General features: G+C 40.1%; 1 protein-coding gene and 1 long non-coding RNA gene across 4 annotated transcripts; both read right to left on the reverse strand.

Moving 5' to 3' along the window:
• Positions 1–10,976: 10,976 nt before the first annotated feature.
• On the reverse strand, positions 10,977–59,891 carry ITGB1 (integrin subunit beta 1). Of its 3 annotated transcripts, none has more exons than XM_030009192.2 (17): positions 59,257–59,891; positions 38,748–38,811; positions 38,421–38,506; positions 36,693–36,915; positions 34,552–34,722; positions 33,992–34,230; positions 30,342–30,497; positions 29,258–29,353; positions 28,248–28,337; positions 27,374–27,514; positions 27,035–27,237; positions 24,774–25,012; positions 23,067–23,289; positions 21,599–21,831; positions 19,308–19,474; positions 18,362–18,442; positions 10,977–12,209 (listed from the first exon to the last, which is right to left on the reverse strand). In XM_030009192.2, the coding sequence occupies exons 1-16, from the start codon at positions 59,263–59,265 to the stop codon at positions 18,368–18,370; spliced, it is 2,415 nt and encodes an 804-aa protein (XP_029865052.1). In that variant the 5' UTR covers positions 59,266–59,891; the 3' UTR covers positions 10,977–12,209; positions 18,362–18,367. The 3 variants fall into 3 exon arrangements, with proteins under 3 accessions (XP_029865052.1, XP_029865051.1, XP_029865053.1); XM_030009191.1 differs by lacking the exon at positions 59,257–59,891 and adding an exon at positions 52,195–52,251; XM_030009193.1 differs by lacking the exons at positions 18,362–18,442; positions 59,257–59,891 and adding an exon at positions 52,195–52,251.
• Positions 30,534–32,409, reverse strand: LOC121233177. The gene is made up of 2 exons (XR_005932055.1): positions 32,295–32,409; positions 30,534–31,116 (listed from the first exon to the last, which is right to left on the reverse strand). It is a non-coding gene; the product is annotated as an uncharacterized LOC121233177 (long non-coding RNA).
• Positions 59,892–71,919: the final 12,028 nt, after the last annotated feature.

The following is a 71,919-nucleotide window of genomic DNA, read 5'->3' on the forward strand; positions in this document are numbered from 1 at the left end:
TAAAACGTAATTAGCCTTAAGAGTCTTCTGCCTTATGAAGATAGGCAAACAAATCAGGAGATTGTAAATTCTTTTTTGATAGATCCCTCAATCTTTTTCTTCCCAATTCAGTACCTAATTAATAGAACTGAAAAATATAGTTACTGACCCAAATATGTATTTATGTAATTTTAACATTAATCAAATTTACCTTAAAGTTCTCAATACGTTTTAAAATATGATTTCGTGAAATTGCAGCCAAGTTCCTTGATGACCTATGTTCTAAAGCACAGAAGGCAGAGCTAATTTATGTAGACTTCTCCTTTGTGTTCTTTTTGCTGTAGCCATTTCTGTGTTATACCCTTGTGGTTCCACTGAAGTTGCAGAATATTTCTTACAGGCTGTATTCATCATCTCTGTCCAGCTGCAGCTATCTTGTTTTTACAAGCCTCTGAAAAACAGTGTTATGGTTTAAGATATCAGCTAGAATATGTTTTATATCTAAGTACAACTCTTTAATTTAATAACTATCTGCCATTGCTATGTGGCTAGTGAAATTTTAATATATAAACTTAAAATGAAAATTTGATGATAAAATGTTATAGTTCTAAGAAACCATTTTGGTATAAAATTGTTGATAGACTATAAATTCTGAGAAAACCTTTGGAAATCATTTAAACTTTGAAAGATTTTCTAAAAGCAGGAAAAACTTGTTCAGAAAGGTTTTTTTTGTACTAATTTCTGTCAGATTTTCAGGTTTTATTAAACTCTAATGGAACTGATGGGATATTTCCAAAAATGGGAAAGAAATATTAAACTTGTTAGACTGAAAATTTTGTACTACAAGGGCATAGCTAGTATTCCAGTCTGCATATGCATTAGCTGATTACATATTTGCGAGCTGAAGGCTGACTCATAAAGGTACTGAATAAATGAGCTGATCAAGGAGCTGTTTGGACAGTTAATATTAATTTATAGTCATTCTTGAAACAGTGGAAAACTTCCAGAAAGCTGTAATGGAGCTACTGTTGTGCTAGTTTTTAAAAGGATATATGGGACAATATCATCTTGACATTGGATAGAATCATTTAGCAGGGCAATATTAATAGAAAACTAAAGGAATGAAACATAACTGATGTCACTCATTATTGTTTTATGGAAGAAAACATTCAAACCAACTTAATTTTTTTTTGAGAGGTGTTGAGGTTACCTTATTTATTAATAGCAGTTATAATGTTGGCATAGCTGAGACAGATGAGTCACCAGAGTTTTGAAGAAAGATATTTTTAATACAAAATTAGATAGCTATGGAATTAACCGTCCTGTCAAATGTATTCCAGCTGAATACTTGTCAGCTTTGTGATGTGTTCCTTAACAATGTAAAAGGAAAATAGGTTGTTGTTTTCATTTTCTATCCCAAAAGGAATTAATTGAGGAAAATTTGATGACCAGTGTTATACAGGAGATTGAATTCAGTGCAAAGGTCAGACCTTACCTACTTTGGCACTTAGGATGCTTCATGAAGAACTGAAGTGCCCAAGTCAGACAGCAGTTCAGCAGAAGCTGAATGTATTAAGTTGCCATGTTATAGAGTATCATGCCTTCCTGGTTTTCAACTGTTCAAAAGATGTGCTGACTGCACAGTGATCCGGTTTTAGCAAGGAATGGAGTCCAATAAAACTCTGTTATTCAAAGGTGTATTCCAACCACCGAACTGTATTACACTTGCCCGCACCCAGGGAGGGCTCAGTGCTCTGGGTCCTTTATGGATGAAGATGCCACTAAAGTGCCAGTGAAAGGCAGTAACTGACATAAAATTTTATTTTTAATATTTCTTATTTGCTGACCGTAGATGCTTCAAACAGGAGCACAGAACGATCACATTTTAGTTTGGGCATTAAACTGATTGGCACTTGGTTCATTTCACTAAAACACCAGTTCTTACAGAAATGTAGATATATTTGGATGCTTCCAAGTTATAGGTGGTTTTGAAAATCCCAGACTCTATAAACTACATCCATATGGCTAGATTTTCTGTTCTGGTAATACAATTCATGCACCATGTGAAAGAACTGAATATAAAGGAGTGGACTGGTGGTATCTTCCTAGTCATGCACTGCTAAGTGCCAGCATATTTTATTCTGATGTATTAGACTGGAAGTGAAGTGTCTTTTTCTGCCAGGCACCTCTTCTGCAACAGCTCCCAGAACTCTTGACATACACTGATTTCCTACTGCTGCTTGAGAGATTATGGAAAAGTGGTCTAGTTTTACATCAGTGGAGAGTCTTGAAACAAAAAGCATTTGTTGCGGGGTGAGGTTTTGATGTGCCCATTAGTGTGACACAAAGTAGCAGGCCAGACAACTTGCTGAAATAAGGCTATTGTTTCTTTTGAATCAGATTTTAAAATAGTAAATGTAACTTACTTCTAATTATTGCTACAGTGTATTTCTCTTGTGATAGAAAAGAAAATGCAGGAGGTAACAGAAGAAAGCTTTTGCTTACTAGCTTGAAATCAAACCAGAAAGGTCTGCAACAAGCTCAGGCTTTTGCAGCTAGACAGTTTTGTGGCATGAATGGTAAATACTAAACTAACCTTCCTGGATCAGACTAAAGGTTGATGTAATCCAGTGCCCTCTCTGCATCTGTGTTCAAAAGCAGATGTGTAGAGAACAGTATACGATTCTTCCTAGAATAATCTCCAATTTCAAACTAAGGCATATTTGCTATGTTCTGTAGCTAATATACCGTGATGAATTCTTCTTTTGTGAATTTATCTACTCATTTTAAATCCATAGTATGTCAAAGTATTTTACAACTTAACTGTGGGTTATGGGAAGAAGTACCTTACGTTTATTTCGAGCTTGGAACTACCTTTGTCTGATAACTCTTCGGTCTTCCACTATTCACCTTCTCCATTGCCTCTCATGACAGGTCACTATGGTATCCTCATTGAGTTGTGTTTTCCAGGGTGAAAAAATCCCTTTGTATTTAATCACTCCCTGTATAGAAACTGGTACGCAACTTTCATTATCTTTGTCATCCTCCTCAGTGTCTTTTCTAGCTTTATTGTGTCTTTGCTGAGAAGACTGAGACTGAAGTGGTATTCAAGATTTACTCAAGATTTTTTTTTTTTTTTTTTAATTTGACAGCATTTTCTGTTTGCTTTTTACTCTTTTTCTAGTAATCCCTAGCTATTCTGTATGTTTTATTGACTGTTGCTGAGTATTAAGCTGATGGTCTGTACCTTATTTCCTGAGCAGGCAACAGAGAGTTCAGAGATTGTCACTATGTACAGGTACGATCTTGGTTTAAATGTATGAATATAATTTTCTGAGGGGAGAGCAGTGGATGTTTTCTTGACTTTAGTAAGGCTTTTGACACTGTTTCCCATATCATCACTGTAGTCAAGGTGATGAAGTAAATGTTAGGTAAGTGGGCAGTGAGGTGGATTGAAAACTGGCTGAATGGCTGGGCTGCGAGGGTTGTGATCAGTGGCACAAAGTCTGGTTGGAGGCCAATCACCGGGGGCATATCCCAGGGTTTGATATTGGCCCTTTTGCAGTATAACATCTTCTATAATGATCTGGATGATGGGTCAGAGAGCACCCTCAGCAAGTTTGCAGATGATACCAAACTCAGAGGAGTAGCTGGTACACTGTGTGCTTGTGCTGCAATTCAGAGGGACGTGGGCAGAGGAACCTCATGATACTCAATGAAGGGAAGTGCCAAGACCTGCGCCTGGGGAGGAATAACCCCACGCACCAGCACACACTGGGGTCCAACCATCTGGAAAGCAGCTCTGCGGAGGAGGACCTTGTTGGTCCGGGGGGACAGCAAGCCGACAACAAGCCAGCAATGCACCCTCATGGCAAAGAAGGCTAATGGTATCCTGGACTGCACTACAAGGAGTGTGGCTAGCAGGTTGAAGACTCCGTCAATGACATCCCTCAAATTAGAAAACTGGTAATTAATTGCTATGCTGTGTTTTCTATCTTCTGTCTCTAATAGTTATTTATTCTTTTGAAGACTTTCTTCACATCCCCTGGAAGTTTCTTTAAGGGTCTTTGATGAAAAGCGTTGTTGAAAGGCTTTGGAAATCCAGCTGTATGAAATTATCTCTCTCTGTCTGCATGTTACTGACTCCCTCAAAGAAGTCTAGATTCGTGAGATATGACTTCCCTCTGCCCATATTGATTCTTCCACAATATGTTATACTTATCCATGTGTCTACTTATTAATTTCTACCAGATAGTGGTAGAAACATCTGGATAACTCTTCTGTATTTTGTTTTTAACTCCCAGAAAGCCTCTTAAAAATCAAGACTATGTATGTCAGCCATTTTCCATTCATATGGCAATGAGATCTGGCACTCATCCTTGAGTTCCTTAAGCCTTCTTAAATGATTAACATTGGCTCTTGGCAGTTTGCTGCCATTCCTTTTGCTGATTTAGCCCTAGAATATTTTGTTGATGCTTCAATGTGAATAATTTCTCTGGTATTTGCCCCAAGCTGGGGAATTTTAGGTTGGCTATCTATCTCATGAAACTCCTCAACAGTAAATATAGAAGCAAAGAATGAGTTTACATATTCTGTTATTTCTCTGTTCCAACTGTCCTTCTTATATCTCAGTGTCAGGCTTCTTGTTCCAGTGTATTTATTGGTTTTCATGCCTTCCCTGAGGCACTAAATCCTCTTTAGCATACTTTTAATGTTCAACTTTCTGTTCTTTTTTATTTTCTTCATTTAAATGCAATTCAGCTTTTCCAAGGACATCTTACTTTGATCAGCTTCTTTTACTGGCTGTTTAATCAGTCTCTCTTCTGTTTGTGTGATCTTTCTGAAGTCTTTCTTGTGGTACCCAAGAATAACTTGGTGCCTCCCTCCAAACACATTTATAGTTACCCCTTTGAGTTTATTTTTTATACTTTCCCTTTTTGAAATTAGGCATTACTGTAGTAGATGGTTTGACTTTTATCAGTCTTGCAACTATAATATCCTATCAATTATCATCCTTTCAGAGTTTCTGATACACCTATTATGCTATGTCAGCATCCTCATTAAAAAAAAACAGGAATTCTACCCCTTACCCCATCTTATTTCTTAGACTACCGCCTGTTTAGATTTTGATGCCTTTTTTTTTTATACGGGACTCTGAAGTAGGCCTTGATCCTGAGTCTGTACTCCTTACTCAGAAAAAAGCCATGACTGTGTGACTGATTATTCTAAGGGCTGTGCTTTGGTTAGGAAATATTTCTAGAATAAAATCTATGACACTTCAGATACACACTTCTCTTTTTTTTTTTACTTGTCTTTGCCCTGTGCTAACATAAAAGGTAAATAAAATAATAGATAAGAAAAAATAACTAGTTCATTATTTTCTTTCTTTTTTTTTTTTACAACACCTAATTACTTTATCTAATGAAATGCAATGGTTTGATTAATCTATGTTGACTGTTCTGTATTGCCATGATAGTGCTGAGGAAATACAAACATTTTTTTTCCATGTTCTGTATCTGTTTTCATTTTATAGAGCTGTTCTATAAATTTTTTTCTGAGATATACACCAAAACCATCCACTTTTTATAGAACTCATGACGAACTCATCGGGAAAGGAGAAATTTTGATTGCTGAAATAGAAGAAAATCAGAGCTTGCAAAAAGTTGAGAATGTGACAAGAAATCATTTAATCACGACAGATTCATTGGTAATTGCAAAGTAAATAACTTCAGTAAAAGGATCTGAAAGCAAACATGTAGATGGAGGAGCGTGGGTGACTTAAGGAAAACAGGTGGATTTCCCTCCCTTGCCCATGTGCTCCGGCTCCTCCCTGCCCTGCCTACCCTTCCTCTGTGCGCTGCTTCCATACCTCACGCATTCTCCTGATCACCCGCATTCATTCCTCGCTCTGAAACTTCGCTTCTCGACATTCACCCCGTTACCAACGCTGGCCGACATACCTTGCTGCCAGCAGTGCCACGTACAAGCTCCATCCTCTCCTTTGGAAGCAGAGCGAAGGAGAAAAGCAGACCGTGGTCAATAGATGTGTTAGAGGCTGATCCACAATACCTAGTACCTATGAAGAATAATCTATGCTTTCATCTGCAGCATTGGCTCATTCTTCACTGTGAGACATCTTTAACTGGTAATGAATATCTTGGTAAGCAGATGCAGCTTGGAAGTTTCAAACAGCGAGAACAAATATCACATATGTAAAAGAATATTCAATAGCTTTCAGTGCAAGACATTGATAACGGAAGTCTTGCTCTTTAAATCACTGAAAAGTGATTTTTAAGTGTGTGTTAATGTCTGCTTTGGCAATCCCAATTGTGTATATGAAATTAGGAATGGAGCCAAGAGTTCAAAATGTCACATGGCAGAGAATCTGCAATATAGTACTTTTAAATCGCTTGTGGATAAGAAGACTTGTTTTATGTTTTATGTAATGCAGTGTTAAAGCAAGGTGAGACAGTTCATATAGCTATCCTATGAAGAATAAACAAATAGAATATTTCTGATCATTTTCCAGTGACAAAGTATTTGAGACTTTTTTTTTCTATGTATTTTACAAGCTATTTCTTACATTGATCTGTATGAAACTCTTCAGTTTAATGTTATTTTTAAAAAAAACCTGCCTTCAATATTCATTTAAAATTAATGTTTAACCCAAATATTCTCAAGTTATTTAAAATTATGCCCTACAGTGTTTTTTTCTAGCTGCAATGTATCCATTTTAATGAGATAGGGGTTAATGTATTTATTATCATTAATGAACATTCACTTGAATTACTTTGCAGCAGTCTTGTGAGCTGGTACTTGTATTCATAGTTGCTTATAAATATTTTCTTTCTGCTAGATAACAGCTTTGGCAGCAATTCTGATTTTATAGAATCAGAATGGTTTGGGCAGGAAGAGACCTTAAAGATCATCTAGTTCCAAGCCCCCTGCCATGGGCAGGGACACCTTCCACTAGTCCAGGTTGCTCAAAGCCCCATCCAACCTGGCCTTGAACACTTCCAGGGATGGGGCACCCACAGCTTCTCTGGGAAACCTCTTCCAGTGCCTCACCACTCTCATAGTGGAGAACTTCTTCCTTACATCTAATCTAAATCTACCCTCTTGCAGCTTAAAGCCATTACCCCTTGTCCTATCACTGCATGCCCTTGTAAAAAGTCCCTCCCCATCTTTCTTATAAGCCCCCTTTAGGTGTTGGAAGGCTGCTGTAAGGTCATCCCGGAGCCTTCTCTTCTCCAGGCTGAACAACCCCAACTCTCTCAGCCTGTCTTCATAGGAGAGGTGCTCCAGCCCTCTGATCATCTTGATGACCCTCCTCTGGACTTGCTCCAACAGGTCCATGTCTTTCTTATGCTGGGGGCCCCAGAGCTGAACACAGTACTCCAGGTGGGGTCTCACGAGAGCAGAGTAGAGGGGCAGAATCACCTCCATCGACCTGGTCACGCTTCTTTTGATGCAGCCCAGGATACAGTTGGCTTTCTGCACTACAAGCGCACATTGCTGGCTCATATTCAGTTTTTCATCCACCAATACCCCCAAGTCCTTCTCCTCAGGGCTGCTCTCAATCCACTCATCGCCCAGCCTGTATTTGTGCTTGGGATTGCCCCGACCCCTGTGCAGGACCTTGCACTTGGCCTTCTTGAACTTCATGAGGTTTGCACAGGCCCACCTCTCAAACCTGTCAAGACCCCTCTGGATGGTATCCCTTCCCTCCAGCATGTCTACTACACCACACAGCTTGGTGTCATCAGCAAACTTGCTGAGGGTGCACTCAATCCCACTGTCCATGTCACCAACAAAGATGTTAAATAGCGCCGGTCCCAATACCGACCCCTGAGGAATGCCACTCATTTTTCAGAAAGAAAAACAGAAGTGCTTGGAAAACACCCTCTAAATAGTAGAACTTCATAGCTAGAGCATACTCTTTCACCACTTCCACTTGGTCAATACCAAAGCTTTAGCAAATAAAAGAGTTTTATTTTAAAAAGTTCATCTTTTTTTTTTTTTTTCTGTTCATATTCTGTGCTCCTCTGAGAATGAATTTGTACTTCTTATGGAAAAGAAAAAATGGTCATATTGTATAGCTGTGCAATTGTGCAGAAAAGGAAGGAAAAACATCAGAATCCCAAGGGAAGTATGTATTTATCTGTCTAGATTTCCTCTTATATAGGTGCTCCAGACTGTGATAAGAGGCTGTTTCAGTTTGAGCTCTTGACTAGTCTTCCAAGCAGCCTAGGGGTAGTTTAAGGCAAGAGTCTCAGCATACTGTGGCAAAGTTAGTTCATGGATATTACTTAATAAACTACATGATTACAGAGAATTATTTTCTTTAGCTGACTTTTATTTTTGCTGTTATAGTTTCAATCCAAGACAAGAAACTTCATTAACAACTGCCATAAAGCAATTCTAGCTTACCTCTAGTTACTGGACAGGAATTGGGGAAATTGATGGATTAAGGATAGCTAGACCATGGTTATATTAACTGTAGTTCTTTTAAAACACATATACTACTGGGATCTTCTATCTAGCTTGTGTGGGATCACAGTCTTTTGAGTCTATGCATCTGTTGGTATTTTAATAAAAGTTCCCTGCTTCACCAACTTGCAGAATTCAGGGTAAGTAGCCGAGGTCAGTATTTATAAGCCAGGAAGGATCCACAACTAATTCCATTTTCCAGCACTTAAATTTTATCATATTTGAACTACACCATCTCTCTTAGCTAGAGCATCCAATCCTGCTTTAAAGCAAATCATACGTTCTGTGACACTTGCAGTAACTTGAATCTGATACTGTAGGATGGCAGCTGTTCTCTCTCATTTAAGCAACTGTTCACTTGGAGATATTAAGCAGCTTCCATCTGGCTGGAAGTGGCTACTGGAAACCCAGTTTGAATAAGGATTTAACAAAAGCTCTCCTTAATAGGCCACTTGAATTCAAAGCCTTCAAGGAGCATCTCTGTGAAAAAGTCATCTACCAATCCGCAAAAGCATTTTGAAACCAGACTCGCTAAGGAAACTGCAGAACATGTAACATAGATGAGTGGACAGAACTAGGTTAATGCACATGTTATTGAAAATTTGCTTAATTTAGGAGGACTGGTAATGCTGTATAGGCATCAGGGTTCCTAAAGGTCAGCATCCTGCTACCTGTATGACGAATTCTGGTTAGTTCAGGAATCCAGTGTTCTGTGTAGTCAGGGAAAGACTGAGAGGTAAAAAGACAGATCTGAAGGGGACTTCGATACCCAGTCTGAAACAGAAATTTGGGATTAATCTTTCTAGAATATTGAAAAACCAACAGCCATAAGATCAGAAATTATCCCTTCTGTTTAAATTGCCTTGTCTCCAGTGAAGACAGTTTTCATGGACAAGTAATACAGACTGTGTTTAGAAGAAATTTCTGCATTTTTTCTTATGGAACTATTGAAAATCCTCAGTATTGTTGGGGAAGTGACCGAAGCAGTAGGAAGGGAGGCAAGTACTCAAATGCTCAAAATAAAATCTCATCCATCATGGCCACAGTCAAGTCACAACTCTGTAAAGTTAGTATCAAGAGGAACAGACAACACCAGCTATACATACGAGTGCAGCTGGTTTCTTATCTTGCGGTCAGGTAGGAAGGCATTCTCAGGCTGTTTTGGTTCCCTTAGTTGGAAAGGCAACACAAGGAAGAGCATTCATGATGTAAGAACTAATCCAGAGCAGTACTGTGGACTTTGTTATGAAGGATAGCAGGCTAAGTTATCGCACAGCTTCTTCCCATCTGTGAGTTTGCCCTCATTTGCACCAACCATCAGAAAACGTACCTGTTGCCAAATCTGGTAGCTCAAGAGAAGCAAGGCTGCAGCAGCTCCGTGTCCCCGGGTCCAACCCGTAGTGAGCCTAAGCACATATTGCCAGTAAGCACGTGCAGGCACGCACACAACATGTATGCAGTATGTACATACACACACACAGAGCATCACAGAGAGAAGAGAGCACTCATGGAAATACGAACAGGACCAATGGACTCCTCCCCTTCGCCTCTCCAGCTGGTCAGAATGAAGGCCCATTAGTGGGAAACACAGACATACCTACAGGGCCCATCCCTCCCGTGGCTGAGCTTAGACACTCAGCCTTACCCAGCAGATGCCCCTGGATCTCCGCTCTCCCCTGCCGCTGCCACCTGTGCCGGCCCTGCTCCAGCCGTTGCTGCAAACCCCCCCGCTTGCGCACACCGACATACACCCACCCGCCCACCCCACCCCATCGTGGATCTCTCCAGCAACTGGCCTTAGACAACCAAGCCCACCTCGTAACTGGCCCTTGGATCCTCTTGTCTCCAGCTGCTTCCCTCAAAGAGGGATGGAGACAGACAGACACACACACACACACCCCGCCCAACCTCTCCGTCGATGACCCCCTCCCACTTCATGGAAACCAGGCTCCTTCTGCCCACAGATGGAGGTTAAAGGGGACTTTTAGATCCCCACAGCTTCTCAGGATAACCTGAAGTACCAACAGTTTAAAAAAAATATATAATCATACAGATTCCATGAATACACCTTAGGAATGTATTTAATTACAAAATGGTTTTGATAATCTATCTAGAATATTATACCCTTAAAAAAAGTTTGGAAGACTTTCTTTTCCTACAAAATGTAGTGATTCTTCTCATTTGTTGTGTGTTGTGAAACAATGTTAACCAAATAGCCCATTTGCTGGAACAGTTACTAAACTACAGAACTTCTTTAGCACACATGCAAGCCTGGGGCTTTACATCAGCGGCCACTGTACGTAACACGGAGCACTGTGCTAACCCTGGCCTTTGAGCATTTCATACAACAGCTAACGTTTGTTATGCAAGATCACTTCTGCTTAATTTTTCTCAGATTTGATCTAAAGGACATATTTGGTATTATTACAATGTCTATTACCTCTTGCCCAGACACAGTTCTCAGGTTTTTGGAATAGTATCAACTTCTACAACATAAAGAGACAAGATTTAAGTATTTTAAAGTACTTTTATTTAATAAATAACTTCAGTAATAGCACTGTAAAAAGTGAACATCTGTTAAAATAAAAAGGCACTTAAAACAAGAATATGACTGATGCGGTTTGAATGGTCAAAGGCAAATATACATGGCACATGTCAAGAATGATGTGTGACTTGTCACATGACAAACTATGCAATCTTAGCTACAGGGTAAAGGCAAATTTACAGCTAAGACTGCTCAAAAAAAAAAAAAACCAAGGAAAAAAAAAAGCTTGTGTTGATACAAAAATATTACAAAAAGAATCGCAACCAAATACGTTAAAAAGATTAGAAGGGTGACAAAGCACCAGGCTTGAAACCAAGGAAACATTACAGAATAAAGACACAGTATGATGTAAGGCCCTTATGTATTTTGAGGATGTCTTGGTAAGGTATTTCATGACACTGCCACCCAGGGCTTGAATTTACAAATTAAAACTAAGCAAGTTACCAGTCAGCAACTTTTTCAGTAATGGCACATGTTTTAAAGCTATTTTTTCCTTCTTAATATTCTTCTCAAACCCTTTCGTTTTAACCATACCCTGGCAATAAGGAACTTAAAAATTAAAAATAAGTATGCACACACTTTTCAGTCTTTTACACTGCTCACTTCCAGCTTACTCAACTTACCATATACTTAATCATATGTCTAGCGAGTAGAAGATCAGTTAACCACCAGCTCCATGCTACATCAGTTTAATTATATCTGCAAACTCAAGCCCTGATTTCCCTGTAAAGCTAAAAAGTTTAATACTAAATGGCTAGGCAGAGCCCTCATGCTGATTGCTTTAACCATTTCCCTCCCAGTCATGCCACAGCAGTATCGCACCCTGCAGAAGACCTAGATTCACAGCACAGGAGTGGAAAAGGTCAAAAAGGCACCGTGTGACCTTAGCTGACTAGGCTACACAGTCTCAAGTTTTTTTTGTCAGACCTCTGGCACTGATTACTTTTATTTGCAAAAAAAAAATAAAAATAAAAAATTACATATGGTACATTTTCAAAACCTGCACAGGAAAACAAACCTACATGTAATGAATTAGTAAAATCACTGCAGTTTGCCCTAAATCTATCTTACTGTGACTACAAAAAATTGCTATGCTGCATACAGTGTTGTGAAGTTATACAAGCAGTGTTCATTTTCCCTCATATTTAGGATTGACCACAGTTGTCACTGCACTCTTGTAAATAGGATTTTCACCCTAGAAAAAGAAAAATATTTACATTAACATTTTAAAGAGATGACATAAGCACTGTTTACAAGAAGTGTAAAAATTAGCCTAAAAAATTATCCATTAATGTTTTGTTTGTACACACAAACAGCTTAAATCAAACTAGTTTTCCCTCTAGCAACTTGAACAAAGGCATGCTCAGCTAATAAAGCAAAAGGTTAGGGCATGATCCTGTCCAGTTTACACCACAGATTTCCTTCAAAGCATATGAACCTCATATGGTCATCCCAGGGCTCAGCCATCAACTCAGGGGACTGCGGCCCATGATATTTTTTAAAGAACAGGACTGTAAACAACATTGTTTGAAACCATGACTGACCACAGACCACATTCTGCTATAATAAACATTTAAATAGCTTATCTTGTATTATAATTTAATTCTAGAAACAAAGTGGAAAGGCTTATACTATTTTGATAATACACATTCAATATTTATATTGAACATTCAGTACTTGTCACTCTCATTTTATTCCTGCAGGTCTCTCCAACCTGCAAAATGCGTAGTTAAAACTAAGAAACTTCTGTACTGGTGCAAATGTTGCAATAAAAACATTATTTCTACTGACACGAGAAATGCCTACAGAACAACCACTTACATCTCTCTTGTTGAGATTTGAAAACCTCTGAATTAAGCTTACTGTAAGCTTCCTTTGTTTCTAGGTTTCCTTTTATCTCAGTAAATCTTACTCCATTTATGGCATTCTTGCACACCTAAGATGAACAGCTTGAACTCAAAATGAACAGATAAATCTTACTAGGAGAAAGGGCTACCGCTAGGCTAGGACTCTACCGATACAGCCTGGATCAGCAGTACTGTGCTCTTATCGCAACCTGAACTTCAACCTAAATAAATGTTGTTTACCAGTATATGAAACTCTTCTGTGCATACCCGAATAATTCCTGAGGAAATTCAGTACAGTGCAGATGTCAGCCTGAGTGCAGTTCTCGCCAGAACCATATCTGGCCTTCATCAGCAGTAAGGGAATCTCTCTCCCTTTGAAGATCCCTCTAGTCTGAGATGGCCTATATAACCATATTAATTCAATTCTACTCTATTAAATTACACAGCATTTAAAATATTTCAGGTTAAAAAAAAACTTTTCCTACAGTCAATTGAAGGAAATCCTCCCCCTAGACACACAAACACCAGGTGTGTCTGTTTTTTCAGGGTCATAAACCTGGAAAAACAACTGGGAATACCACGGGATGCGCCGAAAGGTGACAAGGCAAGCAAGAAACCAACTTGGTGTGAAATTTTCATATCACAATTCCTGGGACGTTTGTTGCCTTCTATTTGCAAGACCTGGTATGGGGCAAGTAACTGGTTTACCCCAACAACAGTAGCTGCTGCTAAGGAAGACCATTTAGCTGGTGTACTGCCTTTCTGTCATGGTTCCTTTCGCAGAAAAAGGCTGTTTCTCCTTGAAGCCAGCTTCTCTACATGGAAAGAGCAACGAGGCACATCCAAGCCCGCCTAGACCTGAAAGAATCCAGCCTAGTCTCTCAAGTCCAGCCTGAACACGGATTGCTGGACAATGAAAGTCAAGGTTCTCTGCTCACTCTTCTCAATACCTAAGTCAACGTCATCTGGTTTGAGGTGAAGGAAGAACTAGGTGTCCAGTGCTGGCTATAATTCACAAATACATAGTAACAGCAAAAGACCTTTCTATCAGTTCCCAGGCAAACTCTGCCTTCATTAAAAGTATATCAGCTACTAGTTTGGAAAGGGATGCTGAGTTAAGTTTTTTTGCTTGTTTGGTTTGTTTGTTTGTTTGGGTTTTTTTAAATCATGGAAATAGTGTTGTGGCTAGTTCTCACCAGACAAATTAATCAATGCAAAATTACATACCCCCCCCCATTTTTAATAAAAAGCTTTGCAATAGTAAGATGTAAATGAAACTGGAAGAACACCCAGGGATGAGAGATTTAATCTGTAACTGAAGTATCTCATTATGCCTCAACATTCTTGGCAATGTACATTGTGTGTTTCCTCAATGTGTTTTAATGGAGAATTCTTAAAAATATAAATATAAATCAGTAAAGTTTATGATGCAGAGAAAGTCTGTAAGCTTAATAGGCTGTATCATATGCAGACTGGAAGGTATTGCACAGCTCTTCAGTGGCAAGGCATTATGTAATATTTGTTATCCCGTGCTTTTAACCTTCAACATTTTACAAAACAGACTACCCCCAGCACATACAGGGAGGTATATGTTTACATTTTCTTGTTTGTAAAAGATAACTTCTTTCAGGTAGTGTAGGAGTTGGTCTAAAGGTTAGGACTAAAACTTGGAAATTTGCAGGGTGCTGCTCATACAATTAATTTGAACTTGGAATCAGGTTTAAAATGCAATTTGCATAATAAGATTGTAAATTTTTCACTATAATGCTTTTTCAAGAGAAATCAGAATTTGAAATTTACATGCTCTTTATTTAGCATAAGCCCTATTTACAAAGAAACCAAAATGCTGTACTCTTTTCCCCTGTACTTGCACATTATGTTCCCAGGAACTCTCAGAAGCACACAGTGGGATTTAGGTCACTGAATAAGGCACTTAACAAGGTGTCTCCCCATGTCAGTTGAGTGCCTCAGTTCCCATTACAAATAATGGAGATTTTGTCAACACACAGAGAACTACTCAGCTTAACCCAACCTTACGTTCGATCAGCTAAATGGCTCTTGAGGCTCTACTGCCTATAACTGCAACATAGGCACCCAATGGATTTGCAATTCCTTCCCTGCTATCTTCTGTTAGACAGGCAGCAACAGCCCTGGCCTTTCCAGCCATACTCAATCCCTGTGTCTCAGCCCTGGGTTGGCAAGGTCTTCTACAGATAGCTTACCATTAAAACTAACATGGAAGTAGTAAATAAATGTCCACTAGTTCAACACAACTCTCACCTCCCTTAGGGCCCACCCCTCACAGCTGGCACATGGTATGAACTTTCAGAGATTAGCAGCATTCCAGATTTTTAACTGGCCACTAAAACATGGTATTCCAAACTTGCTGTCTTAGACAAATACTACTGTTTTTAAAATAAACCCGTTTTCTTTACGCCACTGCAGAGGATACACTGGTTTAAGCATGCAAAGTTAGGGAAAACACATTTGCCACATGCCCCTATAAATGAAAACACCATGCACACTTAAACCAAAATAAAAGTCAAACAATAACTACATACAAGATGAAGTGAAATACATTAAAATTAAGATGGAGGTATTTTTAAAAAGTAACCTTCAGCAGAGAATAACGAGCTATGTTCTTGCAACACTTAGTTTTCAACTAGACTGGTCTGTTCAGAGGGTAACAGTTCAGTCTAGTGTTGCATAAAGATGAACCTATTATATAGGATGTTTGATTAACCTTCGTATTCCTTTTTTCCCCATGGACTTACTATTTCAATAGTCACTTAAACTACCTTTATAGTGGGTTTAAGTGCTAAGTCACTGCAAGAAACTGCACACTAGAATTTTTAAACTCATCCATATACATTGTTCAAGAGCTGGTTCTTACTATTTTCAGCTCTCATCAATATCCATCATTATTTTACAGTAATATAAAATGAGTCATCTGTCAACCCATAAATACAGCAGTTGCATCAGAGGATGAAGCAAGGGCCAAAGTTAAGGGCGACACAGACAACAGAGGGCATCATCTACCATGACTGGAAGACTAGAGGAAAGCAGCTAGCCTGCTGTTAAGTAACTCTTTTAATGGCACAAATCTGAACTAGACAGGCAGCGAAGACAGTAAGGCCCGACAGCGGTGAAAGGACACTAAGACAGTAGCCATACTGCAGGCCAAGGACAACTTGAACTTGGTTCAACCTAGCTGGCTTGAGCATCAACTGCACAGATATTGTGGTGACAAGTCATTCACATCACCACAGACCAGGACTGGTAAAGTATTCGGGCACCTGGTCCACGACAAGCTTCATGGTGCTGCAGTTTACTCACTGCAGTAACCAAGCCCACGTGTGTGTATGACTGTTGTGGAAGAGGGGGAAGGGTCGCACAAACTGTACACAGTTAATTTTACTGTATACATATATACCTGGAGGGAACCTATTGCAGCGTAATTTTCTTGTAATGGGATTTCAGATGACTTTCTTGCCTTGACAAGACAACTTTCTTCACCTAAATGAAAGGTTACTTCAACAATCTAAAAACCCCAGAAAAATCTTAGTTATAGGAGAAAGGAGGATTTTCTTCTTTTACTTCCTGTGGGTCACCTATTCTGTCAATACTGATCTTGTCTTTTTCAGTGGCCAATAAAACTAAACCCAGCTCCCTTTCTCCCCAAAGTGCTGATATTTCTATGAACATCAAAAATGATAAAGACGTGTTTAAAAAAAACCACACTCTTTCATACGTCTGATCTTCGCAGTGAGTGAAACAAGGCGGCAGAATTCAATCCCTCCATTTATGCAAGAGGAAAGCTTTCTGCAAGAAGTACATTTTGAGGAGAAATGGCAGCACTAAAGACATTAGATCCTGAAAGAGTAATGGGGCAGAGAACGAGAGCACAGAATTGAAGTTACACACCATATGGTTTGTTAGATGCTTGTCCTGCATGCAACAGAGAGTACACAATTAAGTGAATAGCAGAAGAGAAGGTAAGAGAGACTTAACCAGATGGATTATGTGAAACGTTAGAAAGGAACAAGAACTCCATTTCCTCCCCAGAATAATCGACTCTGAGAAGAAAAATGGAAAGGAGTTGAATGTGGTTGGTGTGGCAAGCAAAATGAAGATTTTTACAATCAATTTCGAACACACTGGAAAGTGAAATGACTGCAAAGAGAAGAGGAAAGTATGTTTCATCAAGGAAGGGCTCAGAATGCTAGACAAAGTATTTGGAATTGTTGTCACTGTGAGGACAGATAAGAGCTTAAATACTCTTAATTCCTGCTTTCTCCCCTCATTTTTCCTTTACTAAATCTTTTGAGTGCAACGCTGAAAAAGGGAGACAGCAGACAGAATAAAATCAGAGATGACAGATTCTTCCCTTCCACTGGCTCCTGAAAAAAGCCCTTGGATATTTAAAAGGATGTGCTGCCTTCCCGACTTCTTCATTCCCCTCCCTCTAATCTGATGTCTGTACTTCTCACCTCCCAACATTCTTGTGACATCCATTCCCCATCTAATCCTCCCTTTCTCATTCCTTCCCCAGAAGCTGGACAGCCCAGGGAAGGAGATGGAACACCTAAAGCATTCAAGAAAGTGCAATCTCAAAGTCTACAGAAGATCTCTCTCCATCATTTCTGGTTTACTGACTTGCTCTTCTGAATACTGCCGTTTCTCCTTGCTTGTTGGGTGTGAAGAGAACTGAAGTCAGCATTTCCAAACAGAAATGAGGTGTTCAGGCAGAGTTTAGGAGGGACTAAGAAACTGCAGGAAAATACATCTAGAGGGGACAAGAACATTTCCTCCTCTCATATTAATGTTTTTTTCTATGGAGACCCCCAAGCTGGCTGGGCTACAAGGACTGTGATATTGCCAGTTTCAGCAGAAATATGGATGGAAAAAATAAGATGCATATTTAATTATAAAATCAATAGAGTATATGCATTTCATGCTTTAAATACAGGGTAGTTCTATACTAGGTTAATAAGCCAAAGCAGTTAAAAAAAAAATCTGTAAGGCTACTCTGAATGTTCCCAGAGTTATTCTAATAAAAACAGTGGTATTTATAGACTGGGATATCTGAGGAATATCTAAACTAGCTTTGCAAACATCAACTTCAAGCAAACTGACTGCTGATTCGAGGAAATAGAAGACAAACCCTCCTCTGAATGCTGTGTCTCTCCACAATCCAAAGAGCTTCTTCAATCCTAACTGTTGTTCTATTATATATCCACACATTTATCCGGGAAAAAAAAAAAAATATAATTCACTTGTAGAATAGTTTAAGCCAGTACTGGTGGTATTAGTAAGTAAGCAATTTTGCTGTCAAAACAAGTTAAAAGTTTTCAAGCTGCATTCTTTAAAACCCCAGAATCAAAGCAGCAGTAGATAAACTAAGCAAGACTCAAACTGTGATTAACTGACTGACACACAGTGAGTTTGAAGTGACATGCAAAGGAAAAAAAAAAGGAAGAAAATGAAAGAAGATACAAACTGAGACTTAGAGACCAGCTTTACGTCCATAGTTTGGATTCTTGAAATTGTTAATAGGGCTCTTGTATATTGGATTTTCTTGCTGAAGTAAAAGAAATGGTCAATGTCGAATAATTCAACAGGAAAAAAAGAAAAGTAACATTCTCAACTATCACTGAAAAAAATCATGCTCTATATAAAGAAAAGTGTTAGTAATTCTTTTTCTAGCATAGAATTAATTAATTTTCTTAAATAAAAACAAAAGACTTCCTAGGAGATTTTTTTAATGTATTCCCTTAGCAAGCATACGTGGGTGTTGACTTCTACAGAACTGTAGTGAAGGGTTTTTGATTAGGAGGTTCCTAAAATTTCCCAGAGGCAGCGACCCTATAGCCTATGTAAGCCTATAGAACATAGGCTTGTTTTTCTTGCATACTTTTCTGTTGACAAGGGGCTGGGAAGATTTCAACAAACCAGTACCAGCCACGATTTTGTGACCAGTTATTGAAATCTCCCAACCAAACCTGTATGAGTATTCACAAGATCTCTTTCATAAGCGTAAAATTTTCTTCTTCATTTTATGCAAAAGTGACTCTCATCTTCTAATAAACATTTTAATAATACGTTGTAAAGTGTGGTAGAACTGCAAAGCTGAACTATTCTGTCACCGTCACATTTTTATTTCTACTGAAGTTACTACTCGCTTTTCTAACCCAAGAGGTACTTCTCAAAGAGTGTTGCGTGTTTTTGTTGTGGTTTGGTTTTTTTTTTGTTTGTTTTGTTTTGGGTTTTTTGCTAGTGGTAACACATAATAGGTTTTAAAGTCAGCTTAAAATAAGGATATTTCTGTTCCTCCATAGGCCAAAAGGCAGGGATAAATTCTGAAACATTTAAGGCACGTGAACAAAAATCTTCTATTCTTCCTCAACTACTGTAGCTTTTAGATAGATAAAAGCCTCTTGACTTACCGTATCCCACTTGGCATTCATCTTCTCCTTTTCAAATTTAGCAAATTCTCTTCTGTCATGAATGATCATTAGTAGTTTCCAAATCAATAATAATGCAAGTCCAATAAGAACAATTCCAGCAACCACACCAGCTACAATGGGAATGATGTCAGGGCCACTGGGGCATTCTAGGGAACAAAGCGAGGGAAGCATGATTTTACAAAATGGTAAAGGTAATGCATAACCAGATGCTTTTGAAATTTTATTTTGTACTGAAGTGAGTATTTTGAATATCAGAGATATGCCAATACTATTTTCCTTTCAAACAATGGAAGTTTTGGAATGTGTACATCCTCTAACATTCTAACTTATTTTTATCCTTCTAATTTGTGTTTAGTCTTAGCAATAGAACAATTCATGTTCTGATGATAAAGTCTACACACTGCTAACCCCTTAAGCTATTCAGTAGCTTAAGAGTATTAAAGTAAAATAACTAGCAATTGTATTTTAAACATGAAAAAGCGCCAAGTCAAAGGTGGTGCTGGAGGGATAAACCAGTTAGAGTACAAATGCAGATTAGCAAAACAGCCCCCACATACTCTATCAACAGTGTTACAGAAAAAAGGCGGTCCTCAATTTACCTCAGATGGCTGTTATTGTTAGTAGCTAATATATAGAGATAAGTAATAACTTTGCTTCTGAGACAGATTTTTTTGGATATCGCCTCATCTTGGAAATTGATATCTGCTGAAATAAAATTTTTATAAAAGGCACATCTTTGGATAAAAATATCATGTACTTTCAAAATAAGTGAATTATGTGTTTGAAAAGAGTAATACAGATGCAAAATGATTTAAGGTGACTGACATAGAAATAATAATCCTCCAAAATAAAACCCAACTCTTCTATTAATATGAAATTCTCAATAATCACAAACTGAACAAAGGCTTTTGCAGAGCTCAATGCACAGACTGAAGAAATCAGAAACAAACAAATGCAACTTCTGCGCTGTCAATAGGAACACTGCTTCCCCCCAAACTGCAGACTCCTCATCTTGGTAGCTGCCTCTGCAGGAGTGGGGGCATTGGGAAGGGACATGACAGGAATTCCTTGGGAACCAGCAAGGAACGAGTGTCTGCTCCACCGAGTATAGCTCTACTGAACACAGCTTGTTCCTTCAGCACTTGCTTGGCACAAAATTAAGGTGCCTCCCAGCGCATGAAGGCTTGATTCAGCTCTTAACTAAAGCATCAGAAATCTATCCATGAAGAAAAGGTCAGACCCCTGAAGTGTAAGGTATCTGTTGACTTGTCCTAAAAGAAGACAGGGCTCAAGGTCCTCCTCTATACGTTGGACTACATTTTTAGAGCATTTAAAACATTCTGAATTGAAGTGGCATTTATTTCTAAAAGCCACTAACCACTGACCTGTATTAAGTGACGATCACCCAAATGATCAATTCTGAAAATTCCTTGAGTACAATACAGCACTAAACCTTTCAACACACAAGTAAGGTGTGTATTTTGTATCAGGCTTATAAAAATCAGGAAACCACACACTGCTAATGTACAAAACCAGAATTTTTGCACTGTTAGATGCTACATCTCATGATTCAAACTAACAATACTCTTGGTGAATAAATGTTAAATTACTGATTGAGCTATAGAATTATTCTTTTTTGTGTCAGAAGATTGAACAAAATCAAGAACAGTTAACTATTAAGGATTAACTAAGCAAAAGGCTTTTCAGATCTATTCTTGAAGGTACCTCAATTAAGTAAAAGCAAAGGCTCCCAGCATGAAATAATTTAAGCAGTTTGCAGCACAGTACACAATTTTGTGCTGTTGGGTTTTTTTTTGTGTAAGACTGGTCCCATATTATTACGAAAATGAAAAGAAAAAAAGCAACAAGACCGCACAGACACCATTGTTTCTCACCTGTAGCACAAGCCCGGTCAAAAAAAATTATCAAAATTTAGATATCTAGGACTTGCTACAGGACAGGTAAAACAAGCCTGCAAAGTGTCAAGTCGAAACATGAAATGCTTTAACAAATACACATATCTGATTGACTTTGTTTTTAAAAAACAAAACCTGTTTCTGACAGCCTAAAGGTTTCAAAAAACTAGGTCTAGAGAGACTTAGGTTTTTCTAAAGCTGCTCAAGTTCCAGACATCCACAACTCTCAGGGAATAAGTACCTATTTCCAAATGCATCTAACCCACAAATCAACCAGAGCTACTTTGTAGTACACAACAACTGCATGAATTAACAACAAAGACAAAGGGAAAGTAGGCAACATCATGCTCATACCTGGGGTCTCTACCACGTGGACGTTGGCTTCACCATTTGAGTTGACAGAATATGTGAAGTAGAACCAGCAGTCATCAACGTCCTTCTCTTTGCAATGAGACAACGGATCGGGCTGTCCGGGCTGTGGCAACTTGTCTCGACTTTCTACCCGCGTCATGTTGAAATGCATACATTCCTGAGAACATGTTTCCTTCTTTTCTCCCTTATCGAAAGCTCTGCATTGAACGCAGTCCCTGTGGAAGTACAAATCAGAAGCAATGCTTTTTAACATGTTCACGAAAGAGTTCTAGCATTTAATCTAAAGAAACGTAAAGGAGAAAGTGTCAGAAAAAAATCCAAGAAAACCAGCTTTTTTGCCATATAAAGGCCAGGAAAAAATAAAGCACGACACTGCTTTTTACCAGCCAGAACTTTTATGTAACTTGTGATCAACAAAAACCCCCTTTAATAAATTCCTGTTTCCCTGGATGACCCACAAGCTTCAAGGACAGGAAAAAAAAAATTTACCTAAATCTCTAAAAGGGAATAAGGCTAAAACTTTTTCAACACCTCCACCTGGAAATTGAATACTCTCAGAGAAGGCAGTGTAGGAACAGAATATTTACAGTGAAACAGTATCTAGAGATGCGGACAGGTTAAAAAGAACAAACTGAGTGACCAGCTTTACAGCAGGATATCACTCTGAATAACTAATTGAAAAAAGCGGACTGAGCAGGATTTTTATACTAAAAAGACTGAACTGAGAGAAAACCTTAAAGTCAGCTACACAAAGCCAGGAATCACCCCAGCCACTAATCATAAACTTAATTCAAAGCTTCCGTGCAGAAAATGCTTGGTTTCTAAAAACCCAGATTTCCAAAGGCAGGGATGCAAATTTCACTGGCCCACACAGATCTAGGTTTAGTTTTCGACAGTCTGGACAGTCTGACTTCTTCAGTAGTATTTCAGAATAACAGTTTTAAGCAAAAAGCTTAGCTGAAGTTTTAACTATTCTGGAAATTGCACAGCATATGTATACTTTTGATACATTAATTTCAAAAGGTCAAGACGATGGAACTTTACGGCCTGTCACATTATAGACTTATGTTCCCTCCAACTCTGCAGAAGGTTGGCTGTCAATAATCATATATGAAACAGGGGAAACCTGTAACGTGCCCAAGTCAATCTGAATGGTTAAAACCGATTTAACATAATGTACACATTTCTATGCCTTACAAAAAACGGCAGGTAAAGAATTTAGAGAAATAATTAGCATACCTGGAAGCAATCAAAATACTGTGTTAATAATGTTTTGTTTGTAATTATTGAGTATCATCCATCAACTTTTACTGTCTAAAGGGATGATATGACATGATGCCCCTACATTTCAGGGTAGAATAAAGCACAGTATCAAACGCCTTGTTCTGCACATGTAAATATCACAAACTCAAATGCATAGAAGCTGGAACTTGGTTTTCTAGGTACTTACTTGTGCTCTGCACAGACACCGAGACAAGTCTGACACATTTCACATGTAGGGCCTTGGAATTTGGGATCTGTACAATTACAGGTGCCACATTCGCAGGTTCCTCTTCCATTGCAAATCTGGCCATTAGATGCCATACATGGAAAAGTATCCAAAGAACAATCACATGCGCTGCCAGTGAAGTTGGGGAAACACTCGCACACTCTGCATTTGCAGATACCGTTTCCTGTGCATTGAAAAGATATTTCAGTGAAATGAAGTGTAATATAAAACATAAAATTTATGACAGTAAGAAATAAATGTTCACTACCTCAGGATAGATACAGGGAAAAGAAAACCCTGGTGGAGAGATAATGAAGACAGTAATGAATTAAGAGCTACAAAATAAATTTTAGCTCCTTGAAAAACTACTTACAGGCATTTCTCCCCTTCTCCTACACTTGGATTTCCTTTCATAAACAAAATAAGACAACTAGGGAAAGCTGACTGAGGATAGTATAATATGATGGCCATATCTCCTGGGTGGAGAGCATTACAGCACTGCTTCAGTTCACAATTTTATATGTATATAGATGCACTGATCACTCCTGTCTTTCTATCTATCACTAGGCAAATTTATAAAGCAAGACCTAAAAAGATGAGGAATGCACTAACTTAGACTTCACAAAACAGAAAAGATGAAACACCTTTGGCTCCTTAGAACACCACCATTGAACTGCTGTACTTCTGATCTCACCCAACCAACCAAACTTTATGCTTCTTACACAGGAAGTAAGATACCTGTATCTCCAGAAGGGTGATTTGGATGAAATGGAAAGATCTTTGGCTACACCCCTCCTTCTCCATTGAGAACAAAATGTTTAAGTCAATACTTATCTGTCACCATATATTTTGGAACACCACCACTACTGCTCCTATCCTTTGTGGAGCTGGTGAGCAATAGTGTATTCTGAGCAAATCAGACAGATGAGGTATTTTCATAATTCAGTTAAAGCTTAGTGGCTTCTCTGTTTTATTTTTGTATCACAGTCAAAACTGAGGTAGTAGTTACACTCCTACCAGGTACTTCAATGTGCAAAGCAGTCTAGGGAAGTTACAGGACAAAAATGCATGCAGCAAATTAATTTAGACACTGGCTGCTGGAGGATTTTCTAAATTGCTTTTGATTTCAGGAATTAACTGCCATCAGAATCTTGCTTCAAGCACTTATGGTGTTCTTCTGGATCTTGCATGTTTTGATCTTCACTTACCTTTCAGAATAGTCTCAAGATAGCATCTCACTGGTATCTTGTCAAGCACCGAGTCAAGCACTCAGTATTACAAGTAAGCTGAGGTCATTATCTCTTTTTAATGACGCAGTGGTTACACTGAGCCAGGATAACATTATAATCTCAGGCCAGTTGTCTCAGCAATCTTTACTATAATACCTGAGCATAATTCTGTAATAAACAGCAGAAGTCAAGTTCACTTCACATCCTTCTTGAAGCTGATTCAAGGAAGGTGAAATGTGTATTAACACACTACATGTTCATGATCAAGAGAGCTGTTTTATTAATAGACATTTTCAATCACTAAATCTGTGCATATTCTCATCTCTTTTATCAAGTAGCTATGGTCTTTAAGCTAAGTATCACTACTCTACACGGTAGAGTTGATAGACTTGTAAACTGCTGGCCGGTTTTTCCTGCAAACTCTGAAGTAGTTTCTCACCTCCACAAATCAAACCATTTGATCGATCACAGTTGAAGTTATCACATTCACAATATTTGCCAGAATACACTTCATTGGTGTTTTCTCTTTTCTTGCATACACATTGTCCACAAATGCATTCTCCATTGTTACTGCATATTTCTGTACTGTTCTCTCTCCTGCAGTAAGCATCCATATCCTCACTATTTACTTCATCTGTACTACATTCACATAGTCTTCCAATACGTCCTTCGTTACATCTGCAAGGTAAAAACATGACTGAAAATGTAAACTTAATTAAAAGTCATACAATAAGACGACTGCAAAAATAGCACAAAGAACAGGAATAAAAGTGACTACTCTCTCAAGGAATATTCCAAGTTAAACTTCAAATGAGATTTCCAGCTGACACCTACCTACATAGACATTCTTGAAGCTGCTGGAGCAAACTCGACTAAGTTGCTTCTATGATGATTACTTGTTCCAGGTGAGAAACTGTGTCACGACCTCTAACTAAATTGCCACATAACCACTATTAATTCCTCTCTCTCAGGTGACAGAGCAACAATTATTTTTAAGTGACAGTTCACTGTAGCTGCTGTCATCTTTCAATGAAAAGATTTCCTATGAACAGCAATTAGGCAGGGGAGTAGACGATCTTCAGAGCTGCTGAGCACCAGCAAATTCAGCCGAGATCTTTGGGGATCAGCACTTCTCATTATCAAGGCTAAAGTATCAACGAGCAAACGGAGGTTGTTCGTGTTCCCAGCAGTGATTGACAAACTGCTTGCTGTGGGCATCCAGAGACCACAGTTCAGCCAGGAAACTGCTACTGTTTCAAGAGCAAAAGGCTGTTCTTACCTACAGCTCTGTACTCCCCCACATGAAACCATGGGGACACTAGTGACAGCGATACCAAGTTTAGGAAGTCTTTCTGCACGAAGATGGGAAAATCTGTTCTCCTTACTTGAAGGGAGCATCAGAAACTGACTGCAAAATGGAGCAATGGACCATAAATACTGGATACAAAGTAGCTTATTCCTCAACTAACAGAACACTAAGCAGTTAGGGGGCCATACCTCAGTCTTACAAACACCCTGTTGACTACCACCAGCAACTTCACCAGGCAGATGTTAGTCCATCCTACACCAGAAGTCCTCTAAGAGTGAAGTCAGTATCTTTGGCTTTATTTTTAATAAGTCACATACTAAACCATGTGGAATGAGAATTCTACATTTTACTTCAGTTATAGTTCAGTGAGCAGGCACCAGTACTGTTTTCCAAAGTCCTGGATCTTGTTTTCCTGGAGAAGACTGTAATTCCATTCTGCTCTTACCATTCTCATCTCAAGGATTTCCAAGAGGAAACAGTTTTCATTTTTGCTGTAGGCTTCTTGGGGGGGAAAAAAAAAAAGGCTTAAACCTTGACTTCCTAGGTTGATCTTCAACCAGTCTCCAGTGAAACCCTCCAGTGAAGGATTTTGCTCTGCTTTCATTGTGTGTAATTCCAGAAAATCCAGTATCATTTTACTTAATTTTCAAATGTGTAATAAGGAATACATGTGTTATCTAATCCCGGTGATGGGCAATAATGGACATTTCAAAGGTGTAAATATACAAAAAAATTACACATATTCTGAAAAATTTGTAGATGCATGCAATTAGAAGAAACATTGTAACAAGACCCCAAAAGGTTAGAAATAAAGCAGGAAGAAGAGACTGGGATGTCATCCAAAATAAAAGGTGGTTCTTTTATGACTTTTTACTCTTTCCTGCTATGAAACAATTGGTGCCAATCTGGGTAGGAGCTCCTACCAAAAAACTAGGAAGCCTGTGAATTTCTCAAAATCAACAGACCTCACATTAGAAGGATATATATAATTAGATTAGTATGAATACTTGCAAAAACATCACAAAGTAATCCCATTCATTTTGTTCCATAAATCCATAATTTTGCCATGTTACATGCACCTCAGAATTAAATAAAGAAACAGAAAAGGCAGTAAGACCCATATCCTTTAAAGTACTGACTCAAGGCCAAATTTGAATTCTGACTTTTACAATGCTGCCAATCTAATGATCAATACTATGAATTGCAGCATAGGGCTTATTTTCAGAGATAAGGTAGTAAGTCAAAATATCCTAAAAGAAACAGGTTGGTAACAGTAATTCTTGTTCTTTCACTAAAAAAATTAGTAAAATCAAATAAACCCTAATTAAGGAAACAAAGGTCTCGCTTATATTTCGCTTTTGCAAAAATAAACAAAATGTCTATTTATTTACCTGCATGCACCACATTCAAATGTTCCATTTCCTTCGTGGCAGGCTGGACTGTTAGGTTCTCCTTCACTTTGACACTGACATTCACAGATGAACTGGAGATGAATTTCCACTTCTTCAGTGAATCCCAGTGGTTTGATTTTAATTGTTTCATTTTGTCCTTTCTTTGGACATTCATTAGCTGTTACATTAATCTCAAATTTAACCTGGAAAGAAAAATAAATGGAGTGCCATATTACTAAAAGGAGTTTTGTCTGTACTATTTAAAAAAAAAAAATACTGAGTGTTGGACATTTTAAATGAATTTTATACTTTAGTAGCAGCACATATACTGTAAGTTACCTCATCTCCAATTGAAATGTTAGAACATTTCCTTCCATCTTCTTGTGTGTCATTCACTCCATTCTTGCAGAAAGACTTATAACTGATTGTCACTCCTTTTGGTAGCTTACTGTTTTCCAGGATAACCTCTGAAGAAAGGGACTAAAACAATAGTTATTCGCTAACTTCAAACTGAGTTGCATAAGCATTTTGCTGAAGACATTATACAACTATGCACAGTCTAAGTGCCAGTCCCATGGGCACACTGGAATTATGTAAGTTCCAACATGCGAAGAAACACCAGCCCAGGGCTGCCCATAGCCATGCCGAGGTGACCCCTTCTCATGGCTGAACCCCGTCACGCAGGGCCAGGGCAGGTCTCTACGGACCTTGGAGGCACTTGTTTGCCCCATGTACTCCAAAGGAGAAATGGTGCTGATTTACACAACACAGCTATGAAGAAAATATTCTGGGGCCAAACCCAGGAGGTCCCTGAGGTTGAAGTAGACATTTTCTTTGGGGTTAAGAGGTTGCACAATAGCCCTTTTCTCTTCCACATGGGAGGAAGGCAAGAACTGAAGATGCTGAAGAAACAGTGGGGTTTTTGTTTGTGGGTTTTATTTTTTAAAAGGGAAAACATGTATGATAAATTTTTCTTTGTAGTTTTAAGTGGCTTTAAGAGTACATCTTTCTAGTCATCTAACCTCTTATTGCCATAGTGTCTATATGTCTAGTGTGGTTTTACTGCAATGGTGGTATATTTATAGTTTAGCGCAGTAACTTCCTATTTTGTAGAAAAACACCATAAAATTTGCCTTGGAGCATCTGCCTGAAAAATTCATAATAACTTACAAGCAGGAAAAATAAACAAAACCCAAATAAAATCCGAACTTACATTGTATGCATCAATGATCAGCTGGATTACATTGCTGGAGTTTGAAGACAATGTTCCCACTGCTGATTTTGGTATCAGATTTTTCAATTCCTTTCAGTATTTACAAAAGTAAAAAGAAAATTACAGTCTTACTAACAACAAAGTATAATTTGTACCATAAATATCTGTATGGTGATGTAATGCTTTAGTGGATTAACTAGGTCAAGGTCAAGTACTTCAAAAAACAAGGCTAAAGTGTTGCCAGTGATCTTCATTACTTTAGAGGTTGTACACAGCACTACTAGTATAAACAAACACCCAACCTTTTCTTTTCCTCTGCATTTTCATGTCAAATTTGGTAACAGAATACTAAGACCTCTTCTTGTACAAGTTGACCACATACAATATATCTTCAAGATCTTACAGAAGAAGCACCACACTTCTAGTGCATTACAGATGAGCAGATAAAAGATGATTCCCAATGAAAAAGAAAAAAAACTTACAAACTGAATATAGCTAAAAAAAGAAAAAATACCTTGTTAGGTTAAAACGAGGAAAAATATGCATCTCCTTTACACAGTCATTTCCTATTTCACAATCACACCCAACAGTTCAGTTAATTTTAAACATCAGGAATATAAATAGACCACAAAGGACAAAATACGCTCTTTCATAAGTGTGTCTCTTGATTCAGTGTCCACACCCTCCTCAGCTATTTTGCTGTAAAAACGTTCATAAAAAGTAGCACTGCAAACATGTTCTCCGCTCACTCCTACCTATAAAGAGGGGCAAGGAGGAGGGGCACTTTCTCCTCAGAAATTACAGATGCACTCAGTATCAATTTGAACAAGTAAAAAAGGCTTAATAAAAAAAACATGAATAGCAAAATATTACTTCCTCGATCACTTACTTCAATACTTGTTTTAATTTCAGATCAAGCAACTTTAATGACTTCAGAGCAAATCTGAGTCAGTCTTTGTGTTAGAGGGAAAAAAGTACAGTGACCAGAAATATGTGTTATTTATCTTTACCTTATAGACTGCCTGAAACTCTTCAGTAACAGCAAAGATTGTCTGAATGTTGTTCTCACTAAGCTTCTGTACCAGATGAGCAATAGAGGGATAATCCTATAAAAATCAAGCACAAAATGCAATTCAAATTTGGGACACATGCCAGAAAACAATCAGAAAGACTTTGACATCATAAATACAAATCACCTTTAGAAACATAGGTAAGACTTCTAACTAGCTGGCTTGTGTCACCATTCTAAACCAAAACAACCTCTGAAAACAAACACACATTGAAAAGATTCCATATATGCCCCATGAAGGTAGGCGTTTTTTCCACAATAACATTACCATATTCCCTGCCATTTAAAGTCTCCAGGTTAAATCCCTGATCTCAATGTTCTCAGAAAATTACCTTTGGTAGTTTTCCATAAGACTTATCTCAGTGAAAATCACTACCTTTTGCACTGGTTCATAAAGAAAAGATGAAATAAAACTGAATTAATTTTAGGATTTTATTGAACAATACTCACTTAACTTCAGGAATATATGACCACATAAAATTTGTAAAGCTTGTCGTGTTTACCCCATCTATTATATGTTTTTCTTTTCACTTTTTGTCTGATCTACCTATCAATAAACCATGAAGTCAATGTTGTTAAGCATACTTTTATCATAAACTCTGCATCATAAGATTTCAAGCAGTCTTAAAAAAAAAAAAAATGACAAGGAGCTTTCTATTTTACATTATTTTTTACAGTAGTAAAATACTTCTGAAGACAAAGACTAGCAAATGATAAAATAATGGGACAGAGCCACCACAGTTTGCCAGTGGACATGCAGCATTATTAATTATTAGAAAGGTTAAAATCCAACAAGACAAATTATAGCGTGAAAGTTGCCATTTCTTGAAATTTTCCAATCAAGACTGGACTAATTCTTGTGCATTTGCTTTAGTTAAGCTAAAGGCACTTCATGTAATACAGAGGTAAATGGGTAAAGTTGAAAAGATATAGCAGTCTGAAACTATACCAGATGACCTAATGAGATTTTTGAGCTTAAGCATCACAAAATATTAATTCCCCTAGAAGATGATGTAAAGACTTACGTAATAGTGGCTCATTGTGTACATGTTATTTTCCAGATGACATTTCCCATCATTTGGTAAAACAATTCCACCAAGTTTACCGTCTCCTGCAAAGTGAAATCCAGCATCTGTGGAAAACACTAATAGTCTTGTAACGTTTCTCCAGCCAATTTGTTCCTTGGGAAACAAACAAATGGATTTTTGGTATTTTGCACCGATTTATTTTATAGCACTGGGGAGCAATGCTTGAGAGAGAAATGCATGAAAAAGACAGACTTAGGAGAAGCTATACTGCATAAGTGTCATCCTGGAAATCACATAACTCACTCAAACCTTAAAAGCACTTGCATTTAATCAAATATCTGCTCCAAAACATCTGCTGCATGTTTTTCACCAAATGCAAGAAACATTCTCTTTGAGATATACTTTGGTCTGTTCAGTTCTTACTAGAGTATCTGAAGAGCGATAGGGTTTTAGAAATCAGGCATGTCAGTCCAGCTCTTTAATGCCAAGTCCACTTCTATGTCACTACCATGCAGCCTGAGCACAGCGGACAACATTAGTGCGTAGAGCACTGCTGCAATCTTGAATTGGAAGACTGTGGCTTGCCCAGCATCAGGTTCTGAAGAATCATCAGGCTTTACCAATCTAGTTTAGATTTGTACCCAGCATAGTGCTTGCCAGAGGACTGCCCTTTTTCACTGTCCTACGACCATTCTGGCCCACAATTGCAGGGCCTAATTCTGTAACCTACCCTTTCCTATTTTTTTCTAAATTCTTCCATCAAGTTGAAGCCCTAGTGTATTGGTTTTGTGTGGCAAGGTTTTGGTAGCGGGGGGCGTTACAGGGGTGGCTTCTGTAAGAAGTTGCTGGAAGCTTCCCCTGTGTTCGAGAGAGAGCCAATACCAGAGGCTCTAAGACAGACCCGCCGCGGCCAAGGCCGAGCCAATCATGATAGTGGTAACGCCTCTGTGATAACATTTTTAAGAAGGAAAAGTTGGTGGAAAGATACGGAGACGAAAGAAGAAAAGAGGAGGCCACCAGCCTACCCGCACATGGAGAGAGGAGTGAGAACATGTAAGAGAAACAACCCTGCGGACACCCAGGTCAGTGAAGAAGGAGGGGGAGGAGATGCTCCAGGCGCTGGAGCAGAGATTCCCCTGCAGCCCATGGGGAAGACCATGGTGAGGCAGGCTGTCCCCCTGCAGTCCATGGAGGTCCACGGTGGAGCAGACATCCACCTGTAGCCCGTGGAGGACCCCACGCCGGAGCAGGTGGGTTCCTGAAGGAGGCTGTGACCCCGTGGGAACCCTGCGCTGGAGCAGGCTCCTGGCAGGACCCGCGGATCTGTGGAGAGAGGAGCCCACGGAGCAGGTTTTCTGGCAGGACTTGTGACCCCGTGGGGGACCCACGCTGGAGCAGTGTGCTCCTGAAGGACTGCACACCGTGGAAAGGACCCATGCTGGAGCAGTTTGTGAAGAACTGCAGCCCGTGGGAAGGGCCCATGTTGGAGAATTTCGTGGAGGACTGTCTCCCGTGGGTGGGACCCCACGCTGGAGCAGGGAAGAGTGTGAGGAGTCCTGTCCCTGAGGAGGATGAAGTGGCAGAAAACAACGTGTGATGAACTGACCGTAAACCCCATTCCCCGTCCCCCTGTGCCGCTGGGGGGGTTGGTAGGGAAGCCGGGAGTGAAGCTGTGCCCGGGAAGAAGGGAGAGGTGGAGGGAAGGTGTTCTGAGATTTGGTTTTATTTCTCATTACCCTACTCTGGTTGATTTGTAATAAAGTGAGTTAATTTTCCCCAAGTTGAGTCTGTTTTGCCCGTGACGGTAAGTGGTGAGTGATCTCTCTCCTGTCCTTATCTCGACCCACAAGCTCTTTGTTATATTTTCTCTCCCCTGTCCAGCTGAGGAGGGGGAGTGATAGAACGGCTTTGGTGGGCACCTGGCAACCAGCCAGGGTCAACCCATCACACCTAGTTAATTTGAGAGAAGACCATGTAAAAGTGTCACATAAATACCAGTTACCGCTGTATTGGGTTTGCGTGGCAAGGTTGTGGTAGCGGGGGGGTTACAGGGGTGGCTTCTGCAAGGAGCTGCTGGAAGCTTCCCCTATGTCTGACAGAGCCAATGCCAGCCGGCTCCAAGACAGACCTACTGCTGTCCAAGGCTGAGCCCATCAGTGATGGTGGTAGTGCCTCTGGGATAACAGATTTAAGAAGGGAAAAAAGTTGTTGTGCAACAGCAACTTCAGTGGGGAGAGAGAGGAGTGAGAACATGTAAGAGAAGCAACCCTGCAGACACCAAGGTCAGTGCAGAAGGTGGGGGAGGAGGTGCTCCAGGCGCCGGAGCAGAGATTCCCCTGCAGCCCATGGTGGGGAAGACCATGGTGAGGGAGGCTGTCCCCCTGCAGCCCAGGGAGGTCCACGGTGGAGCAGATATCCACCTGCAGCCTGTGGAGGACCCCACGCCGGAGCAGGTAGATGCCCGAAGGAGGCTGTGACCCCATGGGAAGCCTGCACTGGAGGACTGTCTCCTGTGGGAGGGACCCCATGCTGGAGCAGGGGAAGAGTGATGAGTCCTCCCCCTGAGGAGGAAGGAGCAGCAGAGACAACATGTGATGAACTGACCACAACCCCCATTCCCTGTTTCCCTGTGCCATTGAAGGGTAGGAGGTAGAGAATTCAGGAGTAAAGTTAAGCCTGGGAAGAATGGGGGTGTGTGAACGGAAGGTGTTTTAAGATTTGGTTTTATTTCTCATTATCCTACTCTGATTTGATTGGTAATAAATTAAACTAGTTTCCTCAAGTTGAGTCTGCTTTGCCTGTGACGGTAATTGTTGAATGATCTCTCCTCTCCCTGTCTTTATCTCAACCCATAAGCCTTTCATTATATTTTCTCTCCCCTGTCCAGGTGAGGAGGGGAGTGATAGAATGGCTTTGGTGAGCAGCTGGCATCCAGCCAGGGTCAACCCACCACAACAACCAAAGATAAAAAACAACAACAAAAAACCCAGAAGGCCTATGATTAACATTGCACTTTTAAAATAAGACTCCAGATTGTTTCAGAAAGTCCTGACTCCATTGATCAACAGCAAAAATAATATGGATAACAAACCAATAAACTTGGATATCACTTTTTTGGGAGTCCCTGTTGTACAGGTGCATAGAATGGTCTGTCAGACTTCAGAAACATCAAAGAAGAATGCAGTGATCTAAATCAGGTCTTCAAAAATAAACAAAATTCATGTTTCCATCTACTTCTGTCTGAGAAGCTAGTAGAAGTTACAATTTACCAAACTGTTCTGAAATAACAACTACAAAAAGCATATAAGCTTTCAAATAATTTGAAAATAGTTGCTTACTTGGGATTTCATACACTTCTGAGCAGAATTTGATTCTTCTTTTACAGCAAACTTTTAAAACTTTGTCTTTGGAATGCATCTATCTGCTGTGAACATGATCTCTAATCAGCACTTTCACATTTCCCAGTTTCATTCACTCACTAGAGGTCTCTACAAAGGGCAAATGCATGTATCCATGCAGTCTGCATTGTCTATCTAGTCTTGCTAGCATGAGATGATATGTTCAAACGTCAGCCACCATAAAACACTGAGGCTGTATTCAAACAATTTCATCTAATAGAGCAGTAAAGAAAACTAATACACACTTACCCCACAAACTGCAACCTGCATTATCGCATCAAATCCACCTTCAGGAGAATCTAAATTCCCAGAAATGTGCTGTTTACCTACAAGTTCATTGAATTTATTTCCTTCACTGGTAAGGCTGAGCACATTTTTATAGCTAAATGGACTTGTACAGTTCTGGTCACCTGTACAAGGATTTCTGAGTTTGGCTGGTGTTGTACTTATATATGGCATCACAGTTTTCTCCACAAAAGAGCCAAAGCCTAAGACAGAACAATAAAAACCCTGTAAGTTGAAGAATGGAAGTCTCTTATTTATATTATGACACAACAGAATGCAAATGCATTATAGCTAAACTGACGTCAGAAATAGCTCTCATCCCTGTTTACGGTCCACTTTCTCCACCAACACCAAGTACTCTTATGTTCCTTGACAGGTTCTATGCATTAGAATATCTGCCATAATACTGCTAATTTAAAAAAATTACTCTTCATACATAATCATGTGAAAAACATCAGGAAGGAAACTTGACTTTTTCAATTATTTATTTTTTTTTTTTTTTAGAATAGTTAAATCTTTCTTACCAATTCGAAAGTCTGAAGTTATTTTTTCCATTTCTAACATCAGAGCCGTTCCGAGACTTTTCACATTCTCTAAATCATCTTTCATAGAATAGGAGAGGTCCATAAGATAATAAAGGTCAATGGGGTAGTCTTCAGCTCTCTTAAATTTTAATGAAAATGTTTGGGGTTCCCCTGTTTCAGAGATTAAACAACAAATAGAAACCATTAAAAGTTCCACAACTGCACTGGCAAGAAAAATGCCTTTTTAAGGAAAGGCTTTGAAACACTGATGGAGATTTTGAACTAGACACGAGTAATTTTTTTTTCCTGTTAATTGAAATGCTTAACATCAAATTATGATGAAAAAATTTTCAAGAAGTATTTCTTTCAAATATCCAACTTCGTATGTCCAAGGTATTTTATCTCTCCATAGAAAATACTAGCCTGCCAAAAATCAAGCCTCTCTTAGTTGCTGCAATTTCAAATCTTCATACTTGCAATAATTTTAACAAGGTTCCTATAAGATCTTATAGCACAAATTTTCAATATCTATTTGCATCCAAGATGACTCCAAAAATTCTCAGGGTTTAGTTTAAAAAACCCACATTATTTACATATGCTTGTAACAGAAAAATCAGTTCTGGATGGAATATTTCAAGTTACTTTGCATCAAATACAGGCTGAGAGCACAGAAATGGTAGTGAGATAATGGCAAGTTACTATTTGTTGCAATTGTAAGCCCAGACTCTGAGTTTTGCCAACAGAAGCATGTCATCTCACTCTTGATGTTGAAAGACACCGCAGAAGAATTACCACCCCCCGGAAAATGGAAAAGTATTCTTTTGCCTATTATATATGAAATAAGGAATGGAATTAGAAGTTTTTTCCCCTGCCCCCTCAGTCACTGAAGTTAAATGGTGATATTGATGCTGCTTAAGTCTGCTTAATAATTAGCAAACATTTGCTTAATATGAGCAAAATTAGCAAACTGGGGAAACAAGTAGATGGGCAAAATGAATAGCATATGGATCACACAGCCATGCAGCATGGTTTTCACACAAAAAAAAAAAGGCAAAAAACCCAACAACCAAAACCTAAAAGCTTTAGATTTTCCTTAGCTACTGTTTAAAAGAGCCTGCAGAGAAAGCAAGTATCCCCCTCTGCAAGCACAGTCCCTCATCAGAAAACTTATGACCAAGAGAAGTGCTTATAAAACAAAGTAATAATCTTTTAAGTAATCAGGTTCTGGTTGCCCAGGTCCCTCATATGTTCTGATGAAGAAAATTCTGTGTCAACAGAGGAACAATAATTTGGTTTGAAGCTGAAAGCATCACATTAGAAATAAATAGAGGCAATACCAAAATTGCAAAATAACTTTCATTCCTTTCCTTTCCTCTCCTCATCATACTAAGCTTCTTCAGATCATCTTGCATTTATTAAGGCAATCACCACCAAGCAGCTGACCCTGAGTACAGGCTCTTATTCCAGGTAAATACAAGGCTGAATGTGTCTGTAGTACCTAGGAACTCTCCTTAAGGACAATCTCCATTATGCTCAAATACTGCATGAGCTACTAGCCCCGTGTCCTGTCCCCTCTCACCCCCCACTTGAATTAAATAAAGTTCCCTTTAGGGGCTAGAAATGGTACACAACTACTTTGTTCTCATTACTGTAGTCCTGTGTCCACATCTTTAGCCTCTGGAAAGTATTCCAAAATCTTGCTGCATAACTATGAAACCATTCAGTTCAGACACACAGACTTTAGGCAACAGCAGTATTTCAAGGAAAAGGAAATGCTGTCATAACTTCTCTAAGTTTTTGCTCACTCCTCTACTTTCATTCTAGAAGCCACACTATAGAAAATCAACTACAAAATACTGAAAACAAAACAATTTTACCTTTCTGATATATGTATCGATCCATGCTGTATCTATTTTCTCCTAAGTTCTATTGGGAACAGTGATAATATCTAACCTTTCACAAAAATCAAACAGTATTTGGAGTGTCTAAACACCTGGGGCTGATCTGAATGGCTCTGCTATCATTCAGGTTATATGAACACTAGTAGTTTCTGTAACAAAGCGGTTACACATTCAAAACTAAAATGCAGATGTGGTGGTGACAGAAAAATCACCTGAAGACTAGAATGAAACTGTTCTTACCGACTCTTAGTTTCAGTACTAGTTTTTGTGGCTGGATCTGTGTAATGGCCTCTGGTTTCAGCTTTTCTGCAGCACCTATCTTACGATTCGTTACTTCTCTATCTTCAAGCACCTGTTTGCTACCTCTGGGATCTTCTATATCTTTCATAGGACAGCCTTTACTCTTTAGTGCTGCCAAGTCATCACATCGGGCAGATGTTGGTTCTCCTTCTTGCAAAAAGTCCTAGAAAACACAGGCAAAAGAGTATCAAGTTTACAGCTATCTGCAATCTGTTATACTCTACCCACACTTTTTACAATGACTCTTTTTTTTTTCCAAAACACACAGTCCTTAAATATATTAGATTATACTAAATACATCAGTGACTATTATTTAGTCCAGGACTTTGCATCTACTTATACTCATCTGTGTTTAAGATGTAAGAAAGATGAAATAAAAAAACCAAAGCCCAATGTCACCTCTCATAGAAGCAGGACATCCTTTTAAATCAGCTACTCTAAAAGTGACAGCAGGTGGAAAAAGCTCTCATCTTCATGTAGTGATCAATAACATGAACCTGTTTCTACAGCCTACTTGGCAACTATCCTCCCTTTTAACTTTTCTGTTTTTTTGAAAGGCTTTAATTAAAGATTATGTAAGTGTACCTTGGTACTCCACGACAAAATAATGGCAATATGCTGACAGAGCAGGGGAAAGGCAGACAATTCTTATTTTGGGGAAGTTCAATCCCAAAGTAAGATCCATAAGCAAAACCAATATGTAACTTTGTTCTGAACAACAAATTACCATTACGTCAAACCTAAAAAAAAAGCTCTAACCTCAAATAAATAAGGCTTCTAAGTGAAACTTAGCAATTTTGATTTTTTCCCCCTAAAAAAATATGCATATAAATATATAGATCTTAAAGCTTGTCAATTCTTGATGACTAGGACCTACACTGAATCTGACAGCCCAAGGCCAAATTTTAAAGCTAGTCAGTTTAATGAAATGTTTAAAGTTTATAAGCTGGTTTGGGGGATAGTAAGTAGGTACTATATGGAAATAAATACCAAGAAACAGGAAAATTTCTCGGCTTTGTATAACAAACCAAAGAAGAGCTGAAGAAAACATTTTCTTCTGTTTCTAACCTGAAGACGACACTTCAGCATATACTAGTTAAGTCACACAATTTAAGATTATCTTACATTTTTTACTTCCTGAATTTAATTTTTAATTACATAAGAAAGCACTCTCTGTTTCATACTGAAACAAACCACCCACCCACACAAACCAATCTCTTACCCCCCAAGTCTACCAACAATGTAAAACTAAAACTTGAACATCTTTCCTTCATAAAAGAAAACCTTCAATCTCTTTGCCTATTCCACCTATGTCTGTCTAAAATTACCTCTTACTCCAGTGTCACTGGAAGAATATAATTAAGCATACCCAGACAGATTCCATGTTGGAATGATTTTAAATAACTATGAGACAGCCTGTAGGGTCTGTATACATTTAAGATTAAGAAAAGGAGAAGTAAACACATTGTGAAAAGCAATTATACTCAAATGAGGACATCCAGGAAAATAACAGAATCTGAATTTTTAAGTACAAGTAAGTATCCAATTGAAAAGCTACAGGAAACTATTATTAATGAAAATAGACATTTCTATACATTTGAAGTATTTACTAAGATTTGAAACCAAGGGAAAAAAAACAAACCATAAAAGGCATTTTGCAACACTTACCGTTTTTTTACACCAACCACAGTTTGGTCCTGCTTGTATACATTCACCACATGATTTTGCATTAGCTTTTATGCAGTCACTTCCACCTAGCAAAGAACACAAACCAGTCACTTCATTTATAAAAAGGTGCTAACAACAATAAAATTTTAGTTTGTTTCATTCTGGCTTTGTAAACTTAAGTTCTAACTACAAACAAGTCATTAACATGAGATACAGTTGACATTGCCATTAGCACTGTCTAACAATGACATATTTATCTACATGACTGCTAAGTATATATAGTTTTAAAGCAACATTAAACGACTGCAATGAAATCATGTGACTTACCTTGCTGAGCAAATCCATTCCATATCAAGCAACAGAGGATGCCAGCCCACATGAGCAATTTTGTCTGAAATACAGAACCGGAAGACCAAATGGTATGATTTATCATAACAAATAAGCAAAAAAACCCACCGAAGTTGCACGAAACTGCAGACATGTAACTGTTTCAGAGGAGACAAGGAACATGGAGCAGACGCAAATCAAATTATCTTAGTTGTACCAGCTGGACAGTTTTGCTCTAATACAACCAACTGTATTTAGAAGACATCAAACAGGGTAGCTTCTTAAATTATTTTTAAATACTCTTATGCAAGGTAAACCAGCAAGCTATGAGGAATTTGGAAACATGGTTCAGTCTGTGGGGGAAGAACCCAAACAAATCTATTAACATCGTATAAAAAAAAATTTATGCTCTGAATGTTATCACAGAGACACTTCTAAATAAAGATACCACAGATATAGAAGACGGAAATGAGCTTCTCTATTGAAGTCTCTGTTTTAAGATAAAAGTCAAAGCACTTTCCAAAATATTTCCCTCAGAATCTTCAAAGGGCATTTTAAAGCCTAACTTTGTACCTTATACTCTGAACCAGAAATTTCCTCTCACAATATGCAACATAAAGCATCCTTGATATAAACTCAGCCCCTTTTTTTTTTCTTTAGACAACAGAGAATTAATGGACACCATCCTTATTAAAGAAAAAACTCTACCCTTTGTTCAGTGCTATAAATCTTAATGAAAGTCTGGCAGAAAAAATACATACATACAAACTATACAATCTATATGCTTTATGAGACCAGCTTTGAATGCTTATAAACCACAATTTAGGGTTACTGACTTGTCATGTTCCCTAATTAGTGGCAAGACTTCACTTAGTACTCCAGAGCTAGGATCTCATTCTAAAAATAGGTTTCAAATAGACCATTTTTTTCCAAATTTTCTTCTACTCTAATAGCAGGTAGTCAGCCAGGGTCAGTTGTCATATCTTTGACATTTTGGTACAATTTTAAATTCCATTTCTCTTTTATTCAGTATACGAATTCTGAGAACTTGGACAATGACTGCCAATTTCCTTGGTCATCTTAAGATGTTATTGCTAATTAAAACCTTTCTAGTCACCCTGGAAACATCAATATTCTTAATATCTTTTTGTTCTAAAAAGTATCTTGCAATATAGCCAAGGAAAAGTGAATTTGGCAGAGTTTTTTAAAATGAACCTGTCATTTTCTAGAAGATGTACTACTATTCATATAAATTAGCAGCAAAGTGAGCAATGCTTAAATTAGCACAGCAGTTGAGCTTTGGTTTTCCCACACTGATTTAAGGTCATTCATAATTGTAACTTTCCACATCCAGCCAGACCTAACGGAGAAGGGATAGCTGCTCTAAAATCTGGTGGAGAAGATTTCAAACAGAAGCCAACCCTTTGCTAACAAATTGTATCCAACAACAGTATTAGACAGTTCATATTTTTCTAATAAATCATTTTGGCCTGCTCTTCTCTTCAATGGATGCTGTAGGCAGAGGGCGGGAGGGATTTTAGATGTAGGAGATTTTAGAGAATTTGCTGTAGAATGACTTTGCTAGACGTTACGCATATGCCCATAAGAAATTACCGACTAAAAAATCAAAGAAAAAATTGAACTGTGAATTATACCTTACTTAACTTTTGAGCGTTACTTATTGCATGTATCTAACCCCAATTTTTCCCTGTGCCCGTCACTGCAGAGGTGATCAGTCCTTCATTTGCAAAAACTCTCTTTCACGAACACTCTTTGATTAAGTCCCCTCTATAAGCAATCACCTAAATCAAACCTGTGCAACCACAAGCCTTGATCAGAGGGGAACCGTGATCCAATAAATGCAAGCAGGTGGAAGACAAAGGGACTGAATCAAGGCTAGAGAAAGAGAGTGGTTGGTTGCGTGGTGCAGGAGCATACCTATCGGACTAGAGTCTGGAGGGGAAAGCCTTACCAGGCTGCTTAACTTTTAGGTTCCTTCTTTTCTGGTTTTATGGTAGGTATGTTCTCTGTTTAGCAAACCTTACTTCCCCCAAATGAAATTATATTTTGCTACTTGAGAAGCAGTTTTGCTTTAAGTACAGCCCAGAACAGGGTGGGCTTTTCAGTCAGAAAAAAACTAAGCTGCTGGCATCAGTTTAGTACTGTCTTTTCCGTTAGCCAAAATGAGAAAATTATAAACAGTTCACCTTTTTAGGGCAGACTAGCAGCAGATGCACAGCAAGCCCATGCAGACTATATAAATAAGTCAGCAAAGATGTGACACAGTGCTAAAACTATGATTAAGACCATTTGGATGAGAAACGTTCCTGTGGAAATGCATCCGCATGATGAATGTAGTTCTGGGCACAGATTCCCCATAAAGTTAACAAGGAAAATGTCCTCTTCCATATATGGCTAAGCCAATGCCTCTCCTAAAGCAAGCCGCCTGCCCTCCGACACACACTAGCTCGCTTCCTTTACCTCCACGGCTTAATAGCTTTTCCATCTGCTGAGTTTTGGAAAAACTCGCGTAAAGATTTGCTAATTTGGATTCAATTCTGATTGCTCTTCAATGCAAGCAAAACAATGCACATCCTCAGCCTCCAAAACTCCTCCTGGCCACTGCAGCAGCCTGGTCACAACAGTGTCAAATACATTCTCCTGCAAGTCACTGGTTAGTACTGTGGATTGCCCTGTTGCAGATTTTTCTACTAAGGGAATAAACCAAAACAAACTACGCCTAACTACACTAGACAGCCAAAGGAAGCCTTTGGAAACCGTTGGTGGAGCTGGAACTAAACCCCATGTCAGTATTCAACCACAGATGACGGGAACAGAAAAGAACCCATTGTTGCAAGAAATAAATTATTTTTTTTGCGCAACATTTACAGATTTTTCTATTATACTTGTTTTCCCCTTTTTAATTAAATCCTTGAAAAATATCGCAGAATCCTTGAAAGTTATTTCCCCCCCCCCCCCCCCCCCCCCCCAAAAAAAAGCAGCTCAAAGCTTACAAAAGGTAAGCTTGCCAAGAACTGAAATCTCTTTAACAACTATATCACCAGTTGGATCCTTTTTAAAAGGCTGCAAATGGTATGCTGTTGGAAAAACTGGTTTTAAAATTATTTCTGCACATTTGTGAACCGTACTTTATTTTTGTTGAATATTTTAGGTAGACAAACATGGACATAACCTTGAATGTTTGGACTTGCTGCTTTCCAAGTTTTTTTTGCTAACTCTCTCTACAAACAGTAATGCTCTAGGAGAATTTTTTCTTTACAAAACCAGCTTTGATGGAAATCTCTGGAGCTTCTAATTTGAAATGAGAGACTCATTAAGTGACAACAGGAAAAAGCAAGAATTATTTCTCCATAGTGAGACTAATTTTGAATTTGCAAATCAAATATTTAGCACCGTTGTATTCTGCTAATCATCAAGATATTCAGAAATGAAGTTTACTACTCCACAGCACTAAAACCTTTTGCAGCTTTTAAAATTTATTTATTAGAACAGCAATAGCATCTCTGCAGAAAATTAACTGGTTAAATGGGATCAAGAAAAAAGGGTGTTACAGAAACATTAATTCCTTTGAAATGAAATATTGATGGCTATGCTGCTCTCCTCTCACCACTCTTCAGCTCAGCATTTCACCGCACCTGACACAGGCCACAGTTTATACTGATATAAGGCAATGTTAACAACAAGGCATTAGGTCACTGTAGTATTATTCCACTCAGCTGAGCAGTTCCTCATCTGACCCAGTAGTCCGGCATCCACCAAGCCAATGCCAAGCAAAAGAAAACACTACAAGGCATCTGCCCGTACAGCATACTGAAGCGTGCCTTGCTGCAAAGCTTTCTATTGAAATACATAACTATGCTTCAGACCACAGGGGAAACATTTAAACATACAGTGAGAGTTGAGTTGTTGTGCAGAAGCCACCTTTTTGAGGCAATAACCAGACAGCCTACTTATTCACATCCCCACTTATAAGCCTAGAAATAAATAAGCAACTCACACTTTTAGACTACCATTCGTGCTTCCCGCAGACTGACACCTCTTTGTATCAGCTGCATTTTCATGGGTTTAAAGTTTGATTGAGAAATGCTGTATGGAATTGATCCCTCCTAGAGCCAAGATTATGCTTACGGCCACTGTCATCTAGCATAAGGATAGAAAGTCCCTTAAGAGAGCTGCCCCATCCTCCTTGTCTATTATTCACCCTCATTAATCAACCTTCTAGTTGATTATTCTTACTGCTTTCCTTTCTGACCAGTGCCAGCATTAGTGCAGCCACCAAGGAGCACTGGAGCGAGGAAAAGATCTGGCTGAGACACTAATTCAACAAAGAAAGTGGCTTGTTTCAGCCATCTGGGTACAAAACTGCTTGTCCTGGCACGGCAGAGGTGGCAGGATGGGGATGGAGAAAAAGAGAACTGGGGAAAAAAAAGCAAAGGATACTGCTTCTCAGCCACAGTCAGTGGCTGTATACCGGACTATGCTGGTCACACAGTTAGCCCCCATCCTCAGTTATCACGGCTCTGGTTATAAAATGAGCAGGAAGAGACATGTTTCTAAAATAAGCAGAATTAGATAGTCTCTGGAGATGCCTGTTTCAGGACTTGATGGCTACCCTGCTAAAAAAGTTCCTTCCTCCCTCACTCCAGAAGGTTTACTGGCTTTAGCAGAGGGCCACACTTTTCAGGGTGAATTTTACAGACTGGCAAGATGAATCCCATTCACATTTCTGGGGAAAAAAAAAAAAAAAAAAAAGGACACAGCGATTTTCTTAACTGGAGAAACCAAACAACCCCAGTGACATGCGACAGCAATTACACAGACACTATAGACCTCTAGCAATGACCCACGCCTCTGTAAGCACTCCTGACGGCCAGAACTCTCACAACAAATGTTGTTAATTACAAACCCAGATTTGCCTGGACATGCAACAACTCCAAGCATGTCTGCTTGTACAACATCTCACTGCAAAGCAGCAATTCACTATAAAGTAAGTGGTATAACGGTATCTTGCTGCTCTGTCTTGAGAGAAGTATATTGCTCAGAAAGGCACAGGTACAGAAATTAAAATGTTTCACACCAAGGAGTTACTCGTGATTAAAACTTCCAAGTTTGTGGTGTACATTTTCCGACAAATCTTAAATAGGTAATTCTTCATTTGTGACCTTAACCATTATCTTACTTAATCAATGTAAATGCTACTGTAATACTGAATTATAGCTGGAATACACTGCTTGCACAGGAAATTCCAGGACCCACCTGATCAAGAAACTACATGATGCATTCCTCTTCATGAAGTAGAGATTGGGGGTAAGCACTGATAATTGAAAAGCAAGAAATTTTAATCAAAGAACCAAAACCATAACTCACCCTGCAAAACTATTTGTTCCCTGGATGTGGCCCAGCCTTGTGATGGCTGCCCTTCACAGAGAGGCCCAGCTCCTGACCTTGTACCATCAGAAATGAGGTAGCAGAGTATCCCCGTGTAGGGGAAGCGAAGTTGATGGGAACAGTCAAGACAGACAACAAAAGTGCAGTCTCAAAAGCAGGACTTTGCAGCACCCCAATCCAAATGGAAATGCTAGAAGTAAGCCTGTCTTCAACAGCCTATTGATCTACCAGCCTACCAACAGCATGGCTCATCAAGACCACTATATTCTTTCTCCCTGACAACTTCGCAGACATTAACGGAGCAGGTTTTGAACTGCTTGCAGTAAACTAGAAAGAATGGGACGTTAACCCAGATTAATGTGCAAAATAAGAAATTCTTTAGCACTGAAACAGCTTTTACACAAAAATTCATCGTATCAAGATTGCTTACTCAAATTGTGTCCTGCAAAAGCTTTAAGGCATAACCACTTCAGCTACTGTGACACTACAGGATAAAAGAATCAGCATTATTTCACATTGGACTTCATTTCTCTCTTTCAGTTATTATCTCTAAGTTAATGGAATAAAACAAGCATAGTCACCAAATACTCAGGATAAGCACTTCCATAACCACTCTGTTTTAGTGGGGCATCATATGTTAAAATAATATATAACAAATCAATTAGGACTTAAAATTTTTAACTCTTTGTTAAAAAGAGTTAAAATCTACGGGAAACTGATTTTCTGCTTAGGTTAAGGAGACCAGCTCCTCCAGTATGGTTATCTGAGGTTATGTGCCACAATTAGTGTATGTTACTGGTTAGTTCAGAAGATTCCCCTGCAAAGTTGAGAGTCCAAAAAAAGATGAGAATACACATTTCTTCATGCCAGAAGCACTGGGAAATGTATCACAATTCTGCAGATTCTGCATGGAAACTACTGTGCCCCCCTCCTATGCTTAGTAAAACAGACACAGTAACACAACTGGTTTGCTAAGACACTCAGTCATACTGCATTACTACCCAGTTTATTCATACTTACAGCTCTAAAAAATTTCTCAAGAGATCAAGTTGCTTAAAGTTCACCAAAACGGACTGGATTCAATGGGAAAAAACAATAAGTGTTAGGTTCTAAAATAGACTTGTGGGTCTGAAACCACTACTGAAAACCCAGCATGGGCACCTGCATCGCATTGCATTGCCTCTTTAGCTGAATACATGAAAATGTTCATTTACAAGTACTAGCAGGCTGAGGCCACAGCGCATCAGAACAGGTCTGGAAGGCTGTTCATGGTATCAGCTTGTGTCCCCAGAGTACAGGGTGTTTGTTAGTTTATATGGGACACAGCTGCTTCAGGACAGAACAGCTAACTTCACAAGCACTCACACAGTTTGACCATATTATTCCTTTTATATATAATTTATTGATATTTGTTCCTGGATTTCACAGGAGCCCTCAACTTACCAACAGTTCTAAATAGTGGAATGAAAAGCAATTAGGTATTTTTCTGAAAAGTATGTTTTGGTCTTGATTTGAATTACTGAGTGGAAACAAATCTGCCCAAGTTAGGTGCCTGGCTGCAGGGAAGGGGGTGGGGAAGGAGATTTTTCTTGATAGAACACATAGATTTCCTCTATAATCAGAAAAAAAGGTACCTATTTCAGAACAACTACAGATGATAAAGCATCCTGATATTTGACATCTCTCTACCTTGAGAAAAATAAAACATGATAGATCCAGTTGTGATACTGTTTGCATGACAGAGGGTGGTAATGGTTCCCAGATATTTTACAGCACCGAGGCATACCCAGGAAGTAAGATAACTGGGGTCCAGTCCCTCCTCAGCCCCAAATTCCCACATTTCCTGGGAATGCTCTATCATCCTACAGGATATACGAGTAAGAACACTTAAATCAAAGCTGCTATGCAACCAAGAATGAAAGGCACAGAGACAGAAAATGAGCTGATAGAAGTTTTCACTCTTGTTTATCTACTGAAGCACTCAGGTGGTGGGAGGTAGAAGAAAGAAGTAAGTGGGGTTCCAGATCCTGTTCCCCATAATATATATACAGATTTTATAGCATATTGTCAATAGATAAAAGCAAAGAGTCTTGGGGCCATGATTTGGAGTATGAACTTCATTTCTTTCTCACCAAATACCTTAACCTGTAGGAAGGTGAAGGGAAACAGATGTATGTTCACACTAAGACACAGAAGACAGCCTCAACTGCAAACCTCCTGTATCATGAATGACTGCTCTGACTACTGCACACTGAGCTGAAACCCCTCTCCAATTGCAGACCTGACCGACCTGAACTATACGGACTTCTCTGTGGACTTAAAGAAGTTAAAGTGGATACTTATCCTCCAACAAGCAACTAAAGGCAGCCAGAGACCTCCTGGTAAGCAAGAAGAGACTTACTGAATTTAGACTTCTATGGAACATAGCAAACCTATTTAGGCAGGATAGATTACATATCATGTTTTATTTCATGGCACTGTATTTCTATACATGTTTTCATTAGCAAAATCCATTGATAATTTCACTTAATGACAAACTCACTCCTGCAACCAGCTGCAAACCTAAATAATACTTATCACAAGCAAAACCAAGTTGCACAGTAAATTGTAAAGAATATTAGCGCTGCTAAAACCTACTCAATTTGTCTTTTCGTAACATATTTCTATTTAAGAAGTCACATAAGTCCAGATTTCATGCTGATGACAGTGATGGAAAGTAAAAGAATGAGAAGATGCTCAGTGACACCGTGAAGATGCTGCCACTGACAAAGAGCCTTCACCTGTCAAGTCAGCAAACCCCAAGCGCAACCTTGATCTTTTCCCTTTGTTCTAATGTCTTTCGGAGTGTACTGCAAAGCAGGCAGGACTAACATTGGTTAGTCAGCACCACTTTTGAAGGAGGGACCTTTTTTCAAATAGTATATGCACATACCATGAGCAGAAGGTTTGTAATTCATGACTAGGCTTCCTTAGTACTACCATACCACCAATAATTATTAATTTAAGAAGAACACTTTGCTGTATTAACCATCCTTGTCCGTAGCTTGGTCCTAACGTGGACAAAGAGACTATTTGTGTAATGTTTTCTTGACCCATTGAATCATAATTTGAAGCCAAGATTCCACAGCTTAGGAGTTGCTTTGGAAAGCATCTTGATGCTTGAAAGGCAAGTAGTACCTAGACACAGCTCATGCGAACAAACAACCTGTGTATGATCACCACATAGAGGAAACAGTTTAAGAGCCAAGTGAGATGCTCTTTCTCATGAGAATATTATTTCCACATAGCTTTATTTAGATATTTTTACCAGGCAATTACCCACAGACTGCAATTTATAAGGTAAACTCTGACAACTGTATTTTGGAAAACTAGACTAACAAACAGGTGTATCATGCTTAATGTTCAACATTAAAGTAAGAGAGAAATACAACTCTACTTATTCTCAGGTAGAGCAGGCAGAGGCCTGCAGCTACATCTAATTAAAACACCAGCAATATGTTTTTACTGTTTATTACCTATGGCTTATACATAGCTTCAACTAAAATATTTGCATCTTTTTCTGAAAAGCCAGTTTGTAACTACCTCTTGCTACTCCACACCTCTCAAACTGTTGTGCTTACTACAGTACAGAATAAAAAAGCAGAACACCCTACCACCATACACTTGCCCTCTCCTCTTTCGCTAAGAAATCCCATGTCAGTGCATCCTGCCCACAGAAAGCTGGGATTCCTACAAGGACATTATGAAGCTCCTTGAATTTTAAGCAAGGACAAAATAATAAAACCTATTCATACGCGTTATGCTAGCATGCAAGCACATCCCAAAGACAGCACCTCTCTAAAGCTGAACAGCTAACACTCCAAGCCCATGGGTACCGATACTGTGGTTGAAACTAGTATTTTCTGTATCTACAGCAGCTTCTATACACGTGCACCTTGAGAGCTTCCTCTTTAAGGATAAATATATAATGAGGACATGTAAGTGTTAAGAACCAAAACACCAATTTTTTTTTTCCCCTTAAAACCATCACTGTCAGAAATACCCATTTTCCATACTCTTGCCAGCAGAAGTTTCCAGTAGTTCAAGTCCATCACAGCCTTAATGACTCAAAGCACATCGTCTCCATGAATCTGTAAGAATTCTCATTGTACCCAATCTCACTGTTATCAGTAGGCATTTTTCCGTAACAAGTATTTCAGGGGTTTCATTATTACAAGCACCTCTTTACACAATTGCGATTAAAACAGAGAAAAAAAAAAAATCTCCATTGTTTCACCACTTTTCAAATGCTTTTAGACCCATCAGTCATTTTTGCCGTAATAATTTAATTTCTCCTCTTGCTTAAATGTGACTTTTTTTTTTTTTCAGGGGAGAGTGTGAATTGAATATTTAGCTTGTTTACATAGGTCTTGCTAGTCTACAGGACTTCTTGGCTAAGTTTAGCATTTCCATCTCAGATGGATTACAATTAGGAATGCCACATAACGATTTAAGCCATTCTAGTAGAAAACACGGGTGTCTGTTCCTTGTGGTAGTATTAAATTCCCACACACTCTGCACCACTTACTACTCCCATAAAAAGACTATTTAATTTTGTGCTACTTAAACCTCACATTCATCCACACAGGGGGAAACGAAAAGTTTAGTTAAACATATAAATATAGCTCTTACACAGCTGACTCTAACTGATGCTTCCAAGACTGACATGCCTTAGTAATATCCACGACTGTCACAACATCTGGCTAAACTTACTTTAATCCAAGCTTTTCTATTAAAGGAAAAGCAGAACAGAGGCATGGACATTCTTAAGCAAAAAAGCTAAAGAATTTCAGTTAATACGTCTCACTCATCTATTTCTTTAAGAGAAGAAAACAGTTGCAAACACCTCGCTGGCTATTGCTGCAGGTACTGCAGGAAGCCAGAAGCTGGCACACCGCAAAGGGCAAACTCAGCGGAAACTCTGTTGTTACATGGCAGTGTTCACCCACCAGCAGCTATCATTAACACTCAGGGTACAGTTTCAGCAACCAAAATGAAGATGAAAGCCAACTGCTGCTGAAAGTAACAGCAGTGCTACAGCATCCCCACCTCCAAAAAAGCAACCTCTGTGCCTGTGGTCCCACTCATGGACCTCCCTCCCCACCATCCCGAGGCAGCTCAGCTTGCTGGGCTGGCAGAGCGATACCTTGAGTCATCCCTTTCCCCTCCACACTGAAACTCGCTTTCTGTAAGTCTCAGTGAACTGAACCAGACCTCCACATGAACAGAGGAGTGCTGAGGAAACAGCTTCTATAAAGTGGCAGGTGGCTGTCAGACTGGCTGACCTCTGAAATTATACACTGGGCTCTTTGAGTGCTGCTAAACCAGTCTAAATCCAGGTTGTCACAGGCCCACCTTCCTTCTCTGCTGGCCTTGGGTGAATTGCCTATGAATGCTCTGTAACACAGCTAGCCAGTTTAGGGAACTATTCTGATTTTGTTTTTATTTTTTCCAATAGGTTATTAGAATAAATTAGTTGGCCCCCCAAAAATTAAGACAAACAAAGAACAAAGCACTGAAGGTTTTTCGGGGTTTTTTTTGTTTGTTTATTTTAAATTTAATTCAGGATTTGAATGGCAAGTACATAGAATAATGTTTACAGATAGTATCCAAATATTTAATTGCAAGTTTTTTAAAATATTCACTATTTACCATAATTTAGAGTGAGACTTGTACTGAAACAACTCTCATCCTCAACATACTTTCAACATCAGCTAATTGGTCAGGAAAATGAACAGCAGAAATAATAAAAACCTGGTTATCTCACAGAACTACATACAGCCTTATAACTCTGTATCTATCTGTGAGATTTTTTAAATATATATTTAATTCTCTATATATTTATTTTTACATATGTATGTTATATGTATTTTTAATATATATATGTAACTAGTGATGATTATTAATTCAAAACGGCAGTGATAACTGGCTAGGTATAAGCACACAGTGAAACAAACAGTGGACTTCATCCAGATTTTAATCCTGAAGTTTGAGCACTTGCAAAAAGCTCACCAATCCCAGGAAAAAAACTACTTCAATCTTAAAAGATGTCTGTCTTGTTTTAAAAAAGAACACCAACCCCCCCCCCCCCCCCCCAAAAAAAAACCCCAACAAAACAGAACCATCACAATGTACTTTATAAAAAGCAGTCCTTGCCTGAACAACCTGCCTATTAACATACTTCTGGTACTTTCCAGAGCAGGATTTTAAGCCTGGAGTCCGCAGGCTGCTTCTAAGAGGACTGCAAAAGATAATAAAAGATGAGGTTTCTCAAAGTAGTCAAGTAGATCTACCAGTTTGCCACTACTGAACAGAGACAGCTCAACTTCTCCGGGCCCTAAAATTCCCTGCTTTGCAACCTTCTTCTATCTGGTGCCAACTGAGGACGATACTTTTACCTCTTAACTGAGACAGTAGAACAAGCTGAGCAATAACTCCTTGCTGAGTTATTTCTCACCTGATCTAGCAAGCTAAGATGGACTACTCGAGTCAGAAGAGCACTGAAGCATGCACAAGCAGATGCTGTGAGGTTCCACAGCAGTTTATGCCAACTTATCTCTGGACTACCACAGTCCCCCACTCTTCTTGCTATGAGCTGTATGTTTTCCTATTCCTCCCCTTTGTCTGAAGCACGTCGCTAGTAATGCATGTGGTCCACCAGTTGAAACAGCTGATCTAGCTGAAAATTAATGTTTCGCCAAGCTATTTTTCAACCCGATCAGCTACTTCATGACTTACTGTACAGCCTTATGACTTCCACTGCTGATGCAAAGAAGATGGCAAGACTGCACAGCTACAGGCAGGAGGGACAGTTAAGACCTACGTTGGTATAAACTGCTGCAGAGCCATGTTCCTACAAAAATAAAACACATTTTTAGTTGAATTCATGGTTCAATGGCCACTGGAACATTTTATGAAATATGAAATTCAGGTAAATTTGAAAAACACTTGTCTACTGCAGAGTTTTGAGTTATCGCTTATGAGTGAGCTCTTTTTTTCTTTTAAACTCTGCAGAGACATAGTATTAAAATTGCTTCCAGCTACAAGCAAATGTTAATCATGTTAAATACAGGCATTATTAATTTAGAAAGTGAAACTGCATTGTGAATTATGCACCAAAAAGAGCCAGTATCTGTGCAAGCTTTTTTATTACTATCTAAACACTCTTCAGATTGGTGAGCTGGCAGTGATAAAAATGCTGGCAGCGATCTTAGACACCATAGTTACTCTTTAATGCTAAAGTTTGAGTTTTTCACTGGAACTGGTGATATCAGCAACATGGCTATGTAACATTTAGGCTAGCCTTTGAAAAGTTATATAAACAACATCTGTAGTGGAGGGAAGTAACACATACATAGGAAAAAAAAGAATGTTTATCAATTTTATGATGCATTTTAAACAACCTATAGCTGATACGTATAGTATGTTCTTCTGAAAAAGGAAATTTGCTGTTTCCTTTATTATGCTCAAGTCCACACCCAGGAAAAATTACACTGAAATTCTTGAACACTAATTTCTCACACAAATTTGTGTTTGCATATAAATGACAAAAACAGCACAAAAAAATATTCCCCATTTTTGAACTGTACAGTAAAAGCAAAGAACAAATGTTATGCCCCAAAATGTTACACTTACAGATGTTTTGGAAATGCACATAGGTTACATTCACGCACAACTGACAGATTTTTAATCTATTCCGACACAAAACCAGCAAATTGACATTTCAAAAAACTGTCAAGCCTTGCATTTTACGCAGATGGGCTACAGTACGCCTTTCAGCATTGGGACAGTCTTTAGCTAGCACCATAAAGTGAGCACATTAACATACGCTAAATACAACCCTTGCAAAAATGAAAAAGGAACCTCAGAGAAGGTAATTCCTGAGTATCCTATGCCCACCAAAACCAATTTCCTAATACACAAGAAAATAAAACATCAGTGTAATAAGACAAAAACCACAGCCAGAACACACTGGCAGCACATAATCAACCTTGCTTACCCTAGTCAATCTTGTGGACGATGCTAGCAAAGATTTCCTCATTTCTCCTTTTTATTATCAGGAGAAGGAGCATTTCACTTGCTGACTGGACAAGCACAAAGTCTTCAGTCACTCCACTATCAAAGACATGGTAATAATATGAGAAATCATCCAGATGCAAAATTTAATCCCAATTTAATGATAACCAACTACTAAAATGTGTCATCTTTTGATCCCTGGGAGAGTACTTTTTATTTAACATCAAAAAGATTACATTCTTTTGTATTTATCTCCACTTCAGAAATAGGCTTTCCTTTTAGCTGTACTCATCTTCACACAAAACCCTTTTACCTAAGATCTGGAAAACCAGACAGCTGAGGCTCTAGGCAGAGCTTGGATGTTGCCCAATTTAATACCTGAGCAACTGAATCTGCAGAGGATGCTGGCCAAGCTACTAGAACGCCAAGTCCTTCAAATTACCTCCTACAGTCCCCGATATGCTCCTGACATGCAGGCTACCCCACAACTCACTGGAAGAGCATCCTGCTTTATGGCAGCGCAAGGCCACAGATCACTCCCTGTGGGTCCTGCCAGCCTACAAAGAGACAGAGCAGATGAGGACAGATCAAAGGGTTTCATAGAACAGCTAGCTGCACAAGAGGCAGATGACTCTTCGGTGTTAAGACACACTAAACTACAATTCCACCAAAGAAAATGAACAAACCCAAGAATGACAGCTTATCCTCCTTTTTCTTTTGCAAAAAGGAAAGGCCCCACTGCATCCTTATCTCAATACTTACTTCAAGGTCAAGGTTATGCCAAACCAGACATCCCAGTCTTGGGTTTGTTTTTCAAAACCATGACCTCAGGGATGAAGTACGTGTTAATATCCAAGATACTACCTTTGACTCACAACAGCACCATTTCCTAAGTGAAATACTGACTCTTTCTAAATTAATCTAAAACAATTATTTTTTTTCCTCTTTTAAATAACCACAAATCAGTCATCTTTGTATGAGGGTAAGTTCAGTGTTTCAGTTCAGCCCAATATATAATTATTGTTTTTCATTCTACCACAAAGGATGAGAAAAGAAGAAGAAAGCTTTCACTTTTTCTGTTCAGCTTCCACATCAAAAGTGCCTTTACTTGCACAGCTCTAAAGGTAAAAAAGTTGTTTGTTAATAGCCATAACAGAAAATCAACTACATGTGAGTACTTGTATGCAGTATGTATACTACACAGAAATTTATAGTTTAATACAGTAAGAATCCATATAAACAATGGCTCTCCTTCCTGCTTATACACTAGAATGTACCAAGAGCAGAAGTTAAAACTGAGCTAAGTCAAAACTAGGACTGAGTTAAGCTTAAGTAATCTTGTACAAAACAAGAATTGGAAATAAATGAGCTGCAAATATGATGTTGATCTTTTGAAGGGAGAAAATACTGGCACTAGATATTGTATATGTTACAGTTTATGAGCATTTTAAGAAGAATCTGCACTTAAACGTGGTCTTACAAATTAGAAGTTTAGAGAAAACAACTATAAACTGAAAACTAACGATCTTTTGGCAGAACGTGAGAACTGCATTAATTTATCAAAGATACACAAGAGGTTTTTTTCCCGTGAAAGAAAGGAATGAAAAGGATGGTGAGAAAACACCCATATCTTCTTAGCTCTTACTAGCAATAACAAAGTTAAGATTCTAGCCTCAATTTTGTTACTCAAAACTTCCCCCTCTAATAAAACCCACAAGAATACTAATGATATTTTGCTGCTGCCGTTGGACAAGAAAGAAAGAAAGCACATGAAACTGCTTTTAAGACAGAAAGCATATTTCATAACGCTTTTTGCAGCTGACTGCAAAGAGAAATTGAGAAAGATATAGACAAAAAATATCACTCTAATATATTAAAGAGCCTTTACTCAGTGACACCCCAAAGAGGATTACAGCTCAGGTAGGAATCCTATTACCCTTTCCAAAAGAAAACCTTAATATTATAGTCTCATCACACTACTTTCCCTACCATGTGCTTGGTTGTGTGCACATTTTGTACTAAATTAGTGACTTTACCATCTCTGTGAACATCTTCAATCTGTTAACAGAAGACTACGATAGCCTAGAAGTCCACTAACCACTCTGATTAGTCTAAGAATAGAAAAGTAAAACAAGGTGTTTATTACAAAAATACAGGATGTTTAATAACAACATTCTGCTAAAGAGAGCACCCTTAGTACTGAAAAAGACAACTGTACTATTTAGTGATGCATAACAAGGTGCCCAGTGTCTCATTTTTCATTCACAGAAGTCAGAATTTTCATTTTCTCTGCATAACATTCCCAATAGAAGCTATTCAGCAAGCCTACACACATCTTAAATTGGGCTAGAAACTCATACAGCCTGTTAGGAACACAGCTAAAGCACATGACAGTTTCTTACAATGAAGCTGTATATACTTTTTACTGGTACTTACACTACTAATCCACACGGTGGGAGAGAGGAAAGTTTAGAGAAAGGTCTTGTCATAGATTTATCCTGACTTACAGTTTTAACAGTTTAGGTTACTGGGCCATGCATACGCTGGACAAATTAGAATTAAAAAAAAGAAAAAAAAAAGTAGAATTTGTCTTCCCATTTGTGGGTAAACACAAAAATCACTTTGTAGGCTACCCAAGAAACTCCATAACCACAACAACTGACAGATACTGGTCAATACTGTGGTCCACTGCGGTTACTGCATGGCAAGCAACATCATCCTTTTCAGAAAGCTGGCAACAGAATACAGCAACATAGAGCGAGGAAGAACTACACAGAAAAAAGGAGATGGTATTGGCCACCATAAATGACATTATTCAGCACTAGAACTAACCAACAAATTTCATTTTTTTGACACAAAAGGAGCCTTAAATCAGACCAAGATATTGCCAGCGTCTGTCCAGGAGACAAAGCCACAGAATTTGTTCATTTGTTCATGATTCTGTGACACTCCCTCTTGAAAAACAAACACCCTCTTCCGAAACAACAGCTAACTCTCCCCTACACCAAAAACTCACTTTCCTGTAAAGCTCTGAGATGCACGTGTTTGTATAAAACACACCCATGCACACACACACCAGAGCAGAAGCCTGAACAATCTCAAGTCATCTAACCAGCAATGTTAAAACTGCTAATGAGAATGCTACTACTAGTAAGTGCCTTCAAAGCAAGGCGAGTAGAGCAAGTGGGAACAGTTTGTAGAATCAGCAATATAAAGACAGATGGGAGATGAGAGGCAGGAAAACATGGACTTAACTCCAAGTTTTCTGCTGCTGGGAGACAGGAAATTTTCTACAGGGCACAGAATATAGCAGATGACTTAAAAATCTAGTCACAGGGGAATAGTACACGACACTTCCAAAATAAATCTAACTACATACTGCCTTAATTACATTTTAAAGAATTATTTATGTAATTGCTTTATGAGCTCTACCAATAGATCTCAAGAAGCTTAAAAGAAAAAAAAAAAAGAAAGAAAAGCACTCCCAACAAGGATTCTCTCTCAGAGGGCTGACTGCCGCTCCTAAGAATTAAAAGGATGCCAAGGGGATTTGCCATCCTAAAAAACTGTTGGAAAAAATAAATCATTTGAAGTTCTAGAAAAGCAAATGAGGGTAGAATAGGCTCTGCTACTGCCAAGCCTGGATTCCCTCTTTTCTGGACCTGTCTAAGCAATATCTCTTCCAAGTGCCATGTGAGGAGGCATGAGCAATCTTAAAGCTAGCTAGCTTGCTACAGTTAATACTGATTAGGAAAATCCCTGCCTGCTTTAACTTCAGTTTTGCAACGTCTCACTGATTTTAATAGTCTCTCTCACATGAAAGGCGTATGAAACATATTTGGAAAGGAGCGGGGAGGAAGAGGAGGTCAGTTATACCAACGGCAAGCAAAGCTCCATCTCCAGCCTCTACTCTTCCCTCCCCCAAACCCACTCCCCATGTCATGTGGTAGGTGCAACTAATGGAGAACAAACATAAGGTAGCACAGCTCACGCATCCACTCCCTATGTGCAATGGTAGCATCAGCAAAGGCTGCACCAGGCATCACAAGTAGGTCTCCATTGAAGAAGCTCAGGACCCGTGGCCCACAGGCAGGAGAGGAACAGCAGGGACTCTACGTGTCTGTCCACTAGAAGAAAAGGGAGCAGTGATGGAGCCTGTGCCAGAACTACAGCCTTTGAAGACGGCTTACAAAAAGGGTCCCATCAAGAAGAGGTACTTCAACAGCCTGTTCAACAGCAGTCCTGCCACAATCACAACCACAACTGTTTCTGAGGGCTGCACTACCAAGAGCCATGGACAGCCATGAAGCCTGTAGCAGACTGATCAGAGGGCTGAGAGAACCACAAGCTAAGTGTACTTCACATCACAACCAAAATCAAGACTGACTAGAAAGGTAGGCGTGACAACTATTTACAAAAAACTGAAGAGCATTCATACCAGTGGCAGTGAGGGAATTATATTCAGGGCAACAGAGAACATAGCACATGTCCGCCCCACATTTGCATCACTCTCCTTGAGCTTGCCTTTCTGCTACCCAAGTTATCTACTTCCTGAGCCGCTTGCTATAGCAAACGAGCTCTTTTCAAAACTGCACCACAGCAGAGCTACCCTAAGAGAGGTACAGGGAGGATGGTTAAGAGCAGAAGAATGAAATCATGGATGAGGAAGAAAGAACAGCAGGAAAAGTTTCCGGACAGTTTGTTTTCAGCTGTGGGAATCACTTCCCAAAGGAAGTGGTAGAAGATTAACCACTTGAGTCACTTAAAACTCAAGACAAAACACTAAAATTCTGCACTCGCATCAAGAAATTCACGCATATTCTAGAGAAACCTGCACCCCTCCAAATCAGTCCTTCACACGGGTGGGCATAACTAGGAACACGATGCAGACTGGATAGCTAGGAACATGATGCAGATCGGATGACCAAATGTACAGAGGAGAATGAGCTCCCTGCCTGTGCACACAAAGAACACCAGATTTTTAACTGCTGACATTTCATTTTGAAGTAAGTCTGCTTCATTTATCATGTGGCTGGCAAACAGACACAGCACTTACCAGCTCCAGCTTTGATTAAGGCAAGATTTCATTCTGCATGCCTGTCAGGTTTGCACTTTTCAGCTGAAACATCTTTGAAAAGGACAAAAGTTGAAGGTGTTCACATCCTAAACTTGCCTTGTCTTGCCTACCTATTGCCAATGGCTCACTGTTTTTGCAACGCTTATAAATATAGCCTTAAGCAGGCTTGCAGAATCCTACTTAATCATTTGCCAGAGGCAAGTAATATTTTTTGTGACAGGAGAATGAATCATCAGTTTCATCACCGGGATGGATGTGGACAGTGAACGTCTTCACTACCTTTAAAGTCTTGTTTAATTTAGTCTAATTTACATCTTTCTAGTAGTACAATACTTCTTTAAAAAAAAAAAAAAAAGCTGCTACCAAGTTATCTCATTTCATAACAGCAAACTGCTTTTTCTCACCCTACCACCATCACCTACCAAATGATTAATACACCAGGAATAGATTATCTAAATCTGTTTTCACATACATAAAGTCCTGCTCCATTTCAACACTTAAGCACACATGCAGCATTAGCCATGAGTGGTTCCACTAATCTGAATGGAGACAATCCTTACTCCTAAAGGTTTGTGTGTCTTGGCACGAACAGGACTGTAGCACCAATGGCAAATCTACCAGAAAAATCAACATTTTCACCCAACAGGTATGTTTACAGGTGTTGGCATGAATGGACTGTTGTATTATACCAAGGATAAATGCAGAAGGAACCAAGAACACTGTTCAACTGTTTTTCATGAAGAAAAATACTCACAAAGACTACCTGATGACTCTAACAGGCAGTCAGACACTTATTCTGTAAGATGAAGACATCTGACATGGGCTAAACAGTGATTCAGAAAGAATTTCCCATCACTTCATGTTTCCTTCCAACCATCAGTATAGGAAGGTAATAATCTGAGACAAAACATTGCGCTCCTATTGCTGTAAGTTATTTCAGAAATCTCCACATGAACCAGGTCACATACAGAGGCCTCACATTCCCACTTCCACCCTGACACAAGCTTACAGCAAGCTATAAAGGCTCAGAGCCAGCTTAAGAGCAAAAAACGCACAAATTTGAATGCATCGAGCAGTCAAAACGCTGCACTACGATCATGCCGTCATTCAAACGGCGCACGTACCCCGCTCTTAATGGTTACTTTTAGCAGACACGTGCAGGTCAAAAATCTCGATATTCAAGTTCCTACACTGCCTCATTCCTCACCATCTCGTTCCCGTAACTCGCTTCTCCCCAGCGACCGCTTCCCGCGGAAGGCAAGCCTTCCCCCTCCGGCCCTGCTGCTGCTGCTGCCGCCGCCGGCCCAGGCGCTGAGGGGGACGCCCGCCCTCCCACGCACTCCCGGGGAAGCCGCCCGAAACTTTGCCCAGCCTAGTGCTGCCCCTACCCCGGGCACCTCCGGGCGGGAGGCCGCGGGCGGAAAGGGCAGCTCTGAGCGGGACACCGGTACAGGCTGCCACCTTCGTCGAGAGGGAAGGGTCGCGGCGGCCCGGCCGCGGGCGCTGCCCGGGCTGGGCCGGGCCCCGGGCGGACAAAGGCCTGGTTGCCCCCCCCCCCCCCCGGCACAGGAGGCCCGAGGCCGCCGTCCCGCCGCCACAGGAAGCCGCAGGCTGGGCCCGACACCTTCCCTCCCACCCGCCCGCCCGCAGCGCTGGCCCCGGGCGAGCACGCCGCCCCGGCGGCGGGGCAGGCACGACGGGGAGGCGAGGCGCCCCCTCCTCCGCCCGGGACGGGCGCTGAGGGACCCGCGCCCCGCCGGCTCCCGGGCGCTGCCGGCGGCTCCCCGCGCGGGCGGGCGGGCGGCGGGAAGCCGCGCTCGCCGCCCTCTGCCCCGCCCCACCCCAGCCCACCCGCCGGAGCCCGCCCGGATACCGTCGGGCGCGCCCGAGACGAGGCGCCCCGGGCCGGGCGGGCACCGCTCAGCCCGCTCCCGGCCGGCTCCAACCCCCGCCCCGTCCTCCCGCTACCTCGGCCATTGCCGCGGCGCGGCCGGCTCCTGGCAGGGGGCGCGCTCCGGCCCGCCTGACTGACTGACTGGCTGAAGCTCCCCCTCTGCCCCGGCGTCCCGGGAGCGGGCTGGGCTGGGCTGGGCTGGGCGCGGCGCGGCGGGACGGGACGCCCGGCCTCGCTCCTCGCTCGCCGTCCGGCTGCCCGCCGCCGCCTCCGAGCTGCTGAGGGGGAGCCCGGCGTCGGCGGGGGAGGGAGGGGAGGAGAGGAGAGGACAGGGGAGGAGAGGAGAGGGGAGGGGAAGGGAGGGGAAGGTCCGCGCTCGGCCGCGCTTTCCCCGCCCCGGAAACACATTCCTCCCCGCTGCCGTCAAGCCCGGGCGGGGGAGGCGCTCTCCGCCGCGGCGGGGCAGGCAAGGAGGGGCTCGCCCTGGCCCTGGCGGGGCTCGTCGCCTGCTTGTTCCCCCCTCCCTTCGCGGCGACCGCCAGCGCCTTATTTGGTGGGGTTTTATTAGCTCCCCGGCTGCCTCTCCGCCCGCTCCGCAGCCCCCGTGCGCGGTCGCGGGACGGGCGGCGGGGCCGGGGCCGCCCCGCGGCTGGCCGCGTTTCCCTCGGCGCGCCGGGGTGGAAAGGCCGCTCGACCCCGGCGCTTCTTTTTTAGGGCTGCGCTCTCCCCTGCTCGCCTCGCCGCCTGGCTCCTCCCGGCTCGGCTCGGCCCGGCGGTGCCCGCGGCGGCGGGGCAGGCGTGGAGGCGGGGGGCGGCTGGGGAAGGGGTCCGGCCGGCCGTCCCTCCGGCCGTCCCTCCGGCTCTCCGCTGTTTCCAGAGGCGGTGGAAGTCTGGAAGTGGTGGGTGAGCTTGGCACGGCGCTGGTGCCCTGTCCACGCTCAAAAGTGGAACTCCCCAGGTCCCTTGGCCAGAGCCTGCTGCTGTCCGGCGCATGCCCTTAGCGTTCCTAAGTGCTCCTCAAAGTGGGCTCTTGGAGGTGCTACCGATTTAAAAAAAAAAAAAGAAAAAAGTGGCATTTGACACTTTTTTTGGAGGTAAGGAGCAATGGGAAATGCAAACTATGGGCTCGCAGTCATAAAGGCTGTGCATTTATGCATGCCCACTGGAGCTGCTGTCAGTTCTTATTTTGGTATGATTGACTAAACAAGTGGTGCTGCAAGCTGATAATAATTTTTATCGCTTTCCCCCTGCTTTGTTTCTAGCTGCACTTTAAAATAAAAAATTAATTATGTTTCTGCCTTACTCAAGCACAGGCTCTGATTCAACCCTATGTTCCATTTGGGCAGTGCAGTTGTTTAGGATGTAGTCTATTAACATAGCTGCATTAGCAGAAGCTTTTAATGCCCATACAACTATAATTGTAAAACTGTTTTCATGGTGTTAGAAAATGAGATTGAAATGGTAGACTGCTGCTCCAAGCAGCTTCAACAGAAGCAAGCACTGGACAAATGAGGTGGAAGAGAAATAACTTTGACAATCAGAGATAAGGAAGCCAGAGACCATATGTTTCAACAGGTAAATTAGTATATAATATGAATACTGCCAGGAACAGGGAAAGAAGCTGCCATAAAACCAAAGTTTTGAAATGGTGGAAATATATGCCATGCAAAATAAAAGCAAATGCTGGAGGAATAGTGATCTGCCAAAAATGTAAGAAATTTAAATACTGGGGGAGAAAAATTACTTTTAGCCAAGGTATTCTTCTCTGCTTCCTTATTGCAGGGAAAAAAGCACATTTTGCCAGAACTTGCAAACTTGCAGAAGTCCACTATGGTGTACTGCAAACAAGGGGTGGCAAAAATGTGCTTCAGATTGTAGGGCTATGAGGAGTAAATAAAACTGCTTAACAAACTGGTGCTTCAAGTACTACCCAACACTCAGCTCAGACATTTGTGTGTCAAGTTGCCAGTGGCTGGCTGTGCCATGCGATAGGAAGTTGGCAGGAAAAAAATCTCCCAAACAGCTGAAAAAAAATTATTTGGCTGCCTTCTGGACTCCTTTGGAGAGTACAGATGCGTATGAATGCCATTTGTTATTTTCCAACACTTCTGAAATACTAAAGATGTCAGAAAAAAGTGCTGGAGGTGTCTGAGCCGGCAGACATAATTGCAGATGATGTCAAAATGTTTAATGTAGCGTCTCCATACTGCAGTATACATGACATCTGGGAGAGTAAGTGAACATTTTTGCATGGAAGAGCTCAAAAAAAGACAGGTTTTTATGCTTAAGCAGGCAGCCAGGAAGTGTGTGGGTCAGTGTTAGGCTTGGGTACGGTTTCTGGGAATCCACATCCTTGCATCTTACAGAAAATAGGTGAGAAAATGTGTCACTGGAGACAGGATTGTGAATTATATATATTCACTTAGTATGTATACTGATTTGTTTGATACTGCTGGATTTGCTGTTGTGTTCGCTATTGCTTTTTTCTGTGATTTTGAGAGATTGTGGTTCTTTGTTATAGGATTTGGATATAAGTTTTCAACTCTTCTTTCTCCAAGTACTTGCACATGTCAAGCCCATATAGTTATTGGAAAATACCAGAATTATAATACGTCAGTTAGTTTAACCTAATTTTATTTAATTGGCTTGATTACATTAAATTAACACACCATTTTTCCTGATTTTTAATGTGTACTTAATACTCGGGTTGTATTTAGAAGACAATAAAGACTGTCATTTGGTAGGGATGCCTTTTGTTTTATGTGAAACATACGTTCATTATCTGTGAACAATGTAAGAAGTAAATTTCTGTGCTGTAGAATATACCATCACAGGACAGCTGGCAAAGTGATGTCTGCAGATATTAGCAGAAACAGTAATATACTTCGGTTTATGATTATTTGTGTATCATATTATTAAAAAATACGTATAGATAATGAGAAAAAAAATTTTAGTATTTTAGTTATTGCTTTCAAAGTGTTTACAGTATATTTGGCAGATTATATTACTTAGTAGGTACAGCTGATTTAATTACATGGCATTAACTTTCATACCTACCAGAGTTTTGCTTTAAAAGCCCACTGAAGAATATATTTTCATTCTGTCTAGCTATCTTTTAATCTAAGCCATCAGCAAAAGAGGACCCCGGTATCACAGAAGAGAAGTGGTTGGTGGAGCACCTGTGGTGTGTAGGTCACAGTCTGAGAATCTTTAGCCTATTGTCAGTGAGTAATTTTATAGATATATAATAGAAACATATATTATCAGTATGACCAGATTGTGTTGTGGAGGAATCAATCTGTAACCACAGCTTGCCTTGCAGGTACAGGTTTTATTATAACTTTTACAGAAACACCCAGAAATTCCAAACCAGGTTTTGGTGTGTCCAGTGTTGCATGTGTAAAGAGGCCAACTGTATAAATCGGAGGTGCTCAGCTGCAGCTCGAGCGCTGGGGGTGAGCATCCCCACGCCAAGCAGCCGCGCTGCGATCCTTCCCAGGCCTGGCTGGTAACCTCAGGGCAGAGCGGTCATTTGTGTGCCTCGGGGACCACTGCCTCCTGGGAGGCAGGAGCTGGTTGGTAGGAGAAGCTGCAACAGCTCCTACCAGTTATCGGGGTATTATTTCCTTTGCTGCAGTTTCCCCAGTCACCACGTGCTGCTGCCAAGCCACCGAGCTCCGAGTTACTAAAGCCCACACAACCCGGAGGCTGTCACCCTGTTCCTCATCATCTCCTACTCCACTCCTGAAGCTTGCAGAGTGTGTAAAGGAAGATACTTTCCAACTGGAGCCACACTGAGGAGTGCCATGGTTTGCACATTAGCCCCTAAATGCCTCCCATCAGAGCACCCCACTGGGCAGCTTCATAATCTCAGCACCCACTAATACAAGTCTTTTCCCCTTTACTTCTTCATACTGTACTAGTTATCTCACCCACCTCTGCCTCAGGGAGTGTTAATTTATCTGTACTACTTCTCTTTCCCAACACGCTTTGTTACTGAGGGCAGAGTACTTTCTTTCTCTTTCTTCCCCTGCCTTTTCAAAATGCTCCTACCCTACCTAAGATAGTTTTTCTTTCCAAACTAAAGAAAACCTAATCATAAACCTGCAGTGAAAAATCATCGTCTAAATACAAAACACAGATAAATGGTGGGAGAGAAAACAAAGCCCAAGTCATTTTTCCCAAGGATAGCAATGGAGCTAGAAACAGAAGGCAGGTCTCCTGGGACCGCAGCAGGCTGCGGCCACCTGGGCTGCGCTGGCTGCGGGAGCGCTGGGTTTTCCTGGCCTGGCCTCAGAGCAGAGCAGCAGCAGCTGCAGCCGCTGTTTTATTCCGGCAGCGGCTGTGCAGTCACTGAGGGGCACAGCCGGCGCTGAGGCCTGCCTGGCAGCTTGTCAGCGCTGGACTATGCCTTCCAGTATAGAGGATGATGGAGATGTTAGACGTGGACGCAAGATTAGTGCAGAAAGTATTATTAGAAGATAGGGTCGCTCAGTACAGGATGTGATGGTGCTAAATGGTTGTGGTAATTGCTTTCAATAACAGCCTCTATTTGGGTCCTCTTCTCCCGAACAATAAGGAATACTTTGGAGGCAGGCAGTGAGCAAACCTGGCAGCTTGTCAGTCACATACAATGTGCCCATTATATGGAGCGGTATGTTTACATTGGAGGAGGCTCTCCTGCTGCACACAAGGGCTGGAGTGATGTGAGTCACAGATACATCCAGCTGGAAGATTACGGTAGATTGTAGTCTGTGGGCAAAGGTTTGCTCTCCAAGATTGTCTGCCTGCAAGACACTGAATGACCTGCTGGACTTGCCTCCTGTTTGCCAGAGCAACTGAGCCGCAATCAGCCTGATACATTAACTCCTGGTTTATGATCAACACTTAGATCTTTACTTTGTTCGATCAAAAGTCCTGTGTCTAGCAGGAGCCTAAAAAGGTCAGAGTCCACCAAGCCCTTCCATCAGCTCACCTGTGTTTAAAAAGCAACTCGTCCCCTTTTGGCTGTCAGGCAAGGAGAAAGGAGAGGTCAGCCAGAGCACGGGGCCCTTCTGGTGGGACTGGCCCATGCTCATTGCATGGGCACAGAGCAGGCTGTTCGGGTGGAGGGGCTGAAGGGCAGCTTCTCTTACAGCTGCACTGTGCCTTGTGGTCCTTCTGTCTTCCTCTGACTCTTTCTCTGCATTTACTTCACCTGCAAAGCTACTCTCTCCTCTTTGTGTGCATATGTCTGGATAAACTAAGCTGTTGCTGTTACAGTCCCATGTTTTCCCTGCTGCCATTAGCTTACACATTGCTTCTTGTTTGTCACATGGATGTATTTCTTCCAAAGCTGTTTTGTGGGACTCCTATGTCATTGTGAAGATCATTTGTTTTATGCAGAAACGCTATAAGATATTTCAACTCCCAGTAAGCAAGGCAGGAATCTTTTTTTTTCATCCTTAAGCATGAAGCACAGGTTCCTCCTGTGTTCCAAAGTAAGGAAGTGAGTAGGAGTTAAGTGAGGAGAATAAAGTCTTTGAGTTTTATGTTCAAAGGAAACACTTATGATCATGATAACACAGGGGAGAGAACTTCTGCACCAGCTCCTTATGTTGCTTGAACTAAAGCCTGTTTTGTAGAGAACTTTGTTTTAAAACTTCAGGCTTGAAGATATTTTAGTGTTTAATTACCCAAGAAAAGATGCCTATGGGAGATTAGAAATATCCCCAAAGGATGATAATTCTGAATGTACAATAACTTTCTGAGAATCAGCAGTTAGTTAATTCTTACCATGTGTTGCTTTTATTCTGTGAGGCTCTGAGATCACATGCCCACATGTTCCATTCCCTCCTTCTCAGGGGATTCCCACTGCTTAGACAAGCAGCTCCGGCTCATTTGGGGAAAAAATGAATTCCACTGCCCCCAAAGACGTGTGCAAGGAGGGTTGTGAGAGCTTTGCTTTGCAGAATTCTTCCACCTCAGTTTTGCTGTGAGGGACATGCTGCAACATTTTAAGCTCAATGCAGTAGTTATTACTGCATGAAATTACTGAAATTTAGACTTTTGTAGAGGAGAAGAGGGATAGGAATGATAAAGGAGGATTTTGATATCATCTGCTGCAGAAAAAGTAGGAGGGGGAAGCAACCTACTAGCAGTGAGTCTTTGTGTCATGAGACCAGGAGTAAGCACAGATTTTATGTTCATTGGTATATAGGGGAAAGAGGAGCTGTGTGGAAAACAGCAGATTTTAAGCAAGACTAGAAGGCAAGAAATAGGACAAATAAAGTCTGAAGGCAATAAATAGAAATGGTACCTCTGGGAAAGGAAATTGGACAAAAAGAATCACTGTTGTATAAGGTGATTGGGTGTTCTAATAGAAAACAATGGCAAAAAAAGGCAGAACATAATATTTTTATAATACTATTTCTGTCAAGTAGAAGAGAGTCCTATATTGAGATTGTTCTGAAACCCCCAATTTATCCTCCCCATTCCTATGCACCTGGACTTACTCCCATGATTGTGTTTCTTCAAATCATCTGTTTCACTGACTCTTTTTTTGTTATTTCCTAGACTTACATCTAAAACGCTCTGGCAGTAATGATGTTTGGATGAAGATGCCAGTGATTTACAGCCAAAATCTCTCGCTTGCGCACTCGCAATGATCCCCATATATTGTCCTCTTTCTAGCACAAGTGTCATAAATGTTCTTAAGAATAAGAGGTTATGTCTGAACATTAATAGCAGTTTTACTTGAGTATTGATTTATCCCACTACCTTGTCATCTAAGCAGAGGCTAATAGAAAGCAATTCTGAGTTTCTGTTGTGCTATTCACCCAGCTTTTCTTCCCATCTTTATGACTCTGCCAGCAGTTACAGTATTTTGCAACAGTAACTGTGTAACTCACAGGACTCATTAAGAGAAGAATTCAGTTTCTCTGTCTGCAGGTGCAGGCTCTTAAATGAAGTACATGATTAATTAAATCATAGGTGTGAAACTACAGCAAAAAGTTTTGCAGTGCGCTAGTATCCTTGGCAGCAGGATATTCTGGCCACAGCTGACATTATAACTGTTACAAACACAAAGTTCCATTCTCATTTCAGCTGGGTGTAATGAACCAGCAAGGAATGCAAGTGAAAAGATAGTTGTCAATGAACTAAGATATAATGGAAAGATTCACAAGCAATTTTTAGAAAAGCTCAAAAAGAATGAGGTGGAACATCTCAAGGAAGTGAATTTATCAGTCTAGTTCATGATAAAAAAATATTTTAAAGTTACTATAAGGATAATGCACATGTAGGCCATGCTGGATGTCCCATTCCTCCAGTGGTGGAAAGGCATTTGGCTTTCAGCCTTTTGCCTCACAGCTTACTCAGGATCTGTGGTATTTTCTGTAACCACATACTTGAGTATGTGGCATTGCCTTTCTGCTGTAGCTGAGGTTTAGCTAAAATTAAACTGTCTTCAAACTAGTAAATGTGAATCTTAATTCTCTTTGCTCGGCTTGTACCTATATCACAGAAAAACTTGTTATTCCATCTTACCCTGTCCTTCCTTTTCCTCCTCCCCATTTTCATTTATGACCCTCCAGATTTCCTCATCTGCTTTGAATAGTCCACTCATTCTGGTCCATGGTGTGGACTCTGAGCTATCCCTTTCACCAGTGGCACCTATGCCTTCGTGTTTATGCTTTCTAGTTGCACTTATCTGTTCCCAATTCCCCTTCAGGAAAGATTAATTTTAAGGGCAGTGAAGTCCGACAACGTCCTCTGAAGATGGACCTGAAGGTTCCAAGAAAACTCTGCTTAGCTGCTGCCTTTCTGGATTGGAGTCTGCTTGCTATAGACAAAGCTTTGGAAAATGTCAAATGCTAATAAGTTTCTATCAAATATATGTGAACAGAGGTAGTCCAGTCTCAGAAAGTAGCCTGATTTACTAAGCTGTCATTAGAAAGGCCAAGGATACCTCTAATGGCTCAAAGGCCTTTGCCCCAGGGATGGGAGGTTGCAGGAATTATTTTACCTTCATTTTTTGTATTTTAGTTTTACACTATTGGAAATGGCGGGTCCATTTTTGCTTTCCAAAGGAAAACATACATCTTCAGGAAGGTGATTTTCTTAGATGTCTTCAGCCTGACGCATAAACACAACAAAGCTGTATAATAGATAAAAGGGGGCTATAAACAGAAATTTGGCCTTGACTGAAGGCAGTAATACTTATACATTAGTTTTGTAGATTTACATGGACATTGCTGAAGTGACATTAATAAATTTCCTAGTACCTTAAAATAAAGTACTGCAATGCTAACTTTGTGAAAAGCTGTAAAATGAAAAGATGTTATTCAATTTAAATCATTCTCTCAGATGCCACAGCACTGAGATAACAGGTGAACCCTAAATTAAAATGGGCCTGTGTCATTTCATTGTCTGAGCAGAACCAACATAGTAAGTTTAAAAGCCATGATTAACAGTAAATATTAAACTAATTTTGAAACATATCCATTTTGATAATTTGACACCTTCTGATGTTACTGGCAATGCAGGTCTTTTAAAAAATACAGTGTAGCCTTTTTGTCCACCCCCCCCCCTTTTAAGGTTTTCTTTATGAAAATATTGTAAAAGACTAACATTTTATTTTAAATTCAATCACTTTATTATTTTTTCAAATATCAAAGGAGAAGCGTTTTACTGGTGTAAATATTTATTTGTGCACTATAAAACTATTCTGCAAGGAGTTCTCAAGAGCAGATGTGTTGTACTCAGGCCACTGGATTGTAAACTTGGCAAAGACCTAGGAGCAGATCTTTGCCTCTGCTGGTTTCTGTAGCTCCACTGGATGCATAACTATTGACAGTTTGACAAAGAACATCAGCCGATGATCCATCCTACAGTCAGACAGCACCAAACTTTTGGAGGGTTCTATCTCAGCCAGAGGCAGCTAATTAGTTTCTAGGCTGATACCATAGTCAGTAGATAGAGTGATTCATGCTGCCTGAAGATAAGTGCCTGAAAAGTCTCATATTTCTCTCCGTTGACTGTAATAATCAGTCTGTAGTTGGTAGCTAACTTTTTATTAGCAAAATTAAGTGCGACAAACCCTCCCTACCTTTTATGTTCCATAATTATGAATACTGGGTCTCTTCTGAGTACTGGAAGAAATGTGTGTGTGCCCAGTGTCAGCGGTTACAGGAAGTCGTGTGCTGTCTACTAAGTAGATTAGAGACTGTTGGCCATGTCCTGAGGTTTTATAAACTTCTTACTCAGTTCTTCTTAGGCAGTGCTCTCTGTGAAGCATTTCCACTTAGTCACTGGCTATTCAGCACGAATGATTGATCAGAAACATTCCTCTAATATAAATCAGTCTTATCATGTTTAAACACAAATATAACTTCTACCAGCCAGGATGTTATGCATACTGGGAGTGGGAGGGACGCAAACAGCTGGAAGCGTTCCCTGTTTACTGAATCCATATTGCCGTAGAGCTTCTTTGCACAGTCGGAGAATTGCTGTGCAGAAGAAACAGTTCACGAAGAGTTTCAAATTGTTTGGCCTTGAGAGCACGTGATTTGCCTTCATTTTATGCTTTGATTTCAGTCCCCTGTTTGGGCTAAAAATAAAGAGACAGAAATGTTAACTATGCTGGCATTTTATTTATTCCACTAATTTCATTGCCAGCTTATAGTAGAGAATGCCTTCCCACCAAATACTTGTTCCATATTTCAGAGACTTCCTTCGTGCTGCCGAGAGTTGTGTTTTCTGAGTATGATAGTACCATAAAAGTACACTGAACTGACTCAAGCTGACTCATGGTTGGGGCAGATGATGCCTACAGCTCAGCTGATTCTGGATGGCATCACAGGTTATTTATACAAAATGCTTAAGGCTTTCAAGTGACTTGTTTATTCTCCCTTATTTAAAATTTAATTTTATACCAGGCAGCCCTTGGGTGTTTCTGTAACTATTTAATCTGTTACACCTTGTCCTTTTTAGTGGAGGTAAACTGAATACAAGTGGTGTATTGTTTGTGTGCAAGCATTTTTAATTTTTATTGGGAAAGAACAGGACTGAAGTGAAAATGAAGTTTGTCGTTCTTGTTATCTGGGCATTTTCGTTTCAGTCATACTCTTAGGAACAGCCCTGATTTCCAACTGCAAACAGGAACTTGATTCATCTGTGGGAAAATGTCCAGACGTGCTTGTGACACTTTACCTGGAGTAAGTTCAGTTGTTGGAGTAAAACCAAATGACACAGCACTGATAAATCCATATACTGAGCTTGTTGTATCACCTTACTCCTTTATCTTACTGGACTTACTACCTTAAGAGCACTGTGGTCTTTCTGGACATAAGTTTTTTCCTGGCATACAGAAAAATGAGCTAATTTACCAGAATTTTTTTTCGCTAGGTCATTTTTATCTTTTTATCATTTTGCAGAAATTATCGAATCACTTAGTAAAAGAAATGTTCAATTATAAGATAATTGCGTATTTTTGGCACTTAAAAATAGTTACTTGTTACAGTTCAGCTCTGCAGTACTCTGAAATTTGATTTAGTCTTTTGATCACTGGAGGAGGAAGTATGACCGATAGACTGGTGCAAGAAGCTAAATAGTGCTTAGACACCTATTTAGACATAATTTATATCTAAAGGGAAGTCCCAGGACAGTTGTATTAAATGATCTGCTACATGACAGAGGAGGTCTCATCCACCGCACTACACAATATGCAGTTAATTTCATGTAGGAGTCCATTGACTGGCTTCTCACAGCATGTGGTTTTTAAAGTTTAATATTGCAAGCTTATATCCAGTGATAGAGTGTCCCCCCAATGGCACAGAGCGCTTTCCTGGTTGAGGAAGGAATGTGAATTCTTGCGTCCAGATCCTTAAATTTCAGATGTCATCCCCTGCCAGCTTCCTTTTTTTCCAGTAGTGGTAAATAAAAGACAAAATTTTCTGGTTTTACATTTCTTGAAGTGAGGGAAAAGAAGTGGATTAATTATTGTATGAATGGAATCTAAACCTTGATCTGTTTATGTCTATACATATACATATATGCATATAGAAACACGTGTATATATGTGTATGTATATGATTTATAAAGATTTTCAAGTTTTCTGCTCTCATCCTCTTCTAGGAAGCATCCAGTTTCTCTTTTGCATTAAAAAACCTTTTTAAAACTGTATCAGAGCGGCAGCTGTTTGTGTTATCTGGTTTTATTATTGATTCAGAACATTTAAATAACTCATCTAAATGAAGTAGCTATTTAATGATTTCTTAAAACTTTATAGGCTAAACCTTATGGCTAAAATCAGGACAAAAATAGTTCTCCTTTTGATTTCTTTAGCAGTGGTGTTACAACATTCTCCAAGAAGAGTGACATGTCTCATATCAGCATTTAATTTCCTGTGTTTCATACCCCAGTGGTGTTCCTATTAGTTCTAGAAATAAGTAGGATTTGTTACACTGGATTTTGGATAGTTAATTGCTCTGACTGATGCCACCATATGGCCCTTGGATGCCACCACTATTCTTGATTTTTCTAGAGAAAACCTGAACCTCAATGAGCACGTGAGTTTGTGAGAAATTAGTGAAGCCTGTCCTGCTGAGTGTTTGTTTCCTTATGGTTTCCTTGCTTTTAAATGAGCTATGGTAACATTTTAATTTTATATCAACATGTATTGTGCAACTAAATTGTTCTTCCCTTCTCCATGGGGTATTTGGGCAGCAGCATGCAGACTGCTATATTGATGGTTGCTGCACCCTATTTCTGACAACATGAAGGATGATGCTGTCCTGCTGGCATAGTGCAGCAGTCCTGTGCTTACGCTGTTTTCCTCATATTAGCCCCGTAGTGTGAGTTATCTCGGCGAGGAAATGTCCCATGATGACTGTCAAAGCTTTTTTTTTCCCAACCCTTTTTCTAGTCCTAGTGCCCCATGTCCCCGCCCCAGGTCAGCCTCCACACAAACCCTCGTCCCAGGCTGCTGACCATCAGCCTTGGTCCTTCTCTGACTGCCCAAAGCATCGTGCTTCTGCTTGAGTGCTTTCCCAGTGGCTCAGCTACTGCGGTCTTTTTGGCTACTGGTGCTGCTGGCCAAATCTTGTGTCTCCTCTCATGCTGCCCCATCCCCTGTTCAACCTGCAGCTTCAGAGAAGGCTTTCAGGGTGCCGGACAGAAGCAGCTGGAACTAAAGCTCCATCTGAGTAGATCTGAGGGCAGAGAAGAAAGAAAGGCATCCCCTAAAAAGCAAAAAAAAAAAAAAAAAAGCCATTTGGTAGTTCAAGATACATTCTTCTGTAAAAAATCTTCCTCAGGCAACCAAAAATATTCATGTCTTGTCTCTTTCCGCATTTGCTGGAAATCCGCTAAAGGGTCCAAACACTATGGGACACACATACATACACCTGGTTCTAGTGATGGGATGAAAAAGCTTTTATGTTGCAATATTAAACTGGGCTAAAAAATGAGCAAATAGTGTAGAAATATAATTTGGCCACACAAAGTAGAAATATTGCATATATGCTACTTTTTAACAGACTGCTACCAGCTTGAAATTATTATTTAAACATGCAAATTGGGTAGCCCAAAAGGAAAACCTCACCACCTGGTATCTGTGGACTGCTTAATTCTGTTGTTCCACCATCCTTTGAAAATTATTTTCTTGAAAACACTTTTGCAGGCTGGCTGGCTCTTTTCCTGGAAAATAGCTTCTGAATAAATAACAGCGCTTGGTGGAAACTCCATGGAAACCAGGG

Source organism: Aquila chrysaetos, chromosome 3, assembly GCF_900496995.4.
Source record: "Aquila chrysaetos chrysaetos chromosome 3, bAquChr1.4, whole genome shotgun sequence".
NCBI lineage: Eukaryota > Metazoa > Chordata > Aves > Accipitriformes > Accipitridae > Aquila > Aquila chrysaetos.

Bases quoted from the DNA above. Each gene is read 5' to 3' on its own strand.
- ITGB1 (XM_030009191.1), bottom strand. From the start codon at position 52,236: ATGAGGAAATCTTTGCTAGCATCGTCCACAAGATTGACTAGG. The intron at 38,507-38,747 runs GTAAGTCACATG...GTTCTTTGCTAG, and splicing joins GAATGGATTTGCTCAGCAAG to GTGGAAGTGACTGCATAAAA. The intron at 27,238-27,373 runs GTAACTTACAGT...TTTTCTTTCCAG, and splicing joins ACATTTCAATTGGAGATGAG to GTTAAATTTGAGATTAATGT.